The 71,511-nt window shown below is 38.3% G+C and overlaps 3 protein-coding genes across 5 annotated transcripts; 1 reads left to right on the top strand and 2 right to left on the bottom strand.

Annotated features, from left to right (window-relative positions):
- Positions 1-17,823: 17,823 nt before the first annotated feature.
- Positions 17,824-55,155, top strand: B4GALT6 (beta-1,4-galactosyltransferase 6). Of its 3 annotated transcripts, none has more exons than XM_065753452.1 (9): positions 17,824-18,062; positions 29,808-29,924; positions 30,288-30,401; positions 32,326-32,450; positions 32,870-32,986; positions 33,398-33,585; positions 34,516-34,638; positions 35,406-35,507; positions 37,155-38,996. In XM_065753452.1, the coding sequence occupies exons 2-9, from the start codon at positions 29,825-29,827 to the stop codon at positions 37,300-37,302; spliced, it is 1,017 nt and encodes a 338-aa protein (XP_065609524.1). In that variant the 5' UTR covers positions 17,824-18,062; positions 29,808-29,824; the 3' UTR covers positions 37,303-38,996. The 3 variants fall into 3 exon arrangements, with proteins under 3 accessions (XP_065609524.1, XP_065609523.1, XP_065609522.1); XM_065753451.1 differs by lacking the exon at positions 37,155-38,996 and adding an exon at positions 54,850-55,155 and having other exon boundaries at positions 18,004-18,159; XM_065753450.1 differs by having other exon boundaries at positions 18,004-18,159.
- On the bottom strand, positions 41,304-47,509 carry TTR (transthyretin). Its single transcript, XM_065753457.1, has 4 exons — positions 47,392-47,509; positions 45,773-45,903; positions 43,513-43,648; positions 41,304-41,816 (listed from the first exon to the last, which is right to left on the bottom strand). Exons 1-4 carry the CDS (start codon positions 47,458-47,460, stop codon positions 41,709-41,711), a joined length of 444 nt encoding a protein of 147 aa, XP_065609529.1. The 5' UTR covers positions 47,461-47,509; the 3' UTR covers positions 41,304-41,708.
- On the bottom strand, positions 49,250-56,178 carry LOC136059331 (transthyretin). The gene is made up of 4 exons (XM_065753456.1): positions 56,066-56,178; positions 55,156-55,295; positions 51,251-51,386; positions 49,250-49,532 (listed from the first exon to the last, which is right to left on the bottom strand). Exons 1-4 carry the CDS (start codon positions 56,132-56,134, stop codon positions 49,425-49,427), a joined length of 453 nt encoding a protein of 150 aa, XP_065609528.1. The 5' UTR covers positions 56,135-56,178; the 3' UTR covers positions 49,250-49,424.
- Between the last annotated feature and the right edge of the window lie 15,333 nt (positions 56,179-71,511).

Consider the following 71,511-nt stretch of genomic DNA (forward strand, 5'->3'; position numbering starts at 1 on the left):
TTCTAAATAGGCTGAATAATTTTTGCTCTGCATTATTTTACAGAAAGGGTAACAATGTTGAATTCATACAGTTAAGAAATGGTCTTAAAGTTTTCCTGGGTGGTAAGAGAAAATTTAACTGATCCTCTCGTGAAATGCTGCTGTTACCTTTTCATTACAGAATTAATATAGATAACAGCTTTAACTGAGTGAGAAACAATATTATTGACCTCAGAAAAATTCTGAAATATTCACATATTTATCAAGACTATTGTTAGGGGCAATTCTGTGGAGCTTAAACATGAAGGAGGTTACTGGTTTGTTGACTCTGGACATATACTTCACTGTTAGGATAAGCAACACTCAAAACTATAGTCCTTGGGAGTCAGAAGTTTTTCAGTGCACAGTAAGAAGTTGTGGACAACACATAAGCAATGAGAAGAAACAAGATTAATTTTCAGGACAAAATCATAATAGTGCAATTGGCACTATACCTTAAGATCACAGAAGGATTTCCTGAATTGCTGGAACAGTTCTGTGCTATTGGAACATTAATTGCATCTTCCACTTTTATATAATAACCATTGTTTGTTCTGTTCATTAACTTGTGCATCAAAGTTTATGTGCCAGTTTGCAGTCTCCTCTGTAATTACCATTTGGTTATACTTCCCAAAACTGCTGGGGCTTAGGTTATACCCTGCTCCCTCACTACCTTTCATAAACTTCATCTAACAGCAAAAGTCTACTAAGACGTACTAGCTGCCTGGATCATTGGTTTACTCTGTCTCTAGTTTCAAGATACCACTACGTTTTTCCCCATAATTAGCCTTCTGATAAACATGTCCATAGGATCCCAGAATTCTTTCCACATGTGGCTACACTGTTTATTTAGTTTTAAATGAACAGATGACCTGTGTCTTCTTTGCAACTGAAGCAAACTCATCTTTGTCAAACCCAGATTCATGGCAACTTTTTCCAGAGAAAAGATAGTTCTGTCTTTCAAAGAATATAACAAATATAGAAAAGGAAGGCAAGACCAAGAAGAAAATGCACATGCAATGGAGACAGGGACAGGTACCATGGGAAGAGTATAAGGAAGCTGCTGGCCTGTGTAGGTGTGGGGTCAGGAAAGCCAAGGCCCAGTTTGAACTGAACTTGGTAAGTGATGCCATGATCAACAAAAGCTTCTACAGGTTACTCAGCCAGGAAAGGAAAGTCCAAGAGGATGTACCCCTCCTAGACACAGGCAAGCTGGTAATAACAGACAAGGAAAAGGCTGGGGTACTTCACAACTTTTTTGCCTTGGTCATCTCTGGTAACTGTGATGAGGCATGGAAACAGGTTGCCCAGATTTGTGGTAGATGGCCTTTCCCTGGAGACATTCATGATGAGGCTGGACCAGGCCCTGAGAAACCTGATGTAGCTGTACATGTCTCTGTTCATTGCAGGGGAGCTTAAAGGTTCCCTCCAGTCTGAGGATTCTACGATTCTAAGTAACTCAAACACAATGAAGAATAATGAAATTCAGAAACAGATAATAGATAATCAAGTGATCTATATTTAGAGAATTTACTCCAATTAATTTAGGTAAACAAACCAACAAAACCCTATAACCTTTTTTTTTTTTTTTAATTTATTTTTAAGCTGTTTGTACATAAGCATTGAGAGCAACCTACTTCATCAACAGAATATGCTTCTTTAAAACTTCCCAGAAAAGAGGAAGGAACTAACTAGTGATTGTTCCATTTTTTTTTTTAATATTTACTATTCTTTTAACTCTCTTCTGATTTTTCTTTTAATAAAATAGTGATAAAACACACTTGCCTTGTTCTCAGCTGTTTTCAATTGTATTTTCTTTATGATATGATTTTGCTGGGAAAAGCACAAACAAACAAAAGATAGAAGATCTTTCTCCCTCAAAATGATGCAGAAAGAAGTTTAAAAAAATCAAAAGGTAGACATGAGAAAACACAGTACTATTTAATTTGTTTTTAAAAGGGTAAAAGGGAGATCTAGAATATTAGGCACTTGAGTAATTTTCTTTTTACATTTGAAGATATCAGTAAGGGTCTTCCTAGCAAATAAAAAAAAAAGCCAAATTCTCTACTTTTTGTTGTTGATGAAAATGACTATAGCAAAGAGATTTTAATTTCTGATTGGTAATAATGCAATAAAGATAAGCCTGCAAAATCTGTCTTTTACCTTCTTAACATTAGGCAGCAGAAGAAAAGCACCCTTGTAGATTTAAGGCTAGTTTATTTACTAGTGAATATTTTTTCTTCCTTCTCAAAATACAGCATTTCCCTAGATACTTGTTTTCTACTAAAAGTATATATACATGCAGATGTTTGAAAAAATCTATTTTAGCATAATATCTAAATGAGAAGTACTTGAACTGTAAGTGTCATAAAGTGTTATAAAGATCTGTGGAGTTAAGATTAGCAACATGATTCTAAGAAAAGTTGATATGAGCTAATTTCTTGGTCAGTTTATGAGAAAATCTGCATCATTCCTTTGTAATTCAGTTTAGTTGGCCTCCTTTACTACTGCCTTATTTTATTATAGTACTTCAAATACCTCTAATACTCTAAATCGTATACCTGAAATTTTTTAAAGGCATAATGATGTATCTATTATCTTCTGATATTCTCATTTGGAGAATTTTGTTTTCATGGAAAAAAGAATGGTATAATTAAGAAAGATAATAGGACAATACTTTATAGATTGTATGCTTCAGATTTTCATTCAGTTTTCTATTGTTAAAGTTTATAGTTAATTTAGGGTAATTTATTACTAAGAATAATGTCTTACAGTTCATTTTAAAAAGATGACTTTTCAGTTCTTGAAGATGTAATTAAAATGAGTTACTTAGGTTACAGGATCATTAATATCTGGAATTTAATGACATTTTGTGTTGGATCATTAACAATTGGCACTTGCTGCAAATAACTCCCATAATGTGCTTTAAGGACATCTTTTATGCTTTAGTCACCTTATATTCTGTGAGAGTGTCTTGATGTTATGAAGTGTGATCTGTGACCATGAATTCCTTTGCAAGAACAGTGAAATATGGAAATGAAATGCAACAAAATACATGTAGAAACGAAATTACACTTACAGAAATTGAACCGCATTGTCCTAACGTAGGTGAGAAAGGCCAACCTAAGCAATTGACAGATATGATGGGATCAGATAAAGATGCTGTGATCACATGTCCTCATTCAGTCGATAAAACTGGCCCTAGAATATACAACACATAGCCACTCTCAAATTAGATGTAGATATTATTTTGGCTTGCTTTCATTTTCTTCCATCCTTGCCCTGATCTTTTTAAAGAGTATGATGTTCCCGTGTCATGTATTAGAAAATCCTAAAAATCACATGTACATAACCTTAACTAGAAGGGAAAAAGAGAGGGAGCAGGAGGAGTAGGAGATGGTGGGGGTAGGAGGGAAGAGGTGGAAGAGGAGGGAAGGAGGAGGAGGGAGGGAAGGGCAGAGAGAGGGAGACGTGTAGTCTGAAAGCTAGTTATCTTGTTCTAAGTTAAATATTTAAGTATTTCAACACATTCCAGAAATGTGAAACTTTATTATCTTGCTCCTAGAAGAGGCAAGTGACATAGGCATGATAAAGCTGAATAAAAATAATCATTAAATTAAATGTTTGTTTCTGTCTCTCCTGTTGACATAGATGGCATAAAATAATGAAGTGAAAATGTTGTTTTCACATTGATTCAACGATGATGAACCTATACTAGCTTATAACATTCTGGAGGAAAAGGGTGATTTTCATCTTTTTTTCAGCTCTCTAGTTTTTCTACATTTCTTTATTTTTTAATGGTTATCTACTATTCAGGCAATATGTTAATTCAAGTGCTCAGTCTATTTCTGTAGATTGAATGACAGATATCTTCTTTATTCTGATGCTTTGCAGAAAAATGTTATATTTATCTCTGCAGCAGTGTATGTTATTTTGGAGTCCATTCTCCTTCTGTCTTACTTTATTTATATTCTTCCTACATTTGTGTAGTATCTCCATCACAGATGTTTTCTTTCCTGTTGGGAAGCATTTTGTAACAAAGATGATCAAATTTATTCCCTCTCTTTCTATCCCTAAAGGCTATTTCCTTCTATTCAGACAATAACATTTTGTTATTTTAAAAACTGAAGAAACAGCAGACATTGACTATTGCTAAAGAAACAGATTTCTGCTGTTTCTTCAGGTCCTGTCACTGTCACCTGACAGCAGAGCTCAGTGCTGAGCAGAGCCCCTCCGCTCTCTGTGAGGAGCTGTATGCTGCCATGATGCCACACTTCGACTCCTCTGCTCTGGGATGAACAAACCAAGAGACCTCAGCCACTCCTCATATATGTTGTTCTCCAGACCCTTCCCCATCTTCATAGCCCTCCTTTGAATGCTCACATATGTCTTTATATTGTGGTACCCAAATCTACTCAAGCTGAGGCCACACCAACATAGTAGGCTAGCAATATTCTCTTAGGGCACAATCCCCTGCGTAAGCAATTGGAGCTGGAGAAGTGTACTTTGGTCCAGTGCTATATCCTAAGGCAGTGCATGAAATCTAGGTTATATTCCCTAAAGGAAGCTGCACAAAGGCACTTCACTTAACAAAACAAAAAACAAAAACAACAAAACAAACAGCAACAGAACAACAACAACAAAAACAAAGAATAATCTGTAGGGTATGTTTTTCAGTGAATTGTAAAATGAAATTGTGAGGTGAGAGCAGCAAATGTTTTATGGTATGTAATTTCATTCTTGGAATAAACAAGTTGATTAGGTAGGATATAAAAAGGAAGATTTTATCTGGATATGATAACTTAAAATCTGAAACTAATGTGGTTCTCTGGTTGGTTGGTTTGCTTTTTTGCTTTTCTCATGTGTTCCTTTTGTATGACTGGAATAATATAATCTTATCAGAGAGCAAAACAAAAAAATGAGTCTGAGAGACTGAGATTGTTACAGAGCTTTCAGTCATTATCTGAGACCTAAATTCTGTCCATTATAAAGGCAAGGGACTAAAAGAGCACTTGCTGTCGCTTAACTGGGCTTGCAGCAACAAAGATCAATTCTAGGGAAAAAACAACACCAAACGAATGAACCAAACAAAGGAAACAAACAAGAACAATAACAATCAGAAAATCACATACAAGAGAAAATCTGTTTCCCTCTTAGTTTCTACCATCAAACTATCAGATGCTATTTGTCCTTCCCTTGCTGGACAGGCCATCTGGAACAGAGGAAATGAGACTTGAATCACCAGCAATTCTGACGTACTCAGTATGCATCTTGATAAGAAGATTTGAATACATTACAAGTGGAACTTGAGAGCTGACAGTTCCAAAATGATAAAAAAGTTTTTATTGACAATGACAAACACTTGCATTTTTCATTTGCCCATTAGTGTAGAACAAAATTGGTTTAATAGTTATGCATGGCTATATATAACAGTTTGGTTTTTATATAGCACCCAGTTTTTTTTTATAACAGTAGATACCTTAATAAAGATTTAAAGCACATTTATGACTAATGAATGAGCAAAAAGGGAGGAGAAGAGGAAAGGAGGAAGAAAGTGCTTGTGTGCCAATGGTCCTTTTGTGTCTATAGTGAGAGATGATCAGCTTGCTTTCAATGCTGGTCCAGCCTATCATCTTAAAGCACATTATTCTTATCATAGATACTAAGAACAAAACAAAACAAACAAACAAACAAACAAAAACATATTCTCAGATCCCTCTGTAATAAAAAGTGGACAATTAAAAGCTGTTTTCTGTATTGTGCAGCCAGCACTTCAGTGTTCATGTATGGGAAACTCTTATTTCATGAAGTTTTGGAAAAAAAACAACTACAATAGCATCTGAAAAGTGTAATTCCAAATATTTCATTTTCTCAGCCTAAGCCAAAAGATGTCTGTAACCTTGGCAGCCTAGATAAGAAAAGAGTGTAATAACAGACTGGATGCAATGGGTACTTGCATGCTATTTCCACATGTGGTCTTCAGCAGACTTCCAAGCTTAGACAGAAGACAAATAAGAGTATGGACAGCTACCTTAAGTGAATGAATGAGGTGAGTCCAAACATCTTGTTCCACAGGAGACAAAAAGTGAGGATTGTGAGTAACTTAGTAGTAACTGTTATGTTACAGAAGCTTGAAGGGCATACTCCTTCTAATCCCCTTTCTTTAGTAAACAGTGATAGGACTAGAAAGAATGGTTTCAAGTCACACCAGAGGAAATTCAGGCTGGACATTAGGAAATAGTACTTTTCTGAAGGAGTGGTCAGGCACTGGAATGGGCTGCCCAGGGAGGTGGTGGACTCACTGACACTGCAGGTGTTTAAGGAACATTTAGACACTGGGTTGAGGGATATGGTTTATAGGTGATAGGTGGACAGTTGGACTGGATCATCTTGTAGGTCTTTTCCAACCTTGGTGATTCTATGATTCTGTGATCTGCCACCCTTCTTGGCTGTACGTTTGGTTGTACATACTCATGCATATCAATGGATTTCTGGATAGATCTGACTCTAGACACAAAGATCACTCAGAAGTAGGAGGGAGATTGGGAATCTGAGTTTTGGCACCTTAAAAGATTTCTGAATAATGAAGTGGCACTGACATTGCTGCTTCTAATTAACTGCACAGAATATAGAACAGGAACAAGAAACAGCAGGTTAGTGTGCCTTGTCTCAACCTTTCCTTTCAGTCCTCCTTATCATTTTGCTTTCACTCAAGACAAGAGTGCATATATATTCAGCTATTGTAAGCCCCCCTATTGTCCAGACAGTTACAAATTCAGTAATGCAGATTATAAAGTGAAGCCTTAGACCTACCTCCTCTTTTTAAGTTTTGTTTTGTTTTGAAGAGTGATTTTCTCATTCAAAAAGATTTCTTTTTTTTTTCATGTGTGTGCTGAACATAATGGTTGGATATTAATTGCAATCTTTAGTTGCTATTATATTAAGTAAAGCTATAGTAATAACAGGTTTTGTTTTCCAGATTTCTGTGGCTTAGCAACATTTTCATGTGCCTCCCTTTATGTTTGAAAGAACTCTTCTATTATGCGAGAAGTGGTAAGTAGTTCACTATTTTATGTTCAGAGTTAAAATGATATTTTACAGTGATCTATTAATGGAATGTTTATTTGCATTATTAACTGCAGTGATTATTTGTAGTGCCGGTTTTTGAATGCCCATGGTGGCCAGGATTCATTTAGCTCACAATGCTGTCCCAGACTAAAGGACTATTTCAAGACAGAGCCTGGCTACATTTGCTTCTTCATGACATGGAAACTCCTCAGCTTCTGGGATCAGTAGACTGGGGATTATTGTAATCAGAAATTCAGGCAGAACCATTGAGTCCATCAGTAATTATTAGACATCTCTCCTAGAGTGTTACTCATTTTTACATTAACACTTTGCTCCTATGAACCCCTGTGGCAGAGGACTCTGAAATTTAATTTTGCACTGTAAGAAAATGATTACTTAGTTGGAGCATTCCAAGCTTCTGTAGTCAGACAGAAACAAATAATAATAATTATTATAATTAAATGATAATATGTTATTATTGATAATTATTAATAATTACCTTGCTCTGCCTAAGATTCCAGACTCACGAGTTGCAACACACTCAGTTTCCCCCATGCAGAAGCCATCCACAGCTGCACTTTTTTTTCCCTCATACTTTACATTATTTTTTTAAGAGCAATGATCAGAACTGCAACCAGGCATGCATCCATTGAAAATGGGATTCTTTTCTTTATGAAAGACTGAAAAATATGTATTTGCTATTTAGTTCCTAATCTGTCAGTGAAAATTCCACGAACACAAACACAATAAAGTTCGCTCTATGATGGCAAGAGTGTATTTTCATCTCTACCTTTCTGCAAATCCCCTGTGAATTTAGGATAATGAGAACAGCCTTGGAAATGTGATAAGTTAGCATCCCTTCTTAGAGCATTTGGGTCATCTGAACTCTTTCTAAACTTAGCAGAACATAAGGAGCTCTAAAATCATCAGCTAAGGATTTTGAACTATGCCACTCTGAATATAGAAGTAACTACAATGAAAGAATGATTTTCAGGAAAAGAAAGCTAGAAACCATTTTCTGCCGAACCACAAGTATTTTAAATTATAAATAATTAATTTTCTTTGTGTTACAAAATTATTTGTTTTCAGATGCTTCTTTTGTATCCATAAATACAGGTGTTTACTTGCTAACTTTTGTATGTATGGAAGATGATACAGGAAAAAGAAACTGAAACTGAAGAAAGTAGGCAGAAAGAAGTAAGGCAGAAAAAAAGACAGTCTGTGAAAGTATGAATATTATATCAAGTTTACTGAAAAACACCTAAACAACAAGAGGAAAGATAAATAACTAGAAATTTTAATTAATAGACCACATAGATATTGGTCAACCATTTCAGTATTGGCTTGATTGCCCGTGTATATGGAAACTATGGGGTGTGCTGAATAATTAAAATATAGATAATTTGAAATCCTCATGCAAACAGGTAAGAGTGCTGAGTTCAATGTAAATCCAAGTCTAGTAACAGGAGGAGGAGGGGAGAAGGAAAGGTAACAAAGACAGAAAGATGCTTATCTCCCAGATGATACTCAGTAACTTGAATGTCTGGAGCATTCACTCGAATTTGTAGCCAGAGGACTGGGAGTTTCTTGTATCAGCTATTACATATTAAGTATCATTTCCCCCAGAATGTATCAATTCCCCAAGCAGAAATTGTAATACTGTTAGAATCTTCGATACTTCTGCCAGAAATACTTTATCATTGGTTCTTGAAACTCGGAGAGGTCGGAGCATAGGGGAACAGCTAAAGATCTTTCTAACTTCTTTTCTTCTAAGAAATCAGCTGCACCTTTTTCAGATGTTCACTACTATGCAAACAGGTGATATAAAATGCTACTCTTTCTTTTTCAGACTATCTAAATTCTGTCCAAATGGTTTTGCAGTTTTTGTCTTGGGAAGCAAGACAGGTGAAAAGATGGGGAGAGTTCTGTTTTCTAGTTTTTGTTTTTTGTTTTACATACTGAACTTTTTACTTACATCTGGGAGAAGTTCAGCCCTGGAAAGTCACTTTACACTGACTTTTATTAATATTATTATAACAAATTATTGTTTACTTAAGTTATAAGGAAACAAATGGAGATTTTGTAATTAAAACAATAAGCAATAACAGTAATGGTCAGCATCACCATCTCTGCACAACTGCTGGTAAGTGCCTTTGTATGTAAATGAGATTGTATTTGTGAGAATGTATTTATTCATTTTTAGCACTGCCTTTGTGTATAGTATCACAAGGAAACTAGCAAAACAATATTTTAGGAAAAATATTATTTAGATTTACAGAACATCAATACATTTTTAGTTGGCAATAGCCTTTATTTCAGCTCTTAAGAGGGTTCAAACTATCTAAATACTGTCTCAAAAAACTAGACCAAGCTTGTATTGAGAGCTGAATAAAGCAATGAAATCACAGCTGTAAACTTTGCTAAACTTATCTTTGACTTGTGCCACTGCTAAATGAGATTTCAGTAGAAACATCTGTCTTCAAGGATGTAAGACTGCTGTCTCTAGAGTCTGCTTAACAAATTCTGATTGCTTTTTTTTTTTTTTTCCTAATTGCACTTGAAAGAGTGCAACCAGATTGCTTCTATTTATGTATACAAAGGAATTGCATCTCTGAGGATAACATTTTAGTCAGGAACACAAAGCAAAGTCCTCAAGCCTTCCAGAAAATCAGCACTGCAGTGATTAACAGCCAAACCACAAGATGCAGTTTTGTATTCTGACTTCTAAGACCTGAATTACATCTTAAAAGTGAGGTTAGGAGAGCAGTCCAAGAACGTAACTTTACCTTCAGTCTGCTCTTAGGATGCCTTAGTCACTCCTTTTTCAGATGATATAATGCATAACACTCCATTTGCTGCACAAACAGTTTGAAATTTTTTTTAATTGTTTAATCTTTTGATCATAATCCTTATATCAAGTATTACATTCACTTTTTAGTATACAATGACAACACTAGCTAGGACAAGTTCTACCAAAGCAATGACTGATTATGTGATTCTGGGTATTTCATATTCCTATAGTGACAAAGCCTAGGTAACTGAGACTCCTTAAAACATCAGTAGAGTCTGTAGCATCAAGATTATGTACTTGTTACTCTCTTCTAATTATGTGAGAAGGTCTAAATGATGGAATTTCCCTGCCTGTATAAATATGCAGAGGTCTCTGACTAGTATCAATAAAGGACTGCACAGGAACGTGTTCTGTGGCTTGAATCTGTGCTATGGGTACAAGTGCTAGGCGTGTACAGTTGCAGATCTGACTGCTGTGTAAAAGTACAGTAATTACTTGTTTGGTCATATGATACCTCGAGAAATGTATCTTCTGTTCTGATATTGTTAAAAGACTCATCTATATAACCAGAGATTACAATTAATTCTTTTGTTTAGTTTGTCTTCCTTTATTTGCCCTTCCAATACTACAGAAGTTTCATTAAAAAAAGAAAAAGAAAAAAAAACAATAAACAAATGCTCAAACATGACCTGGAGAAATTGAATGAACACATCCTCATTGTCATTGAAAAGATAAGACAGGAAAGACTTCCTTATCATTATAGAAGTCATCTAAGTATAAAATTTACAGTTACAGGACAAACTTCAGTTCTGCAGAAATGAGTCTACAAACCATTCTGTAGTGGAATGGACACACATCAGCGCAAACTGAATCAGACCTGTTCCCAAAACTCCATCTTTGCAAAATCTTTTTGCCAAATATCTACTGTTAGACACTTCACTGTGAAATTGGGGAAATGAAAACTGAAATCCTCTGAGACGACATTCTCAGTATGAGAAACATTTTCCAATAAAAGTTTCACCAAAGTTGCTATGTTCCAATGTTTTTGCTTTGATGAACTGGTCTTCTTTTCTGTCTTTGACAGAAAATTCTTCACGGATTCTTAAAGAGGAGTATTTTAACTTCATTTGTAGAGTTTAAAACTGTAAAGCCCCTAACTACACACTGTTTTCTTTCAAAAAGTATTACTACAGCAACTAATGGTCTATTATGTATTTGACTCTCGACTTTATAAAACTGGAGGTTTCTAATTGGCAGAAGAATTTGACAACTTTCTATTTACTAATGCAAGGATATATATAAATGAGTATATTGTTTGTCATGGATTTATGATTGTTATTGGAATTCCACATAATTGCATCATGTAGTGCACTGGGAGTTGAAGAGTTAATGTTCCAGTTCCATGACTGTACGTATTTCCAGAAGACTTTCTCTGTTCTATACATATGTTTATATAATCAATTACAGTCACTGATGGAGACACCCACCTGATACCTGTATGCAATGCTGTATGATTTGAGTATTGACAACTACATCCCAGAGGGAGTTGCCAGTTTTACAGATAACATGATGTTTAAACAAGTTTCCAGGTTCTCCTCTCAGTTCCTTACACTTTTCTTTTTGAATGCCAAATCAATGATCATGTTATCAACCTCCCTGAATGTATTCTTCTTCATTTACTTTATCCAGAGGAAGACTTTTAAAACCAGAGAATGCCGAGTGGCAGGAAATATGGGGGGTTTAGGAAAAATCTTAGAAGGATGGGGAACTTCAGTCATCTAGGAATCTTAGAGAAGATCATGGACTGACCTGAAGGTAAAAAGCTTGAAACATCACCAGAAGAGGTATTGCATGCTAAAGAGGTCCTACTATACAATGAATTACCAGAAAATGAAAAGAAAAATGTTCTGCTCTGTCATGGTTTTATGATTTCTGTTATCAGTATTCCACATCATAACATCATGTGAGGCACTGGGAGTTAAAGAGTTAATGCTCTAAGTCTGTGGACTGTTGCATTTCGGGGTACCTGGTTCTCAAAAGAGAAGAAGAACTACATACTCCAGAGGACTTCGTGTTCCTGTTTTCCACCCAGAGGGAAAGATAAAACTGCACGCAAGTCTCAGAGACTTCCTCTTTTGCTGTTCATCTCAGCAGTGGAGGTTCCCTAGCCATCTTGCCTTCAGCTTTAGTGTAAGGCCTTCAGTTTTGGACACTCTTTCTCTCATTTTATTTATTAGCTTCAATTCCAATTATATTTTGTTATTTTGCACTCTGATATCTTATTTAGAAATCAGTTTTCTTCAGATCGTTGCTGCTGTTTTGTTGTTAGGTCCATCTCCCTACCCTCTCCCATTTTCCCCTTTCTCAGGGCATGGCTCTGTGAGTCCCTGACCTATTAGTCACAGAACTGGGCCAAACCAGCCTGTAAACCATTGACATGTTCACAGATGGATCATGTCATACTGCGGGAAAGCTTTGCAGATGGAAAGCTGCTGTGTGGAATGCTACAGTACAAGTTTCAGAGGCCAACAAAGGAAAAGGAGAATCAAATCGATTTGCAGAGATAAAGGCTGTCCAACTGGCCCTAGATATTGCTGAACAGGAGAGGTGGCCAGTGCTTTATCTTTACACTGACTCATAGATGGTGGCAAATGCCTTATGGGGGTGGTTACAGCAGTGGGAATAAAACAACAGGCAATGAAGGAGTAAACCTATTTGGGCTGCTGAACTGTGGAAAGACATTGCTACCTGAATAAAGAAAATGGTTGTAAAGGTGCGCCGCACGGATGTTCATGTGCCCGAGAGTTGGGCTACTGAAGAACAACAAAATAACCAACAGGTAGATAGTGCCAACAAAATTGAGGTGGCTCAAATAGACTTGAACTGACAAAACAAGGGTGAATTATTTCTAGCTTGGTGGGGCCATGATACTTCAGGCCATCAGGGAAGAGATGCAACATATAAGTGGGCTAGAGACCAAGGGATGGACTTAACTATGGATGCTATTGCACAGGTTATTCATGACTGTGAAATCTGTGCCACAATTAAACAAGCCAAGAAGATAAAACCTCTCTGGGAGGAAAGGCGATGGCAAAAGTAGAAATATGGGAAGGTGAGGCAGGTTGATTATATCACCTTGTCATGAACCCATAATGGTTAAATATTATGTGCTTACCATGGTGGAAGCAAACACTGGGTGGCTGGAAGCATACACAGTACCCAATGCTACCACTCGAAACATCATCTTAGGTCTTGAGAAACAAGTCCTGTGGCGACATGGCACTCCTGAAAGAGCTGAGTCAGATAATGGGACTCATTTCAAAAATTCTCTTGTAAATACTTAGGCCAAAGATTATGGTATTGAATGGATTCGTCATATTCCCTATCGTGCACCAGCCTCTGGTAAAACTGAACAATATAGTGGACTGTGAAAAACAATGTTGAAAGCAATGGGTGGAGGAACATCTAAGCACTGGGAGAAGCATTTGGCAGAAGCCACCTGGTTGGTCAATACTCAGGGATCTATCAATCACGATGGTCCTGCCCAATCCAGCTCCCTACCTACTGTAGTGGGAGATAAGGTCCCTGTAGTTCATGTAAAGAGCTTGTTGGGAAAAGTGGTTTAGTCTTTCCAGTTTCTGGAAAAGGCAAACATCTATATGGAACTGTTTTTGCACAGGGACATGTGTCCACTCGGTGATGCAGAAAAATGGGAATGTTCAATGTGCACCACAAGGGAATTTGATATTGGGGGACTGAAATCAGAAATTCCATATATATATATATATATATATATATATATATATGTGTGTGTGTGTGTGTGTGTGTGTGTGTGTGTGTATATATATATATATTTCAATGTATTTCAATGCACATGTTTAATGCATGTTAATTATTGTTTGTAAATATATTAAGCATGATGTAGTGATGTGGAATAAGGGCTCGAATGTCACATTTTTATGATTTTTTGTTATCAGTATTCCACATCAGCTCATCATGTAGTGCACTGGGAGTTAAAGAGTTAATGCTCCAGTTCCATGGACTGTTCATATTTCCAGGTACCTGCTTCTCAGAAGAGAACTACATCTCCCAGAAGACTTTAACTGCTTCATTTACTTTTCTGTTTAGAGGAGAGGGTAAAACTGCTCAGAATTCATGAGACTGTCCCTTTCTTTCACTGCTCATTTCCTTGGTGTGTGCTCTCTAGCTGTCTCACCTTCAGCATTTTAGAGAAGATAATTAGTAAAAAAATAAGTTTCATAATGAAAGCTATATTACCAGAAAAATTTCAACACATCATCTTTACAAATGCAAATTGACAGTTGATTTAATAATGGGATTATAACTGATATAATGAGGTTTGGTCACATGAGCCCAATCTTTAGTACATTACTGTAGTTCTCAGTGTGTATTAGCATGAGCCTTATGTGTTTATGTGTCACAAGGAGAGAAACTAACTTTCCTTGTTAGGTCACCCTGAAACAATTTGAATTAACCTTCAAAAATCTTAATTACCCTAACCTCACACGGACTGTGAATTTTCTTGAATCTCTCAGACTGGTTCTCGTGATTCTTACTCTGAGATTTTTACCCAAGGCATTTTAGTTGTTTGTTGACTGAGCAATAGAGATTACATAGCAATTACTGAAGGAAATCTTGAAATGCTGCTGCCCTACACAACATTTAATTAAAAAGAAACATATCAAGCTGCTATGTCTAAATAACTAAAAAAGCAAACAAACAACAGAGGGACTGATAAGCTATACTAAGAAAGCAACTATTCTTCTGCTACATGTCATATTAATAATGAAACCACATTACATTCATTTATCAATTTTTATTGCTGCAATTCACAAATGCAGAAAAGGCAAGGAACAAAACCAGAGTTTGAGGAATACATGTTGAGTACCAGAGGGAACTTGCAAATGTGTGTGAAAGCACTGTTCATGTTGGTGGGCAATTAACTACAGCCCACATAAGTCGGTTGGACTGGCCTCACTGAAAATGAAGTGTCAGCCACTAGAAAGCAAATGTATATGACTATCAGATTTTAAAAGTTGTGCTTAAGGAAGGGACAAAGGTGTTGGTACAAACGACTAAACTTGCAGAAACAAGGTAGACAGAATACAAAAGCTGCAAGACTTATGTAGTATGCTACTTTATTGTTGATAAAAAAATGTTTTAAACAGATACATGAAAAGAAAAAATGTGACAGCCATGCAGTATTTCTGACTCAGTAATGATACAGGAGAAGGAAACAGGCAGCTGAAAGACAAATTAGGAATGTATATAGGAGTGGAGAGGCAAACTAAAGACAAATAATTACACTGAAAAGTAGAAATAGCTAGTTAATAGTTAATGATGTGAATCTGCCTGATTCCAAGAATGACAACAAGAAATAACACAAACATAGATCAGTAAATTACCAGGAGAAAAACAACAACAACAACAACAAAATCCAACAGATTTTAAATCAGTACTGCAGAATGTAGAACTGCATGTCATATCAGCAGCACATCTGTACATATATTGCTGTAACCCCTAACTCTAAATAACTATTTAAGGACAATACCACCATCTACCTCTTCAGATAGCAGAAATTCTGACACAGAGGAATAAGAAAGTTTTTTTAAATATCTCCTCCACAGTAATTTAAATTAAGGACTTTTCTGTGTAAATTCAATTGCAGCATGAAATATGGTAAAGAGCAACATACAATCAGTTGAATTTCCCCTTCTTAATATAAGCAAATATCAATAATGAGGCCTATTCAAAGTGGTCTATTTATTGTAGAGTAAGCTTTTTAATGAAGAAAGAAATGTTAAAAGAAGATGGAGGGTGTTTCAAGAATTCTTTTCAGAGCAGGTACTTGGACTTAATCATCTACCTCAACTATGTGTGAGTCATGCTGCTGTTCCTGCAGCACCCTGCTGCTGGAGATTCAATTTAACGTACATCTACCTCCCAAAATTCCTTTTTTATATTCTTCCACTTGTGTCTATAAGTTTAAGGCATTATTCCTCAGGTTTTCTTGTGCTTGTCACAGTAGCATTTAAAGTCATGCAAAAGTGCACTCAGCTGTCTATACAATTGAAACAAAATTAATACTACTGAGCTGAAGATTTGACACTTGCTTTTAGTTGCACATAGCCAGTGATCTGTATGGTGCCACTTAAAATAGTTCCTCCACAGGAAAGTTTGGGACTAATCTTAAGATGTCAAGTACTATGAATCTCACTCTGGTCTCTGACAAGATTCTGGATTCTTCAAGTTGCCATTGTATTGATATTCTAATGCTGTTCTGTACAGAAAAAAGTTCTAAACCAATACCAAAAACATTCATGAAAGTACAATATGAGAGAACCACAGATTCTACTTTAAAGTGAGATAGTAACAAGACATAAGGATACAGCATATTTGTACACTTTTGCTTTGTGAAACGAAGTTCATGTCCATATCGACCTGTATCTGCTTCACATTAAAACCATGTATGTATAAGATAGATCAGTGATATATTTTATACTCCGTTCAATAAAACAATAACATAAATCAAGTTGCCCAGCTGCTACAGGCATTTCAGACAATATGAATGACACAGTCTATCCATCTATCCGATATGCATTGCAATAACATTCATCAAAATATGACTTGTATCAGAACTAGTGTAGCCAGAGCTGATTGTCCCTCTATACTTAACAGTGGTGAGGCCACACCTTGAATAGTGTGTTCAGTTTTTGAGCCCCTCACAACATGAAATACACTGAGGCTCTGGATTGTGTCCAGAGAAGGGCAGCGAAGCTGTGAGGGGTCAGGAGCACAAGAGTGATGGGCAGCAGCTGAGGGGTCAGTCTGGAGGAGGCTCAGGGGAGATGTACTGCACTCTATAGCCCCCTGAAAGGAGGTTGTGGTAAGGTTGGGGTGTCGGCCTCTTCTCCCAGGTGAAAGATGAGAGAATGGCCTCAAGTTGCACCAGGGGACAAGCTGTGTGAGATTGGACATCAGAAAAAGCTTGTTTGCAGAAGGAGTGTTGAGGCAGTGGCACAGGCTGCCCAGGGAGGAGGTGCAGTCACCACCCGTGGAGGCGTTATGGAATTGTGGATATGGAAGTGAAGGCCGTGGTTAGTGGCACGGTGGGGATGGGTTGATGGTTGGACTAGGGCATCTTAGTGGTCTTTTCCAACCTTCCTGATTCTGTGATTGCACTCTTAGTCACAAACCTGTTCCAGAACTGGCAGAGCAGAATTCTCGCTCATGGAAACACTCGTTAGCAAATTCCTGCATTTCTGCTGCTCACCAAAGTGACAATCAGGAAACTCCTTAGCGGCTACAGACTGTTATGGCGCGTCCAGTTTCAACATCTAGCAACACTGGGCAGCAATTCCGTGTTCCCATTCTCCTCGCACTACGCCTGATGGAGCCGAGCACCTTCCAGCAGCAGACCTGGATGCTTATGCAACTCGCAGTTCCGGCTGCCCGCCACACCACTTGGCACTCGCCTCCGTCAGAGGCAGCGCTGTGGGGAAGAATGGCACTGCCCCATGTCACGTAGCAACCCGGCACGAAGAAGAGCAGCTCTGTGACGCGGGGCCCACCAGGACCCACACACAGACGCGCAACCGCCCACTCCCCCCGCCCCAACAGCTCTTCCCGCCCCGCCGTCACGTGACGCGCACGGGGACCCTCGCGGCCCCCGCCCGCGCGTCAGCCAATCGGGAGGGCGGGTTCGCTTCTCCCTCCCCTCCCATTGGCCCGCGGCAGCAGCAGCAGCAATAACGCGGCGCCGGCCCCCTCCGCTGGGCGCGCGCCTGCCGCCGCAGTTCTGCAGTCCGCCGCCGCCGCGGCTCGCGCACGCTCCAACCACCGCAGTAGCCGGGGCTCGGCGGGGCGGGGCCGGGCGCGGAGGTGCCTGTCCGCCGGCGGCAGGGATGCTGCCGCCGCCTGCGACGAGGGAGCGGGCGCCCGGCGGCGGGAGCGGCCCCCGAGCCGTGGGGCAGCGCTAGGGGATCGGTGGGGCCGCCACGTGCCCTGCTTCGCGGGCCCTCCTCCGGGCTCTGGGAGCCGCAGGAGAGGAGCGCAGCGCAGCCGTCGCCGCTCCATGGGAGGAGCCCGCCGCCGCCCTGCGGGAAGCGCGGATTGAGGGAGCGGGCGGCTCTGAGACGGCGGGAGGATGCCACAGTTCCGGAAGGTGCTGCGCGTCTCCAACCGCTCCATGCTCGCCTTCATCTTTTTCTTCTCCTTCTCCTCCTCCTGCCTCTACTTCATCTACGTGGCCCCCGGCATAGGTGAGCCGGGCGCCGGCCCGCGTGGGGGTTGGGGTGGGGCCCTACATCTTTGTTCTGCTGCCTTCCGACGCTCTAGAAGGTTCATCTGGCGTCGCGGCGTGGGTAGTGCCATTCCTGCTTCCCAAGCCGGAAAAGTGAGGTAAAAGCGCTGCTCGCCGTGACGCCGTGCTGTGAAATAATGGCAGGAGCCAGGAGCGGGCTGCATGAACGCATCTTTTTAAGGCGACGGCAACCGCGTTAATAACGAAGGGCGTGAATGGGAATCAATTGAAAGAAACATCTGTCGTGTTCTTCTGTCGGTGGCGCGCCTTCACAGGCTTTACGCTTGGTGAACTTCTACCTCTGAAATCGCTGCTGCAGTGGGGAGATGGGCTGTGTAAGAAGTGCTGCGTAACACAGCTGCACGTCTGGGTCTGGTAGGGAAACAAACCGCACCACTGGTCGGGTGCTGTGTTCTCCGCTCGCTTGCCCTGTCCCAGGGCTTCCTCAGGCTCTTACTCACTGGCCGAGTCCTTCAGAACTGGTTTGTGCTACCTGAGATAAGAAGTATTGCGTGTGGTGTGTCTATTGGCTAGGCTATGCTTCCTCTTTTTTCCAGGGGATGTTGGTGCTTTCTCCTGTGCCTCTCTTGTCAGGGCCTTCCTAAGTGTGAAGATGTCTTTCTGTCTTTTCAGTACCTAAAACTCCTCTCTGCAGTCATTGCTGCAGAATGTACCTGCTGATTAGGTGGCTGGATCTTTGCAGTAATTGCATCCTATTAACTGCTTTCTTCTGGCTGTTCAGCTTAACTTTTGTTTATGGCCTAATAGTGATAGGACCACGGGGAATGGCTGTAAACTAAGAAGAGATCTAGGTTAGATGTTAGGAAGTTTTTTTTTACTTAGAAGGTGTTGAGGCAGTGGCACAGCTGCCCAGAGAAGCTGTGGTGCTCCATCCCTGAAGGTGCTTAAGGCCAGGTTAGATGAGGCCTTGGACAGCTGAGCTGCTGGGTGGCAGCCCAGCCCATGGCAGGAGGTTGGAACTATGTGGGCTTTAAGGTCCCTTTCAACTTAAAACATTCTGTAATTAATTTAGTCCAGTTTGTGGTTTTGTACTAAACAAAAGCATTAACATACATAACATGTGCAGCTGGATTTTTTCTTCAGCATCACTGAAATCTTTGTTCTTAGCTGGATGTCTTAGAAGTACATCTGCTTCTTAATAAAGTATTTGTATAGGACCATATTCAGGTTCACAATCTCTAGTGATTTCTTTCTTGACTTCTTGCTGCCCATATATTGGGTTAGATGCTTGTTCAGTTTTTCTTGCACCAGGAATGAAGTGAAATCAACAGTATATACCAGAAGAATTCTTGGGGTAGGTTCTTTTGTTCTAATCAACACTAAAAAAATAAAAACTGCAATCTCAGATGTGTGTTACAGACATCTGTATCAAGTCTCATTTTGCAATTAAAAACAATCTTCAGTAGTTAAATGAGTTTGAGATTGCAGCTCTTTCCAGCTACTGTTCAATTGTGTTACTGTTCTGTATGTGTGGTTGTAGTAAACACTTGTCCAACATAAGCATATGCAAACCCCGCAACTTAGAGTTGTTCTTTGTCTCTGATACTTTAAAGAGGATACTTTAAAGAGAGTTCAAAATGCTGCCATCCTATGCTAGTCTTCCTGGGGAAGTGAATACACAAAATATTGAAGGAAAGGGTAGTAGGAAAACTTTACTCTGGTAATCCAAATCTGCCATGTTGTGGATGTGATGATGATTTCCCAAGAATTTGCTTCCAGAAATGTTACTGTGTACAGTGAAGAGAAAGAAGGTAAAATGTGGTCTTAGAATAAAGCCAGTGCCTATCCTGGCAGTATTGGATGAAAATATAAATAGTAACAGAGGAAGATCTGAAGGAAAGAAGGAGTTTATACAGGTGATTCATGTAATTAATTGCATGTGGTATGCACATGCTATTTTCAAATTGCAGTATGTGCTTTTTCCCTTCAATTGTGTGTAGTGGAATAGGTGTATCTAAATCAGAGTTGATTGTGAATGAGGAGATGAAGAATGCTGAAGACTGTTTACTGAAGTTGAGCCAGCTTACCTGTTAGCAGCATTTTATGAATACATAACTTCAAATGAAAAATGCTAAAATAAATTTTGTAAGACTGAAAACAAAAATGAGATCTGTGGAACTTTATTCTGCAGTTATAAATATTTATGATCTGTCATAATTTCTGTGTGCAGATGTGTTGTAGTGAAAATATCCTTGGTTCATCAGAATACTTTCTTCCTCAAGATCCAAGATATGGCAGAAGGGAAGACAGCTGTAAAGTGCTGTAGGGACTTGGTGCTGCTCCCTTAGTGTTTTCTCTTCCTGGTGGAGGTGGAAATTGGAAAAAAGGACAAGTTGATCTCCCAGTTGTGTGGGGCAGCAGCGTACTGGAAAGTGCGAGGGGGAAAAAAACACGTGCATTATGTTCATAGTAGCTTTCTGAGACAAAAACTAAATGAAAACTTAATTCTTACTGGTCTAATGGAATGGAATTCCTCCTTTCACACAATTTGTGGCTTATCAAAAGGAGATGATGTCCACACTAGTAACTCCTTAGCACTGGGATACTTTTCAAAGAGGTTATTGTCACATTCCCTCTGTTAGAAGATAGCATTGATGCTTTTATTAGTGAAACTGAAGATTTTTGTGAATTTGGAATGCAGACAATTTGTCTGGGGGAAAAATACCAGTCACTTATTTTGATGTTTTTCTATATTTCTGAAGTTTAAATACTTGTGCAGTAATTGTATGTGTATCACTGATTTTTTTCTTTGTTTTTTTTTTTGTGAGCCCTCGCAGAATATTTGTTCTTGGGGAAACAGAAGCTTTTATTTTCCTGTGTATTTCATAAAATAAGGAATAGAAAAGCTATCAGATTAGATGTCAGCTTTTCAGACACTACTGTGTGTTTTGAGACTAAGATGTGTAGTAATCCACGCAACGTGAAAATATAGGGCTTGAGAGGAATTCATACACTGTTTTCCACACACCTCTTCTTCCTTCTTTTGTAAAAACAGAAGATGGGGTGGAGATGGCTGCAACCTTACCTCAGCATTCCTTGTCTGCTTCTGATAGAAGGACTGAAACTGGAACAGTTTAGTCTTCTGAATGCTAATGAGAGAAGGAAAGTTTTTTCTCATTTTTATTTCCCTTTTAAATTGGGTGGATGTTTTGAAACAAAAGCTAAAGGGATAGGTGAGTAAGGTAAAATAAATGGTAATAAACAAGAAAACACCTTTTCAAACATTTTAAATAATTAAATGTTGAAATAATGTCTGTGTACTGTTCTCTTGTATTTGATGGAAGTAACAGGCACCATTCCTTCATGAAGACCACTTCATCTGCTGCTCCTTCTTGGGTTCTTGAAATGGAAGTTGCTTATTTTGAGTTAACAAATGAAGATGGTACATGATTCTGAAACTTCATTGGAAGTTCCAAATACATAAATATTTACTGCAAATATATCCTGCACATAGAGACTGAGGAAGCTAGGAGAGCAGGAGTCTTTGGCAGGAATCTCATTTGCTGTTGCTGATAACAGTACTGATGACAGCAACATGAATAGTTGATGTCTGGTGCTGACAGCTATTCAAAACACATTTAGTTTTGAGTCTACATCATGGAATGTCTCCAAAGAGGAGGAAAATCAGACAAAGATGAAGGGTTGTGGTGACCAAGAAAGAATATTTGCTGGTTTTATTTCGTTGCCAAGCCAGTCTGAGAATTGCCAGAGAGATTTTTTTCTTACTTTGCTTTTCAACTTTTCTATCAGCATCATATCTGAAGTCTTATACATTGTAACTGGTTTTACACAGCAGTTTTTGTTATTGTTTTTTTCCTTTTCTGACTCCAGCAGAATACTTTTACTAGCATCTTATACCTCACAGTAGTCAACTGCAGTCTTGCTTGGACATAATGACATTGTGGGAACTGGATATGAAGCAGTGCAGGGATTGTGGAAGATACTGTTTGTTTTTGACCTCAGTAACCAGAAATCCTGAACAGTGGAAAAGACTGTTGAGGAGAACACAGCTACTGTTAACCTCCTCTGTCAGTCCTAACTAAGGAGCAACTTGCTAGCTAGGCAGAGCTTTGAAACATCTCCATTGGTTTCATCTTACAAGTTGATATATTTAATGTCTTTTATTTCTGCCCCTGTTGAGTATTAGGAAATAATTTTTTACTAGTAAAAGACTATACCAATCCTTTTCACTTGTGCAGAAATGGAGGAAAGAACTGAAAATGTGATCAGCAAGATAAATGGTTGCCAGTGAGTAGTTCCAGGTGCTGAGCCCATAGATATGGGCACAGCATCTGTGTTCCTGGCATCTGTGTTATTTGTAATGTTTCCAAAGATTTGCTGTTTGGTCACAGAATAATTTAGGTTGGCAGGGACCTGTGGAAGTTACCTGATCCAACCTCCTGCTGCAAGCAGATCATACTAGATCAGATTGCTCATGGCCATGTCTGGCTGAGTTTCGAGTATCTCTGGAAATGGAGATTCAGTGCTTCCTTTGGACAACCTGTTCCAGTGTTTCACAACTCTTAAGAAAATTGTAATGTTATTGGAATTTCCTATCTTTTTATCTTGTGTTCATTGGCTTGTGTATTTTTTCTGTCTAGATCTAAGAAGCGTTTAATTTCATCTTTTCTCTCTGTTTCTACTATGTGACTGAAGACACAAAATTTTCCTTAACCATAGCCATTTCTATGCAAGACTTGAAAAACTCATTTCTTTCAGTTTCTCTTTCTATGTTATCTGCTCCAATATGGAGATTTACCTCTGGGCTTGCTCTCATATGTTAAAATCTTTTACTGGAGTTCCTATACTAGCTGCAGTACCCTAATATGGTCTCACAAGTGGCTGTACAGAGGAGATTTGGTACTACTGACCTGCAGGCTATGCTGTGGCTAATGCAATGGCAGTGTGCTGTTGGTTGTGCCACAATGATTTTAGGTTCAGTTGTTATCATAAGGCTTTAGTTGGAGGAATTTGTTTCAGAATTAGCTACTAAATTACTTAACTTGCTATAGCATCAACTAATTGTCTGATTATGGAGGTCAGAGCTGAGCATCCTGAGGTGGAAGGGACCTACATTGAATCCAGCTCTGTATAAAGTATGTTAGAAGCTGTATTGAAGGTTGTTTTGGGTATCACACCTAAAATATTTGATTATTTTTGTTCTTCACGCCTGAGTGAAGACTTGATCAGTGTGATTTTCATTTTTACAGGCACTGCTAAGCAGATAAATGACATTTATTTGGTCCCTCAGACTTGGAGACAGAGGACTCATCCATTAGGCATATTCTCTGTGACAGCAAATAGACAGATGTTGTCTGGAGTATTGAAAAAACACAATTCTGTAGCCTTTCAGTGGTAGCTGGTAAAGATTTGTCCATCTGCATCATATGAATGACCTCCAGAAACATCTGTTGTTGGTATTTCTTACAGCTTGAGATGATCTATGCCTTTCTAATATGTTTTACTTGCATGCAATATGCATGCAAACTTGAAAACAATCTCACCATACCCATGAAATAAGTGTCCATTTATTATTAAATTACAAACAATGAAAATTCATTTTAAATGTTCCAACAGTAAATCAGGCTAAAAATAGGTTTCAGGACCTACGTTTTTTTTTTGATTGTTGCATATGTTCTGAAAACTTCTGATTAACAAGTGCAACAATAAAATCCTGTAGATTTTGAACACTGCTATTGGTTTTATCTGTGTTCTTGGTAGATTGGAATTTGTGAACAGAAACTAATTTCCAGCAGTCTTAGCTTAGTTTGGTTGTCTTTACTGCAAAATGGTTTATTACATCTGTTTTAAAGTCCCTGTGCTGTAGTGTGTAAAATATGTCTCACACCTAAGTTCTTGCCTTTCAAAGCCATCTCAAGATGAGTTATGCTTGCTATACATTTAGCTTAGTCTTTAGAATTTAATATGAACACTTTTGTGTTTAACACTCGATTAATTTGCCATTCATAAAGTCTGCCAGTAGTGTATTTATATCTCTCATATTGCTTAGAATAATACGATATAACCTTGAGATGAGAAGAGGTCCATATGGGACTTGTTCTAGAAATGTCCTTGTGAGATTATTTCCCATTTACAGTTACTAGCTGAGATCTCTGTTAAAAATTGACATGGATTCAAACTACTTATGCAGTGGGTTGAATGTGCTTTTCAGAAGTCATATGAAAATGGCTGTTGAATATCAGATATATAACTTCAGGGGAAATGGTCATTGGCAAGACCTACTTTCCATAGAAGCAGCATTTGTTGCATTTTAATTTTGCAGTGCACTGACATAACCTAATTTTTGAGTCAAAGAATGGTTTGGGCTGGCAGGGACCTTTAAGATCACCTAGTTCCAACCTTCTGCTGTAGGCAGGGACACCTCCCTCAAGGCCTGGCTGCACAAAGCCCCATCCAGCCTGGCCTTGAGTGCTTCTGGGGCAGAGGTAGCCACAATCTTGCTGGGCAACCTGTTCCAGTGTTTCATCACCCTCACACAAATATTTGGCTCTTTTACTGCTGATTGTTGTGGAAGTGTATGTGATGTAAGGCTTCCTTTTTTTTTTTTTAATAAATTATTTTAATGATAAAAGTTAATTACTTTTATAATCTCCATGGTATTCTTTTCTTCTTTAGCATCTTAAAAATCATAGTTTGTAATCTCATTAGTGGCTTTGTGACTGTTTTGCTAAAATAATCAGTTCTATCTTCCACCTGCTCTTCAGAATATTAATTATTGGTTAAAAATTTAAGTAGTCTTCAAGTGGATATTTAAATAACAGGAAGCTGCCTGGTGTAAAAGACTTGAGGCTTTTTTTTTCCTCATACTTTTACATTTTAAGAAAGTGTAAAACTTATTCCATCTTATTGGTCTGACACAAAGTTATTAATAACCAGTGATCTTTTAAAACTGAAGAAAAAAAGATCTAACTGAATTAGATATGAGCTTGTGCTCACACTGCAGTTGGATTAGGTAGAATGTTTAGTACAGTACTTATTCCCAACTGTCCTGTATGGGCCTGTTCTTTGATATCTGAACTGTGCTTCTTCATGACTGTGTACGTTGTGTGACAGTCTGCTTTCTTAACACTGAGTTTGGAGTGCTGTATTTCTGACTAGTTGAGGACCGTGTATATAAAATAAAGAGAATGTGAAGAAAATTGGTTGTGAGTGGTTCCTTGGAAACTTCTGGTTTGTTCATTGCCTTGCAGTGTGACAGGCATGGCGATTGGTGCAAATGCAGAAAAATAATAGTGGAACGAGATGTTCATGACGGCGAAGGCAGTGTTTCTTGAAGTGTGTGCCAAGCTCAGGGAGATGGCCCATGTTGAAATACCACTGACAATTGAAAAGAGGGTTGCCATGAAAAGTTCTCAAACTGTAACGGAGTGTTCTGCTCTCAGTCTTAACACATTAGGAGGATGGATGTGTTTTTCTGTTACACTTCAGTCTGTTCAGGATTATCTTGAATGCTTTTGCTGCTGTCACTGCTGAGGTGTAACCTATGCTCTTTTTTTCACAGGTTTTTGTTGAAAAACCTGTGATAGTAGACCAGGTAGGTTTTTAGGAGTAAGATTTCACATGATGCTTTTAGTTTTTGAAGTAATTGGCAACTCATGCATCTGCTCTTGCTTGAGAGGCTGTTTAATGACAATAGAATATAGACTCGATCAGGCGATGGCAAGATGCAGTGTTCTGTCAGGTTGGGGGCTGGCTGCTGCTTTTTTTTTCCTACTCTGTCCTCCAGTGCATTTTTAAAGTAATGAACATAAGAAAGAAGACAGCTGGGATATTATGCTAAAATAAGGTTCTATTGCAGACCATCTGTGCCATTCAGGAGGACTAAACTATGAAAGGTATATCCACACAGGTTTTTATTTTTCAACAGAAAAGCATCCTGTTGTAGGAGAGTGATAGGGAGAGGTTACATTTAAGTGTGGTTGTGGATTCTGTAGTAAAAACTAATCCCTGCCTACTTTTTTTGCAGGGAGTTCTCTGGTATAAGTCACAACTGCTAGATTGTCTGTAATGAGATAGTGTCTATCTAATTTTTGTGCTCGAGTCCCAGGTAGCTGCCACAAAGAGAATAAAAAGTGAAAAGAAGGGCAGTTGATGCATTGTGTATGTGTATTTGTGTAGAAGTGAATGGTGGCTTGTCAAGCAGGTGAACCAGGAATATGAGGTATTGGAGTGGGCTTCACCAATATATTGATTTAGACATGACAAGGGTAGATCTTCCTCTTGTCAAGAGCTGACAGCAGACTTTGACTGATTGTTTTTGTGATTCTGGCTGTATTTTCACAGAGAAATGTCTTTTATATGTTTGTCATAAAGGTCTAGTGGGTTTATTTTCATTTTTCTTCCTTTTTTCAGTAGAAGCAAATTTTCCTTAAAAAAATAAATAAATAAAAATTGAGCTTCTAGATGCTTTTGCAGAAAATCAGTTTAATCAGGTTTATGTTTGCATTCTTACCTGGATTAGAATAAAGTTTCCCATAGGAATTGAAGGTAGTTTCTAAGACACACTTGTCTTTCCTGTGGACTTGTTTCAAGGTCTTTGTCTTAGTGCTATACTTAATACCAACAGGTTTCTAAAACTATAATGGTAACATGTTGGAGCAGATTGATTTAATATTCTTTCTTGTGACTTATGGAATAAATCTTTCCTTTCAGCCATAGCAGAAACAATTCTGGAGAATACATTTGCTGCCTATATAGTGTCCAAAGTTTCTGTTGCTGTTTGTGTAGTATTTATTTGTGTAACAGCAGAAGTGTTTTCAGTCTGTGTGGTTTGGTAGCAGTGAGGAAAAAAAATATCCCCGAGGCTGGTAAACATGTAAGTAGAAAAAAATTAAGCTTTCTTATTAAGAGAGTTGAGTTCATTAATAGGAGGTTTCAAGAGAGACTTGCAGTGTTTCTAGTGAAAAAGGAGCACAAAGCTAGTGGAATGATTTATGGCCCCTCTGAAAGAGGTCTAGGCATGGAACCCAGGAGACACACAATATTGAGTATAACATATCTCTAAAAAAAAACTACTTGTGACTGTGACACAGCTTACTAAACTAGTGTCGGTGTTGCATTGCAATGTCATTTATGTGCAGACTGTGATCTTTTGTAAAATCATAATCTGCCTTTCATCGCTTAGAGGTGTAAAAGCATCAACACAGTAATGACTGTGGAGAAAAAAGTACTTCGGAAGAAATTTTCTTGAAGGTTTTTTGTGGAGGTAATTATTTATAACTTCATGAGTATTATAGATTACTCAATGCTTAATATAAACACCCTAAAAACATAAATTGAATGGGAGTGTTCCAATGTAAGAAAATAATTAGAACTTAAAAGTGCTACTGTAGTGAATGGAGTAAATTTTTGAGGAGCTTTCATCCAAGTTTTCTGTGAGGAACACTGAATGGTATCTGTTGCTTTGGGCCTGGTTGTCTTGAATCCCAGTAAAAATCATTCTTGCTGGATCTCCTATCCTACCTTCGGAGTACCAGGCCAAGCTCGTTTCTTATTGGTGTTTTGTTTTAGTGGCTGTAGGATTTTAACACAAGTTAACTATGCCAATAGTTGAATAATGTTTACACATGTGGATTCTCAAGAGTCAAAGCAGCTAGTCATCTTGATCAGGAGTTTGAGAATTCAGATCCATGCACAGTGCCTGAAATGTTCTGAGCTTGACTGACAAGTAATAGTTTCCCTTGTTGTTATTAATGAGTTTTCTGAATGCCAATAAAACTCCCCATAAATTCTTTTAAAATGAAAACAAAAACATTATGGCAGGATTTATGAATATTATTTCTTGAAAGATAGTGTAGGTATTTAGGTCTCTGTGGATGTCAGTATTGTTCGCTAGTGTGGTGGTATTGTTCATCATATTTTCCTTTGGAGGTGTTCTGCCCTTTATAACAAATTCTCTTGTATTGTACTGTGAGAAGTCTTCAACTGATTCAGTTAGGTTGATCACTTCAAAAGCAGTGCCTCCTATTTATTTCCATGGAAACGTAACAAATACTAAGCACACAATTGCACTGTTTGGTAGAGCAAATTCTCTACTACAAAACAGTATTTTTTTCAACATAATCACCACCATTATCCAGTTCACATGGATGAACTCTTCATTTCATGGTGTAAGAGCTTAGCATGACTATCTGGAACATGGCTTGTCCTTGATACTGCTGTTGGTGCTGCTGAAACTCACCACCTCCCTGTGCTCACATGCACTATTTCATCTCCATTAAAGTCGAGCAAGTGACCGTGAACATCAGTAGGTGCCATTTTTTCTATATGGAAGAATTCAGTTCCCCACCTTTGCTTCATAAACACTTTGGTGTCAGACAGCATTCTGTAGACACCATTCAGAGACCATCTCTGTCACACAGCGATGGAATATTACTGAATATTATTAGTGGGAAGGTTCAGCCTCTGCCATACCACCAACATCCGCTTTTGGCATTGTGAGCTGTTGTGTTTGTGTCATGCCATGGGTGCTGGGTCATCTGATGAAGGTGGTTGAAGTGGATTTCCTGAGATAATTTTCTAATTTCTGCTAATCTATTTAGGCATGATTAAGGTTAAACATTTTTTTTTCTGGTATGTTATTTCCTCCAGAATCTCAGAGCACTTTTTGGTTATGGTGGATCACTAGTTTCCAGCAAGCCAAATATCTACTGAACAAATGGATGCTTAAAATAGTTGAAATGACTGAAATTCAAGTAGTTAAATAGATGATCGTTTGATCCCTGTTGCTCCAAAGATTAAAAATCATTCTGCAAAGTGATTTTTGTCATTTCTTTTACATTATTTTTTTTTTAGTCCTGTGTCCTGGATACACATTAACTTATTCAGTTACAAATGCAGCCTCTTTTCCAACTTAACTTGTTCTCTGTTTAGTACTGAGAATTATATTGAAGTCTAATGTGGGACTTTGAAAGCAAAGCTGAAGTAAACTAATATTTCTTACTGTTGCTACGTGTGTCACAGTTACTTTGAATGTTGATTCACTCATGCCTAATGCCTAAAATGAATACTTTCGATCTAATTATCGAGCATAAATCACTGCCAATCTTAAAATATTAATAACAATTGTATAATGAAACAGCAGATAGGAGTGAATTAATAACAGTATGTTTTGGTTGAAATCTGTTATTAATGATTTAAAAAGGGGAATAGCTCTCTAGGTCTAAAGAATTTATAGACTTCTTTCCTATGATGTGTGTATTAATGCTTATCCTATTTTTTTTTTTGAGGTGGATGGATGTGTCTGCACTTGAAAACTTTTTTCAGTAAATTCAATTGATTCACTGATGTGTTGCTTTCTGTGAGCTAAAGTGAAAAGAAAATGTCATGTGAAACACATAATGACTTTTTGTAATTTTATTAAATAGGCCTGTCACTGAATTTTTGTTCTTGTTTTACTGCTGTTACACTTCACTCTTTCTGGATCTTGATTTTTGGATGATTAATAGTCACTGGCTATGAATTTAGACCTAGTAGCGAGTACTGTGCACATTATAAATGAATGTTAAAATAATTTTGAAATAACCTTATTTTAATTGAAATCAAAATTGCTTTTTGTTTTATCAGCAAATACATATCTCTTCATGGTGCAAGCTCGTGGTATTATGTTGAGAGAAAATGTAAAAACAATAGGACACATGATCAGATTGTATACTAACAAAAACACAACACTGAATGGAACAGGTAAAGATATTTCTTATTTAGTTTCATTTTTAAAAGGGCTTTTTGGGGTGGGAGGTGGGGACCTACAGAAACAAACCTTGATGATGTAGCTTGATGATGAAAACCTAGAACCACATCCTACTTTTCAGTGACTTTAGAGAAGGCCAAAGAGTTAACGTTTATGAGTTCATTTTAACAGGGAAAATGTCATAGTTGTAACACAGGTATTTTAATTGAATTAACGTTGTGGGGGTAAAATGTTTTTTTAATCATGCTGCAAGCAGTTTTGTGTTAACAAAGTCAGTGTTGTCAACTGCATGATGGTATGATACAAAAATCACTGCATAATGTATGTTTTTACAAAAATCTTTTCTTCTTTTTAAGATTATCCTGAAGGAAACAATTCTAGTGACTGTGTTGCTCAAACAACAATGTATCTTCCAGAAAACTTCACTTATTCTCCTTATCAAGCTTGTCCAGAGAAACTGCCTTACATGAGTAAGTTTAAAATAAAAATTAAAAAAAATCTTATATGATCAATTAGATTGTACTTAAAATACAACATAATAATTTTAATACAGAAGAAAGAAGAATTTCATACTAAATATTGCAGTTATCCTATTTTGGGAAAGTAATAAAAAGTTCCAACAGCATGAAATATAAATAATTGCAAAACAAAATGATGATTATATTACACAAATATATACATATAAGCTAGCATTCTTAAGGAAACTTTTAAGGAATATGATAGTCAAATTCTGCCTATTTCATTAATTCAAAACTTTGACTTCTGCTAAACTGTTGCCCTTGTGGGTTAATTTACTGCCCAGGAATGTAGAGATTAAGATGCTGATGTTTCAGCCTAATTCTGCCATGTAATCTTGATCTCTAATGTGAGTTTGTTTGCACTGATTTGTATTTACAATTGCCAGAACAGGGACTTGCATTCTATTTTGCCATTCTTCCTTTCAACCTTATTGTCTATATGTAATTCTACAAGAATTTGTCTATAGATCTTCTTGTGGCTTTTCTCTTGTCTTTTTTTTTACTAACGTTCTCTTTATTTGTACTTACTCTGTCCTGCTGAATTTAATAAAAGCATATTTTTGATAGGAAGTAATTCAGTGGATGTGTGTGATTCATCATTTGGTTTTCATACCTCCTTTTTCAATATCTATGTGTGCTTAATTATAATCTAAATGAAACTTCAAGATTATTATAGAAATCAACTACATTTTCTCACGTGACTGAAATCCATTTTCAAAATTTTAATCCTGGAATGAGTGTGGTAAAATCCCATTTGTCCTAAGTACGTATGCTCTTGAAATATGAGGAATGAGTGTTTTCTGCATGACTCAGTCTTTTAGGTTCCAACACAGTGATTGAGCACTGCTGTGCTAGTTCATAACTGGAGTAATATATCTCTGCTTCAAGATACTGATGATCACACTGCTTGTATAATTTCAGTACTGACTTAAAAACAACTGATCTGCTTTTCATTTACCCCTCAGTTTTATTTTATATTAAGGTTATCTCAACTTGTAGTTTGCAAAATCACTGCAAGTCTAAGAACAGTCTTAGTGAGCTGTTAAGGCATATCTGGATATTTAGTTTGATCACCTCAGCATGCTGGGGTGAAATATACCTTAACCATTTTAGTAGATAGCAGAAAAATCTATTTGTATTTAAAAAATAATCCTCAGAGGAGAAATTCTCCAGAACTTGTATGTTCTAATGTTCCATCAAGTGAATGGTTGAGCTTTTCCTAGCATTTGTCATGTGTTTACTCTCATCATGGTGTAACTAGTAGTTGGATTTTTCCTTGCCATTCTTCTTGTTGCCTGGAAGAGTATAACATCTGTATAACAAATTATTAGGTTTTGGAGAAGAATTACGGTTTTTGTCTCTTCTCCTCTGTAGATAAAGCAATTCTTTCAGCTTTTCTAGATTATATAGTTTTGAACTCTTGTTATTTTTTTTTTTAGTGTAGATTCTCTTATTTGATTTCCTTTTGAAAGTCACACCCAGCTAAAGCCCTGATAGGACTAGAGAACAAAACTAGACTAGTAATAACTTCGTCTTTAATACAGCATCTGTGCCAGCATTAAGTTTGCCTCTTTTGTACAGTTACATTACAGTTTCTTCTATTAACATAGAATCCATTATAGATGGTTAAAGTCTCTTCATACATACTGTATCATGGCCAAGTATTTCCCATTTTGTGTATGTTGTTAACAGCAGATGCTCTATCCCTGAAGTTGTTCAACGTCAAGTTGCATGGGATTCTGGGCAATGTGATCTGGTTTTAGGAGGGTTGGAACTACATAATCCTTAAGGTCCCAATGCTTGTTGCCTGTAATATACTTTGTAGAGTTAGATCTGTTGTCTTAATTGAAATTATATTAATTTTTCTTCTATATAGGAGGCCTTATTGATGTAAATATGAGTGAAATTAGTTTTGATGAAATTCAGGAACTATTTTCAAAAGACTTAGACATTAAACCAGGAGGACACTGGAAACCCAAAGACTGTAAGCCACGATGGAAGGTGAGATGTTTCTTTTTTTGTTTGCATTCAGTTGCAGTTACTCGCTCTTTTACTGTGACTTTTGAATTGCATGTGGTCTATTAGAGAGACCACATGTGCTCAAAGAGACTAAAGCTTGTTGAAAAACATGAAATGGATTGTTATGAGCTGTCATTAAACACTGTTATGTAGACATAAACTTGTCCAGTGTGTATGTTGCTTAAAGATTAACTAGAAGTAAATTATTATAAAATGAAAATTATATTCAACTTAAACACTTCCTTCTCTTTTTAGTTGCTTGAGCAAAATTCCAACTTGCTTTCTTAATGAAAATGACATGTTGTAGAGCATTGAGCTAATTTAAAATAGTTTATCTGTATTAAGTAAAGCATAATGAAAAAATATTAACATAATAATTTCATATAAATCATTTTTTGAAGGTGGCAATCATCATTCCTTTTCGGAATCGTCACGAGCATCTTCCAATTTTCTTCCGGCATCTGATACCTATGTTGCAGAAGCAGCGTCTGGAATTTGCCTTCTATGTTGTTGAACAGGTAACAACATTTACTTGAAAAAATGAGTCTTCAGGATTCCTTACTAAAGGAGATCTGACACTTTTACCAAGATCTGGGTGAATCCAGAATTAAACTGTTACACTTGATGTTATACTTGCCTGTTATGCATGCAATAGTTATAAAAGCTTTAGATACTATTAAAATACTTCAGCTAACTGGTAACAGCATACTGCATTGATCAAATGCTGTAAGCTGCTTGTGTTGTTAAGTTTTGTGCCAGGTGGAAAGCCATCTTAGACTGCTAAATAAGAGTACAGTTGATGTTAACCAAAACCATTCCTCAGTTTAACTAAAGGAATAAGAAGCATCTTTGTGAATACTTTTTTCTTTTTGTGTGAAATGTGTTTTTCTGGTCTTGGAAGTACATCTTTCTTTGTTTTCTGTTTGAAGACAGGTACTCAACCTTTTAATCGTGCAATGCTCTTTAATGTTGGCTTCAAGGAGGCTATGAAGGATGTTGTCTGGGACTGCATAATATTTCATGATGTTGATCACTTACCAGAAAATGACCGAAATTATTATGGATGTGGAGAAATGCCACGTCATTTTGCAGCAAAGTTGGACAAATATATGTACATGTAAGTAACTAGCTTTATCCACATGCTTGCTAGGTCTTAAACATTCTTCAAGTGTATATAATTTTTCATAGTAAATCCTGTAGATGAAACATTATTTGTTAAAACACTCTTCACTGTAGCAGCTGCTGAGTAAAGAATGTACGTAAAAAATCTTGGAAGTTAATACTGAGACTTGAGTATCTTTTTATACTGAGGAAATATTTTGAGGACTGGAAATCTCTTGCATAGGTCTCCTGGTGTGTATATATTGCCTATATATAGGGAAAGTGACTGTTTTTTTGGTCAACTGCATATTAATAATTATGCACTAGTACTTAGTGTATACTCACTGGAAAAGAAACAGCCTATACATACTCTTGATTTAAAAACTTATTTTCTAAACCTGGAAGTCAAAATTTTCTTTTATTAAATAGATATTCAACTACAGTAAAATATTTACTATTAAACTGTTACTTTAACTTTTAACTGTTCCTTGGAATACAGATGTGAATTAAAATAACTGAACTGATGCTTTACTGATTATTTATTATTATTCCATTGTGATTTTATATGAAGAGGTTTTTCTTTTTGGTTAAGTAGTTCAAAAGACAGTTCAAAAGACAATAGTTGGAAGGCTTAATTTCATACTTCCCTCGGCTTTGGATCAAAATCAGCATCTAAAATATGTGGTAGACTTATGTTTCATGTGGTGATATAAATTTGAGCTACAGTCTTGAGTTCCTTTCATGCAAATCTGATGCTGCTGTAAACATCTTATGCTACTTCAATGTCTATTAGTTAATGCCAGTGATCTGTGAAGCAGTTTTTCTTAGTGGACACATTCCACTTCTGTACACGTCCTCAGTTATGGATTCTTCGTGTTTCACTGAAAGGCATTTCTCAATAAGAGGGCGTCTTATCGAAGTCCAGCTAAGAATTTTTCCTTTTCAGTCTTCCGTACAATGAGTTCTTTGGTGGTGTAAGTGGTCTGACAGTGGAACAATTCAAGAAGATAAATGGATTTCCAAATGCCTTTTGGGGATGGGGTGGAGAAGATGATGATCTTTGGAACAGGTGAATGTTTAGTACTTAATATATTGTTTTGATTGCTCTGTAGTATCCAACACTTGAGAACGGTGAAATATTTTGTTTTAAATGGGCACACTGTGTTTTCTAAAGAGTAAAAATGAGTATGACATTCATTTTTTTTTCTTGGCCTTTTTGCTTTGGAGATATGTAACAGACTTGAGAGAGTGCTTTTAACACATAATGGGTATAACAACAGATAATACTATTAAGTATATTGGCCTCATTCCTCCTATTCCTTTGTATGTAGCTTTTTGCTTGTAGTATGTCTCTGCTGCTAGCACTGTGGAGTAACATTTTAAAGGCTGTAGAATAAGCATGAATTTCAAGTTTTTTTAACATCTTATGAGCTGTGTCTGAGTGGTAACCTAATTTGTGACTGCTGATAGTCACAAATTGGGTAACGGATGGCAGCCTTTGCTGTGTTACTAACTGCTCACAGTAAGCAACTGTAAATTTCAGTGGAGTTCTTAAAACATGAGTTCATATATATATTTTTTAAAGTAAAAATTTGTTTTTTTCTTTCCTTGCTGTTCTCATTTTTCATCCCATTGTGCCTTAAACATATAATTGATGTTTCCCAGTTAATTGATTTTTTTTTTACAGTATTATTTGTTGAGACAGAAGGGATTTTTTTTTTAAGGGAGAGGATGTCGGTGTATGCAAAGACTGAGCTTCAAAACAGTTAATGCAGTTTCCACTTCTGTAACTTAAACAAAATATCCAAAATACGTTTGTTTTTTATTGCACTGCAGGGTTCACTATGCTGGGTACAATGTAACGAGACCAGAGGGAGATTTAGGGAAATACAAATCCATTCCTCATCATCACAGAGGTGAAGTCCAGTTTTTAGGAAGGTAAGAAAAACATATCAAACTTGGTAGCTAAAGATGTAAAGATTTCTTATTTATATGTGCAGAAAATATATGTATATAAGCAGTCAGAGCTTGGAAGTGTTGCTCATTCTTCAGTGCTAAACCCTATGTCTTTTAAACATACTATGTTTTGCGTTCAAGCTTCTCTTGTTTAACCATGAGAGAGACTGAGTTTGTGTGTCAGTGATATCATTCTCTTTGATGCAGAAAGTTCCTTTGTAGTTTGCTCGCTAGTGCTGGAAGACCTTTACTAGTTTGGTGATCTAGATATTCTGCAGAAGGAAGCAGTGCAGCTAGGGATAATAACTTGTGTGAAAACAGGCTTTAGGACTCCTCAAGGGTTATTTTTTTTCCATCATATATCATTGTATTTTGAAATGAAGGTCTTGTTTCCTGATCACGTGGACATTTTGTTTAGTGGTTCCTTTCTTATGCAAAACGCTTCTGTCTGTGCTAGTGTAGAGTAGCAACCAAGAAAGAGTGTAGCAGATGAGCTACATCTACAAGGTGTAATATGAAGCCCAAAATAAAGGGTTTTTGGTATATGTTTACAAGTAACTAGAAATCCTGCTCACTTTTGCTATCAGTGGGTGTCTTCTATTTTTCTGGGAGCATCAGTATTTAAAAACAATGAATAAAGCTGAAAATGGGCAGATACCGTAGATATGAGTAAATATGTGATGTTAAAAAAATATGTATCAATAACATAGAAGGAAAAACTACTTTTCAATAACCTACAGTTTAGATGTGTGCAAATGCATGAAGCATGAAATGTAAAGAAATTCAGGCATCTTACATATATGCTGTTGCACAGTGAAAGCATCTAGATCTTACCTGTCTAGTGAGTTTTATCACAAAAAAGTAGTGAAGAAACCAAATGTTCTTTGAAAAGGAGTTTAATTTTTAATCACAAAAAGTATGTGGACTGCTGCAGAAGTAAAGCCATCGAAACAACAGCAGATACAAAGAGTGCAATAGCACTATTTGATAGAACAGATTCTCAACTACCAGCTGTTATTTTTAACGTAGTCGCCTCCATTAGCTATGCATTTTTGTCAGCAATGAACAAGAGCCCACCTGCCACACTCAAAAATCTACATGGCCATCTGGAACATGACTCGTCTTTGAGGTCACTGTTGGCAGTGCTGAAATGCACCACCTAACTGTGCTCACATTCTCTGTGATCTCCACAAATGTTCAGCAAGCATGAAGGAGTGTCAAGGGGTGCAAAGTTTTCTGCATGGAAGAATTCAATTACGTACACTCCGTATGCATTTCCATGTCAGACTTTGTCAGACTGCCCTTCTACTATGTGCTGCATGGCAATAAAGCGTATTGGCATGGAAGATTCAACCTCTGCTGCCATACCACCAGCATTCTCCTCTGATCTTTTTACGTGGTCTTAAGATTAGCTTGTATACATAAAGTCCAAGTGTTTTTTAAATGAAAAGCCAGTGACAGGCTTTACAGTTGAGATAAATAGTTTAGTGCTTTCAAAAAACTGATAGTTTCAGGGTTTAAAGGTTGTAGTCTTTCAAACTGATGTGACTGTTACTGTATCATGCCTAATGTAACTTGAATGGTTTCTTGTAAATCTTTCTTGTTTTCTTCTTCCAACTCTCTCTACAGATATAAACTTCTGAGGTATTCCAGAGAGCGTCAATATATTGATGGGTTGAACAATTTAGTATATACTCCTAAAATACTTGTCAGTAGATTGTATAAAAATGTAACTGTTAATCTTATACCAGAACTTGCTCCTATTAGAGACTACTGATGGAAATGGTGTCACAAGCTGTCCTACTGGAGTGAACTTTCAATGCACTGGAAGGTATTAATAGACACTGAAGACGCTGTAAAACAAAACAAAAAAAAAGCCACAACAATCAATGTCTTAGAATTAGGGATTTTTGTCCATTTGATGATGCGTATTTGGGATGAGAAGTAAAATGATTGTATGCACCATGCATTCTGTTCTGAAAGAAAAGCCAGCAGCTGCCACTCAGATGTTTACAGCATGAGACTACTGTTCAAGCCTTCATTCTCCATATTCTCTATCTTAACCACTCAGCTAAATAACTGCAGAAAACAGACTTGCTAGCTTCACTGGAAGTAGAGACATTCTTCTTCCAGGACTTTTTTTATACTGAATTGCTCCCACTCTACCCTCCTGTATTTAAATGAATGCTTTTTCGTCCTTTTTAAAATGTGTTTTGTAAATATGTGATGTAAATTAATGTGTGTACATTGCTTTTAAATTGCTCAATATTTTATGCTTCAGTATGTATTTTTGGGTGTGTTCTTGTTTGAATTCTATAGGAATGTTTCTATTAGCATGAAAGAACAAGTGTAAAATGTAAGTATCCTTAAAAAAGGTTATACCTTGTGTGAAATGAAGGTAATACTAACTGTTGGCCAGCTATGACTGTAAACTGTTATACTAGTTTTGAGCTCTAGGCCTTCTGCATATCTATATAGAAGAATCAATTGCATATATGAACTTTCTCAAAAGAAAGCTTCTAATTTTATTTATTGCCAGCAAAATTATACAGTACCCTGCCTGCCATCTAAATCATATTTATATCCCTATTGCATGTGTATTATGGAAAATCTTGAGGTTGTTGCATACTATTATCTACAGGAACTCTTAAATGTTTCCATGTGTGCCACTAGTGTCAATGTCAGGGATTTTAATGCTAAAACAATGTGTCTGGGTGCATACAGTATTTTGGTATTGTCTTTTTTCTTTTTTTTAATGCTATTTAAAAGCACTTTTATTCCTCCAAAATCAGAAGAGCCAAAAATGTGTCTTCATTGGAAGAATATTTAAAGTTAGATTTCTAAGAAAATAATAAAGTAGTTTTAATGCTTGCAGTGTGGGATTTTCAGAAACATGATGTAGGTCAAACTGTTCCACTTATGATTGCATAAGAGAAACTGAAATTAAGCTGAGTGCTTTTTAAAATTCCACCTATAATATATTAATCAATATAGCTATTTAAGGGCCTATTCTAGTACAGTGCTGAATGCTTTTATGATGCACTAAGTATCCTCAAGTCTATGACTTCGAATGAGATTGAGGTTGCACAGTTCCACTGAGAATTGGTCCTGTCTGTTTCTCTATTTTTGTGGTGTAAAATGTACCAATAACTAGCCTGAAAAACATATCTTCTTATTTTCCTGTTTCCCGTTTGTTTGTAATGTTAAGCTACCTATAAGTAATTCAATGCTAAGTATTATTTTTTCCTATTTTTATTTTTACATCCTTTGTTTAACAATAAGGAAAAGGACTGAATCATTTATTTTCTATGTTAATGCAAATATATTGACTAAGCTCTCCTGAACTGTTTTTTGTTGCAGTTATTTCACTCTTTAGAACCAAAGACTGACTTTGCTCCTGTAAAGAATGGAAGGCAGTATAGGATTGTTTATCTGTAGAGTGTTCTGTAAGAGTGTAGAGAAAAAATACTAACTCATGTTGGTTTCCTGAATTGCCACAAATAGTGTGGTGCTATGTTTATTTTTGGTTGCCATCAACACTTCTTACTTCTTCGACATCCCAGCAGCAGATTTTGCTCTTGGTCATTCTTAAGTAAAGTTAGGATTTTACTTGTAGACATCCCAAATAATATTTTGTAGGTATGTAGTAATTTAATTGAGTACTTGAGAACAATTGTAAGGGATAAACTTTTGGGGAATTACCCTGAAATCTAGTAGTTTATCTGATATGCATTAGCAATGTTATAATGCAATGAAAATAACAAAGTATAAAGTGAACAGAACAACTTTTCAAAACTTCATAGATCACTTCCTGATATATTTTTATAACTGAGTGTATAGGATATTCTGAAGCATATGGAAAAAGGGAGATAATGTATTTATGATCAACTACATCTTCAAAATAAAATTGATCTCATTTCATAACAGACTAATACACTTCAAGAACTGTTGAATAAATTTTAAATTGTTATAATTTTGAAGTGATTTCTGGTTTCCAGTACAAAGTTCACCTACAATTCCACACCTGTGATTACCAAACATCCTTTGGTACTGTAGGTCTGTACTGTTTTCTGAAGCATGCTCTTGTGCCCATTCAGTAGGCATTCTGTGAAACGTGCAATTTTTAGAAACTCAAATGCATATCTATATGCATAGATACATATATCCATAATGTATTACACATTTGACGTGGCAGAACTAATATAATTTTACAGCTGTAAGTGATTAGTCATGTCTGGTCTTAGGAAAAATACGATTTTAAACCAGGATGTGATCAGATTATGACATGTAGCTGAGTCCTGGAAGAGTTTACGTTTTGGTGCCCCAAAGTGATGGATGTTACCTTATGAATCATTAACCAACACTCCTCTCTAAATAACTTTGATCACTTTGTTGAGATGTTTTCAAAGGTGCCATCTTAAATTACATCAGAATAACGTTTGTATGCTCTCTGCTTGAGCTCAGTACTAGTCTGTACTGAATTTTAAACTGGACAGTGCCTTCAAACAATATAATTGTGATGCAGAACTAAGAGTTCTGTACATTCCTTTTGATATTTTTCATAATTCTTGTTAAATGTAGGGAGAAGCCAAGCACACTGCTGTTAGAATTGCTGATGAGGTGAATACAGAGAGCCTTCTCTTCAAGGAGCTAACATGGAGGGAGAAGAGGAATTATTTTTACAAGATTCTGACAGTCTTGCAAATGAGAGTAAGAAATTTTACAGAAATATTAACAGCGGAATCTGGCTCATATACTGAGATACTCTTAAACCCATTTTCTTTAACATAAATTTAAGTAGGAGAATATAAAATCCATATCAGAATGGAGAATATATTGAGAAGCGTCTGATAGATCTTGCCAGTCTATTTTTCTATTATGTTTACTAATAACTGTGTTGAGGTGGATTACTAATTGAGCAAGTTACTTAAAAATATTAAAAACACCCGCTGCTTATCAGCAAGAGGAAGTGTACTTAAGATTTTATTTCTAGATGTATGTAAGATAGTCTTAGTGAAAAATGCACTGAAACATATGCTGGGAATTTCCTGTGTACGATCATAATTTTGGTTGGGTTTTTTTGGTTGTTGTTCATGAGAATGTTTGTACTTTTTTATCATTGTCTTTTATGAAATATAATGTTCTAAAGATTGTGTTGGTTTGTTTATTCTGAGGCTTTCTGGAGAGGTATCTCTTGTTTAGATTACAAAATGCTGATTTTTGTAATGCATGATTTCTCAAAAAAAAAAAAACAGGAAGAGGAAGGGGAAATTGGGCAGCAATGTGGGCTAGGCTGTGGTGGGATTACTTTTGTTAACTCTCCTAATAGATCTCCTCTGTTCTTGTTTTAAGAGTAATTTTCCTTGAACTTGAATTACAGTGATGTGAAAAACATGAATGAATCCTATCTCTTGGTGTTAAATAGGAAGCTGATTTTCTCAGGAACCAGCAGTTGTCCTTCGTACCTTTTCCTTTTGTCTTAAAGTTATTATTAGAGAAGTGTCTGAATGCTAAAGGTATGCAAGTAATTTTTTGGAGTACTTAAATTGAAGGCAGAGGTATTTGCAGAACTCCATGAACCTTTTGAGAATGCACAAATAACTTCAAGTGTGTTTGATAGTTTTAATTTTCTGCAGCAGTAGATACAGATTCTCCTTGAAAGTGCTTCTAGTTATATTTTGGAGTAGGAAAGTAGGCTTTTTGAGTTGGTGTAGAATCCTTGTGTGCTATTATTTACTCGTCACTCAAAAGATACTTTTGCTACAGTGTGGCCTCATGTGATTTCATCCACTGCAGGCTTTAATAATAAGGCATAGGTGATGGCAAGTGGTGGTTTACATTTCCCATGTGCTCGCTTACCGTGAGATGCCTTTCAGGTATACTTTGTTCACTTCCTTTCCAAGGAATGTAGCTTATTAACTTCATGGAAGACTTTGGTCAGTATATTCTTTGTGAACTTGATGTGTTTCTCTGAATACTTTTATTCAGGAGAGTAATTGAAAACAAAGTCAGTACATCTTCCTAAAGTTAACAGAGGGAATAAACAGCTTGACAGTTACTGTTAGCAATTTACTCTGGGTAACGCTATGGACATTCTCAACTGTTATCACAGTCAGAAACTATTCTTAGAGTTTATGGAAATTTTAATTTATGTTCTGAATCTCTATGCTTCATGTCACACCTCTATTCCACTGGCTCACTGACTGTTGCTGTAGTTGAGTAAGAAAAGGGACTGAGGACCGTAGCGATGGAGTAATGTCGATAACCAACATCGTTAGCTGCGAATACCACCTAGTGAAAGAAACAATACATACAGGATAAATGAGAAGTGATCTCCAGATACAAGCCTACACGTCGATGAAACCATTGTGGTTGCCTGTCTAATCTGACCCCCCACAGAACTTTGGAAATATCTTCTCTTGTTGCAATGTGGTTAGTGATCTTCAAGCTCTCATTGCACATTTCCGTTGGTTCAGAAACTGGTTAAAAGCATACATGTAACTTGAAGAGTATTATAATTATCAAACTTTTATTATCCTGAGTTTTCTTTGTTGATACTGATAAATGACTTTTCCTTTTAAGAGCTACACTGAACACTTCACGTTTTTTCTAGTTGTTTTTTTTAGCATACATTCTAGTATCTGAACAGTATTGTTGCTCCTACAAAGTCTTAAATATTGAGAAATAGAATTAATCAGTGTTATAGCAAATATCTTTGCACTGTTTCATATTTTAGATTATTTCTTTAATCCTACTTGAGTTTCTAATATATGCAGGACTGCATAGGTCCTTTGGCCACGACTAATGACCAGTGACCTCATGACCTCATTTAGGAAAGTTGTTTACAACATCCCTTTTAACATCTCCTCCAACACTTCATCTTCTGTTCCTTGATTCCTCCCTCTATATTAGTGGATTATTTTGTGCTGAGAGAAGATGGCTGTTAGAGAATGCAATTGTTTAAAATAGTTCATTAACACTGTGATTCTGGTGCTCCTTTCAACATTAAATTGAGAAAAATGCATATGGAAATGGAAACAGCTGAGAACAAAAATTCATACCTGTTATTTGAAAGTGAACTGAAGAAAATGTGATCCCTACAAAGATTTATTCTTAATAAAGGAAGTTCTTTTACGCTCTATTAAATGTATGTCTATATTCTAGACTGGAAATTAAAATTAATGCATAATCTTGCATCTTCTCATTTTTATCACAGAAAGCAGGATTGTCCAGCATTAGAATTTGTTGTCATCTAGAATCAGAATGTTATCTCTTACCCTTTTCAGGGAGTCAAAATGTGCTTGTTACCTTTTCTCCAAAGTAGCTGATTGAGCAGTAATTGCAAGCTGTACAGCTATTGGTACTTACTGATCTGTCACAGTCCAGCAAACAACTAATACAGATCTGCTGATGTTACTGCAGTGTAGCAACACATGAAGGAGCTGATAATGTGAAGGGAAAAGTGTGGAAGGAGTTCCAAACACTGGAGCTGGTTGATACCTTGTTTGTGCCACTCTTACCTAACCTGTTTATCTTTCCCATGCAGCATTTGGTTGTAAATTGAGGATCCAAGCATCCAGAAAACAGTTCACGCTGATTTATTTAGAAATGTAAACTTTACATGCACCTGTACAAATACTGGATCCAAAAGGCAGAAAAATCATTTTCCCAGCAGATTTAGTCTGCCTGTTCTCTCTCAGGTGTCTAATCCCAGAAAGAATCAAAGGCTTCAGCTCAAGGTGAAGAATGGCAAACCTCTTTGCAAGTAACATGACAAAGAAAGAGCTCACTGAGAGTTCTGGGAGTGCTGGTAACTATGTTTTGTCATGAGCACGTTGTCAGAATGTTTTGAGACTGCAGATTTTAAGTGTTAATGTAAAATATCTTAAAGTGGAAAGTTCAATGGGTGTGATTATTAATTGAATCCTAAACGCAAAATGTATCTTTATTCCTTGCAACTGACAGACGTAATAAAATAAATACTTACATCAGCATGTTGATGGAAAGGATTCAAGCCCAGTTTCTTCCAGTAAGAGGCTGTATCGAGCTCAATCTTGTATATCCCTGTTACAAACTGTTCTTTAGTTGTAAGCTCTTGAAGCTCTCCGTTTTCGTTGGTTTGTCTGTGTGATGGCAGAAGAATGCACTTTTATATTCTGATTGAAAGCTCAATAAAAATTCAGCTTTTAGCAATTGAACTTGAGATGCTGTGTAGCTTAAGTAATGTCATGAATACCTCCTTTTGATCTGGAACAACTTTTGTCCATCTGTATTATGGATATTTTACAGATCTTATCTTGGCATTTGCTGCTTCCTCAATCAAAACAGTGGGTGGCTGCCTGCCATGTCACTGCTCTGCATGGTTTAGGGATGAGCCAAATGTTGGCATAGTTGTTCATAAGCTCTTGGCAGTGTGCTGGAATTAATAAATGAACTCACTTCAAAACTTCAGTGCTGTAAGCAGTGTAAAAGCTCTGTGATGCACTTGGCTGTGTACACAAGTAGGGTCAACTCTTGATTTTTCCATATCCGTTTGTCTAATTTAAATACGTTGAGTTGTTTTATCAATATAAATATTTCTTGTAGTCAGCAGTTTTGTACTTGAAGTCTGCTATTGGAAGTAATTGCAGGTCAGCTAACAGTGTAGTCTTACAGAATTCTTTGTTGACTGATTAGTTGTTTTTCTATCCTCAAACAACAGATATTGAGTTAAAGGTGCTATCGGTGCTATCCAAGGGCATAGAAATGGCTTGAAACTTTAGGCCTTGGAACACAAAACACTGTTGAGTGCTGTCTGTCAAACACGTGTCTTGGTTGAAATCTATGTCTGTGAAATAAGTTGTATGGAACTAGGTTTTTCATTCAGTAGGTTGTCCACAAATAAGTTCTGTTAGTGCCTGCTTTGAGTGGTCACAAAGCACTGTATAGTGCTCCAGCTGCCAAATCTTTCATTCAGCTGATGTGCAGAGAAAAGTCCAGGTTGGAATGTTATCTGTGCCATTGTCTACTATCACTTAGATTTGTACTTTGGTGTAACTCGTAACTATGAAGCCTTGCATCTTGCAAGATGCTCTTTAGTCAGTTGATGGATTTTTGTTTTTTGTCCTTTCAAATGTATTTGTCCTTTTAAATAGCTTGGTTATTTTTTAGATAAGTGTTTAATAAGCTTTCCCAATTAAAACCAAACATGTATTTAATTGTGAGCAGTTATTCTTGAATCCCTTCCTAGCGTTGCATTATTTATAAACTAACAGGACTGGAGAAGTTGACTTAATGTTATCACTGCTTTCCATACACCTTTGCTTCAACATGAAGCATGTTTTAAAGCTCTGATTATCATCCAGCTCTTCAGCTCTGTGTCTTTAATTAAGCCTCTGAACTCAGACTTGAAAGAATCTAAGCTGAACATCTTCTTAACGGAAAATTACATTTCCAGCAAGAGAATATGTTTGAACCTATCTTATTTGTTAAGTGGAAGGCAAGTTATTTAACAAGGACGACATGAATAAATAGGGTGATTTTTTTTCCCCCTACATGTGCAAATATGTGCGACCTTCACTGTAGCTATGTTTTCTAAGGGCAAATAGGAGAGCCCTGTTGCTTCTGCCAGCCCACTGCTCTATTACACTGAAGAGCCACTTATGTACAATTTCTTGGGATCTCTCTACAAACCCATCTGTGTCTGGTAAAATTCCTGCACTATGCCAGCTTTTGCACGTGTGAGCCCTGTGTCACCTTTTTAAGGTAGAATATACCATTAGCAGAGTCCTGGGAAGAAGGTCCCAGGTGGGACTCGGCACATATCTTGGGTTTCCCATGAAATAAAGGAGGCTATCAATTATGTAGTATGCATTTAAAACAATTGCATGTTTTGTCTTTAAAGCTGTACAGTAGTAGCAAATGAAAACTCATTTGAAAAGAAGCAGAATAACCAATAAAGGCAGAGTTTCCACTCAGAGTCTCAGTTCCAAACTAAACGAGTCTGCTTGACTCCTCTGGTAATAGTGCAGCACTTCATTGGTGGGCATTAAAAAGAAATACAACCCTTTGTAATAAAGTTGCATTGTAAAACTATTTTGGTAGTTGAAACTGCAGTACTATTAAAAGACAACCTGCAGCAAATAATTTGTGTCAGTTGTTCAGTAGTGTCTTCTCTCTGATTAAGAACAGAACTTGTTGTTTGTTAGAAACTCTTGGCTTTCCCATTGTCTTTCCTTTCTCTCACTTCATACTTTGGCAGGACTTACTTTGAATTTAACAGTTCCCAAGATCCATCTGCAGCTGCTTTATACAATTTAACTGGAACGTTTGGAGCTGGGCTTCCTCGGACTGAATCCAGAATTTTTACAACAAGAGGATGCTTGGAACCAGAAGAGTCCTTCAGGTAGGGAGAGAGAATTGTTTGTGTTGTAAGAAAGGTAAGTGGCGGAGCATAATAAAGCAGTAAGGAGACTTATTTAGCTTTACTGAATGTACCACATTCTCAACAGGATTACTGTGTGCTCAGAAATACAGCCTGAAGGCCTCTCAAGGCTGGAGGCAGTGGAGCAGGGCGAGGGATATCAGCAGCTGGAGGAAGTCAAGTAGTCACGGGCAATATAGAGACACTGCGGCTGTGTGTGAAAATGGCTTTTTGTTTTCCCTTGGGGATGCATCATGTTCGCATCATTTCCAGCATAACTTTTAACCAAATTGTAGCTGGAACGCGAAAGAATGAAATTATCAAAGGTAGCAGAAGTGCTTAAAAATTGGGTAATTTTTCCTCTGTTTCGGAGTGGTGATCTGAGCAAAACTTTCTGATTTTGATGGCTCCTGATGTAGTCGTCTTACTGAAGAATTATCTTAATCAGCTGTGAACTTGATAACTACCACATACAGAGTCTTTCCTTTTTGGATCAGATTTTTCAACCCAGGCAGTTATGCATGGGTAGAAGAGATTATTTTTCAACCATGGGATGGTGATAGTTTCCCTCCCATCACATTCACCACAATGCATGGTGTTTATGCCCTGACGATTTACCTTCTCAAAAGGAAAGTTGAATCAAGGCTTTAACTTTCTATTACCTAAGCCTTTAAGTGAATAGCGAGCTATGTAGAAGGTGCTAATCAGAGATCAACTCAGAATTCACTCATCTCCATGTAATCGTTGGAAAATGAATCGTGATGTAGATGGTAAAAATTGAGCCCTCTCATACGTCCTCTTTCATTCTGTGACGTGCTGAATACCCCATGGGTCAGGAACCCCACTCTGTGTCAGACAAGTGTATCAGCATGTTTCTACACCACCGCCCATATGAGAGAGAGAGACTTTGCAGTACTGAGTGTGGAGATCCCTTCTTGCCTCATGGGAGCAGTAAGGAAAAGAACTAGAAAATACATTACTCCAGCATGGATCCTCCTCAGCCAATGAAGATAAAACTAACGAGGGAGGAAGTGCTGGGTACCACAGGAAATGCTAGAACTGCAAGAACTTTCCAGAACTGCTTTGAAATCCCTCATGACCTTGTTCATTGTGTTGTAAGGGCTATAGTTCCTTTTTGAGAAGCTCAAGACTTCTGTGTAGTGACTATGGTATTTTTTCCCTTTCTTTTCTAACGTGTTTTTTCCTGTAGTTGCCGAGTCTGATAGCAAGTGCTACTTCTCTAATCAGAAAGCTCTTCCTCTGTTGACGAGGAAGAAGGAGCAGAAAGAGTGCAGTAAGAGATAACTTACTGTCAGTAATACCACAAAATCAAAATAATTGCAATAAAATGGAACATTCTATTTTTCACTTACAGTAATTGTAGTATTTAAGAGGGGAAAAAAAAAAAAAAGGCTGAGATTACATCAGTCTGAAGGACTTCAGCTTCAATCCTATGACACTTACCTGTGGTGCAGCTTCAGAGAGCAATGCCAGGCCAGCTAAGAAAACAAGAAATACAGAGTGAAAAGCCATTGTGGCTATCACTAGGAAGTCTCAGAGGCAGCAAGTAGAAACTGATGAGATCTGTGATTTTTATATCAAGGCCTGTAAACTAAGGCTGCTTATCAATTAAAAAAATGCATCTGACTTTGAACATGCTGATTCTTACTGTTTACTTAGTAAATAATGAGAAAATAAGTAACCCATACAAACATGAACCTTGTCTGAGAAAATACATCTATTCAGTTAATGCCTGTGGGAACAGTGAATGTTGCCTAGCTTAACTGCAGCAATGTTTTCTTGCAACCAGTGTCTACTGTTCTTGTTGAACAGTACTGACAATAGCGCTGTTGAAAGCTCATCAAGTTAAGAAAAATAGGATTTTCTTGTTAACTCAATTTCCGTTTCATAGAGAATATCTCTGTGGTTATAGTGTGGCATAATCAACTTATCCATGCTTATCTATTAAGCAATTTCTGTGTGGTAATTATATAATATGTGACAGCATTTTAGGTTCTGTTACTTTCATTTTTCTTTACATTCTGTACCGCTTAAGAACTTTGCACAACTGCAAGTCAGCCCTCGCCAGAAGTCTCTTATTCACTTTAGGTAAATATTATTTCCAGGAACTAGATTTTTACACCTGTGGATGCCTACATGTACAGTGAGGACATTAACTTATTTTTTTAATGACTACAATAGGAATATATTTACATTTTGTTCAGAAGACTGCTCACAGTCCACTGCAAATCAAACCTACTGGTTTTCAAGCTTCGGGAATCGCACAGTTCCATGAAATGGCATTCATGCTTTAAGACAGGCACTGTTTTGAAACTGTTTGCACTGTCTGCTGGAATTGTGTAACCGTGGTAGAGTCCAGAAATCAGGGAGAAAAGTAATCAAATAGCAGAATGTTAAAGGCTTTTGTAACCTTGTGAATTCTCTTGGTGTAGAGTCATCCCAGCAGGCTCTTATGTGGAGATTAGCTCCAAGGTCAGTAGCAGATTAGTACTGATAGTTTCTGAATGGCTGAGTTCAGTCATGTTCTACGTTATTTCTGTAATCCTATTAAACAGTTCTCTGCTTCTGGATATTGTAAATACAATCAGCTGTCATTCTATAGAAATTACTGCCAAAGCCTTCAAAAGGTTTGGGTCCATTTATCAACAACATTATTTGAATCACAGTCACTACACAATCTACCCTGTCCTTCTAAACATTTGAAATGAGTATTAAGGTAATTCTGCCATTTTAGGAATCCTTTTTTTTTTTTTTATGGACACAAATTTGACTTACTAGGGGTAGCCAACTCTATTCAAGAGCAGTTTACAATAATGGTAACTGAAATGACTTCAGAACTTCCTAGATTCAGTGAACAGCAATCCTTCCTCATCAAATCAACAAAGTTTGCTTTGAAATTTTAAAGCTACATAGATTTTAGCTCAGCTCTCTACATTTGTATATCATAAGAGACTTTCTATATTGTTTGTGTTGCTGCTTGGTATTCAGTATTTCTCCTATTTACCCTGTGACCTAGTCAGTAATGGGAACATATCTTCTGTGTGTAAACAGAATAACATGAATGAGTTTCATGTTTTGAGTACACTTACCTGACTTTTTTTGAAGATTGCAGAACTCTAACCTTATTTAGAGCCAATGCGTCTGCTGAGATTTTTTTTAAGACAATGGGGGAAGTTAAGAGAACCAAATCAAGTGTTGATTTACTTCTCTGTGCCACATACTGTTTTCATCTGTCCTTTGTACTTGAAAACAAATCGTAATGCTTTAGAACATAATAAAACTTCACCGATAGAATCAAAACTGTTTTAAAGAAGTTACATTTTATTGACTTGTCTGAATTTTTGCCGGGCTACAAAATGAAAAAAAAAAAACTAATGTAGCATAAGGATATGCATTAGCAATAGGAAAAGACCTTCCTCCTAAAAACGTATAATAGTCCTAGCAGAGGAGGGTATTTGTCTACTGACAGTATGCCTTTATTCCTGGGGATCACTGACAACAGCAGTTGTAGAGTAAGAGAAAGGACTGAGGAGAGCAGCGATGGTATAATGGCGGTGGCCAGAATCATTAGCAGTGAACACCACCTGGAAAAGAGAAAACTTGTAATCATGAGGAACATGGATTCAAATCCACTTCAACATTTATAATTAGGAAGTATACTTGAGTTGCTGTGAACTGCTTTGCAAGTTCTGTTCAGGGGTTTCACCCTTGCAAAGCGTTATGCTCACTGCTGCTTTGTAACCCTGAAGATTGAGAAATTAGTGGGACTTGGACTTATGTCTGTGAAGGGCTTCACCTGCAGTGGAGCTCAGTAGAGACACCTAGCACCTGAATCATGAACATTCTTGTTTGTGATGTGGAGTAGGAGGGTGAGTGGGTGGTAACTCAAACAACCAATAAGAAAAACAGGTGAAATGCTCTAACCTAAATACAACAGCTGTATCCAAACAAGGCAGGAGGTGGTGATGGGCCATATTCATTAAACTCCGTCCACTTCCCAGGACAGCAGAGTGACTTACAGTATCAGAATCACCAACGTTGGAAAAGATCTCGTCCAGTTCAACCATCCACCTACTACTAATATTTCCCCACTAAACCATGTTCCTTAGTACATCTAAATGTTTCTTGAACACCTCTGGGGGCAGCGACTTAACCATCTCTCTTGTGCCGTCCATTCTAGCACTTGATCACTCTTTAATTTCCTAATATCCAACCTGAGCCTTCCCTGGCATGACTTGAAGCCATCCCCTCTAGTCCTGTAGTTAGTTACATGGGTCAAGAGGCAAACTCCCACCTTGTCATAACCGCCTTTCAGCTATACTACTGCATCTAAGGACAGCATCCTCAACAATCTATCTGGAACAATCGCAACCGTGTGCCTTTGAGCACCTTTTGAGGTGAAGATCTCTTAGGTCCCTTCTGTATTGTCAGGATTGTCTGTTTGACCTAAATTGCTCATCTTGCTTCTGAGGTTTCTATAGATCTGGGTCTCAGTCATTTGTTTCAGCTTTCCACAGATCTTCAAGAAATTGCAATTTACTGTTTTACAAAGTAATTCTGTAGCTGTTCCAGAACGCTGAATAGAATGTTCAGAGAAATTTAAATTAAATGGCAGAGTAAACCTCTAGAACGTAAACACTTTTTTTTTAAATATAAAGTATGGTCTAAATGTCACAGAGGAGAGCATACTAAGAAAATGTTGGGCTGAATGCAAAGGAAGGCATATTTATACCACTTGGCTGATAATGGAGTTTGGATATCAGTGAAACTTTTCCTGTCCCATTATGGGTTTTTTGTTTATCTTTCAACATCTCTTTTTTCTTCTTTAGGACTGAGCACTATTTAAGCACATACCAAAAAGAACAGTCTTTTCCTGTGATTACCAATCCAACTAGAATTCGGGGGAGTGGTATGATGGAAATCCTCTTGATTAAAAAAGCTCATTTTCTAAAAAATGAGTCCTTCCAAGTCCCTGTATTCCTTCAGCAATTATAAGAACAGGCAACATCCTTTGTTCCTTTTTTTCTTATTAATTTTTTTCTTCTTTTTTTTTCCTTTCTAAAAAATATATGTGTTTATTTATTTATTTTAATGGGAATAGCTCTACTTTGGAAGAGCTGTGTGTGTTCATACTTCAAGGGGAATTTGGATACTTCCTCTAGCTAAGCTGGCTGTATACTGCCATATTTACTCAATCTAATGTGACAGCGATCTGTTTTACTGCTCTTTCAGTGCATTTGTCGTGTCCAGCTGATACCACTACATGGTGTATAGGATATTAGGTGTGTTCTCAAATACTTACATCAGCATATTCATGGAATGGGGAAAGGCCGAGTCCCTTCCAGTAAGAACTGGTGTCAAACTCAACCCTGTATACTCCTTCTACAAACTGTTCTTCTGTTGTGAGTTCATGGATCTCACCATACTCTGTGGTTTTCCTGCAATGATAAAATATCTACATAAATATTTTATGTTTTCATTTAAATGCTAGACAGAAACAGGCAGTGTTGAGTGTTAAATAGCACAGATGCTACACAGCTAACTTTGACACTTTGAGTGATTTCTAATCGGGTGAAATAATTCCCTCCTGTGTAGCATATATTCCCATATTGCAGAACCTGTCTCTGCTATCAACTGATTCATGTACATCACAAATTAAAGTTGCATGGCTTTTTTTTTTTCTTTTTGGTCATTTTTATTGCTATGGCAGGATTATACTTGAAGTCCCGTTTTAATATCATGTTTAAATTGTACCAAGTGCTCTCTAGAACCACATGTCAGTGGCTTAAGAAAAGGATTGTCATGATGAAAGACAAGATGCCAAATCTCAAATTATAATTAGAGAAAAGAGATTTTAGTGGAAAATGATTTCATTTATTAGATATTAACACTGAGACTATAGATTTTACATCAAAATACTGACAGGTTTCTATGTGACCCTGAATGGTAATGTCTTGGAACGGCAGTTTAGTATCACAGGATTTTGGTAATTTGAATTACAGTGCAGTGGTCAAAGAGCAGAGACCACTTCTACTGGAAGCCGTATAAATGAGAAATAGAAATTCCTTGCTCAGAGTCAATTTATTCAGTTTGTAACTAAATACCGGGTGAATGAAATCCAGAAACAAAAAGAAATATAGCTGCTTTTGCACAGTACAGTCTGAAAAAGACCAAGCTTTGTATGACAGCTGTTTAAATACTTAGGTACTGAGCTACCAAACCCCTTTTATGCCTCTCCTTTCATACTTTTTACCCAGTCTTTATATCTTCTTTTACTTTTTCTACTAAAAATATTTATACAATATCACATTTCGTGATCATTTGATGTATTTGAAGGAAAAGTTAAAACCATGACGTGAAGAATTATTTACCAAACCTATGAAAAGGAGTAACTTTCTGTGAAGAGGATGGAAGAGCATTAAGAGGGAGAGAGAGGAGAGCACAGTGACCTACAGCTCCTTAACAGAGAAAGAAGCCATTATGCTATCACTGCTTTTCTTTCCCTGCCTCCTCCATCTCAGTTGTCTTCTTCAGTTAGTGATAGTGAATAACAAAGAGATGTGATCTTCTTAAATTAAGAATTTAGAAAATACTGTGGTAATTTTCAGATTATCTTAACATTCCAACTCTAGCACTTTGAAGACTGGACAAAGCATCACAGTACAAGTGTAGCACAGGTGAAATCAGCTGCATTCAGGGGAGACCAAACCTGTGAAGAAGCCAAGCCCTGACTGAAATACGGCTCCAAACAGTTTGTGAGGAAATTTTCTTTTAGTTTAATTAGTACTTCCAGCCTTAGTCTATCTTGCCTTAAGAAAAGGCTGTAGGCAAAATGCTGAAGAATTCATTGGTGAGTGTTCATGTGTCCTTGAACTTCTGAAACAGAACTGCTGAAATTCTGCAGAAATGTTTACAGAGCAAGTCAGCAACTAAGGTATATCTGCTTAGAAGTTAGATAGTTAAGACACAAACCAATTAAAAATGGTATCTGACTGAAAAATCTTTATTTGGGTGACAGATTTTAGACACTGAATTTTAAAAGTGAAAATGAGACTGTCCTTCACTGCCAAGAGTTCACGGCACTGTTTTTTATTTTAGCTTATGTGGGGTAGGCATTCAGTGCCAGTGATCTCACAAACAAAACATTTAGGGCATCACATACAACAGGACAGTATGTGATTCAGGTCCTGGATGGGATTGGCACATTGGCACAAGGCAGAGGAATCGCTGCCTTTGGCCCTGCTAGCAAAATGGTTCAGGCCATTCCATCTAAGGAGAAGCATCTTGTATTTCTGTCTGAGCATTTCTATTTATGCCAAATAAGCTGTGACTTTTTTTTTTTTTACTTCAGTGATTCACAACCTGGGTCACATGAGAAATGTCTGATGAATGGAACTCTTCAACTCCGCTGTAAGGCCTAGATTTCCTAAAACACGTGAGGAGTAAGAAGGTCAAAGCTAGTCATGGGAGCAGTTCATATAGAACACAGATCACATGCCTTCCACATCTCTGTGCCCTCTGGCCTTCTTCAGAGGGTGTCTCCACTGGACTTAAGCTGTTTGTGCATATTATGGTTGGACTAATTTTAAAATAGCGCTCAATAAATATTATCAGCTGTTGTTATGGTAACTTTCTCCTTGCTTTTTAAATACTAATATCCACATTCATCAGTTGCAAGGTATGTTCGATTAATTTCCTAAAACTTGTTAGAAAAACTGAGCAACAACAAAAAACAACCAAACCCAACCAAAAGGGGACTTTTACTACCTAGCACATGCATGTGGAACTTCAGAATATTAACCTGACAGCTTTACTTACAGATTCTGTTCCTTGATTTTCAGCATATTTATTACAGGGAAATGCTGCTTTTCCAGAATAAGAACATTGCAAATAAGTGTCAAAAACTATTTCAAACAGGTGCTTGCAGCTAAAGTCAGTGGTGTCACTGAAAGCAGCCTTGGTTAAGATGCTATCAAGGGAGAGGTCACAATGTTTACCAGCAATAAAAATGGTGGTTTAATGTTCCTTTATTGCTTCCCCTGGCAAAAACAAAAACAAAAAACAAAAAACCACCTTTTTTTTGCCTATGGTTAATCTCCTCATTTATTTATTTAAATATTTTGAATACATAATTTGATTTTTGTCAGACTTTCTCTGTGACCTAAAGTGTCGAAAGAACTTGGCTAAGAACCACCACACGGTTTGTCTCCTTGAGCTTCTTAAGAGCAGCCTAGCAAACTGAACAGTACTATTACATTCAGAACGTGATGGTTGTTAACACTGATGTTGCATTTATCTTAATACGGTGTAAATTGTATTTCCTATTATATCTTCCAGACCAATTGATGAAACACACAAAATAATCTGGATTTCCTAACAATAGCACAAATACTCATTCAGAACAAAACAATAGTGTTGTCTCCACTTCCCCTGAAAACAACCTGTCTTTAAGGTTTGTCTGTTTTTTTCCTTGATGTATGTAAGTCTTTCTTTTCCAAGGGTAATTTGTTCCTACATTACCATTCAGCACTTGGGAATGAAGGTGTTTGTTTCTCCTCTACTTTCCTGTTCCTTTTCAAAGGGGAAAGTTTTCTTGTTTTGTTTTGAGTTTTATAAAATAAACCCTTCAAATGGAGAAAGGTACATCCCTCCTTGCAGACTTTTCCATTTCCTTCTGCAGCTTTTATGTAAATCATGCTATAAAGTCCTACTGAAGGAGCTGGATTCTCTTCTGGCTGCTGACATGCTTGTCATTCTGTACTTGAACGTCCTGTTGCTGCTAGAAACTTCTCAATTAAAAACCGACTTTAGTGAATTGTTACACTGAAACTCAAATTGATGAGTTATTCAGGCATTTGAATTCTACAGAACTGTATCCGTCTGATTGTTCTCTTTTTATAGAAAGGAAAGATGGCATTGGAGCAATGAGTAAAGTATGTGTTTATTAAACCTACTCTGCTATAAAGGTACAACAAGAATCTTAAATATTTTTGTTTGCAATTTGTTTGTAAATCAGTGATAGGTACGTTCCACTTGAATCTGATGGGTTTTAGACCAGAATTCATGTGCTGTTAATGATGGTGTGATGTGATAGAAAACTGACACAAACAAAAAACATTAGCAGAGCTCCATTCCCTTTATTTCTCTTTCTCTGTTTACTCAAGGCACTTTGAAAAATGTCTCAGTAGGATGACATAAATAACTCACCCAGTAGCAAAGTCCTGCCAGCTTCCATCTGCAGCCTTTTTAAAAACTTTAACAGCCACGTTAGCTGCAGGACTTCCTCTGACTGCATCCAGCACTTTCACCATGAGAGGGCATTTGGAATCAACAGAGCCATGGGAGACCTGGGGGAAAGCAGGAGAGGTTGTAAAGGAGCTGTTCACTTGCCCTGCAAAAACCGTCTTTCAAAGAGTAGATGGATTTGTATTGCAGTATTAATGCAGACTTGAAGTTCTTTGCCAAATGGTGTCCAAGACCAGTTCCCAAGCTTTTGTTTTGTACCCCATACCTTCTTGCAGAATAGTATCTTTGATGTTTATACACTTTATTTTACACGCAAACATACACACACTATTTTATAACTATTCTGAGTTGCATATTGTCCTGGAAAAAATGTTATAGCAAAATATTTTTTTAATGAGATCACAAATAATAAAGTGGTAATTTATTATAAGTGCAGGCAGAGTATGTCAGCCTAGGCAACAACGAGAAATACCTACAGCATCAGTAAGGGTGAAAGGATGTTGTTTCCTTAACCTTTGCTGTGCTTTAATACATTCTTAGTCATGCTTTAAAAATATTTTAATGTCTTTAGAGAAGTACTTGTTTGGTGAAGAAGCTGTCTCTGTTCTGAAGATACAGGATGTGAGTCACAAGCTGACAGAAAAATGAAAGGTCGTATCTCCTATACCCCAGACCCTTTAGTAGTATCCTAAAAATAGATAGGTAAATGGTGAAAGAAAAGCTATGTGAAAAAAAAAAATGGTAGTAAAATAATTCTTCAGGACAGCCTGATGTTTGCAGAATTTCATGGTTGAAGATGCTAGTCATCTAGAAAGTACTGACCACACTTCTTGTAATGATTGATTTGAATAATAAAATAAAAAAGACTCACCAGTGGTGCAGCTTCAGAGAGAAATACCACTCCAGCTAAGAAAACAAGAAGAGTAGAGTGAAAAGCCATTCTGCTTGCTGTTAGTGAGTCGTGGTGCCAGCAGCTAGGAGCTGATGGAATTTGGGATTTTATACCCAACCCTACAAGAAAACAGGCTGCTTATTGGGTGCCCTTATGACTACAAATCTGCTGATTCTGATTATTTGCTTAGTAAACAGTCCAATCCTAGAGACAGTCCATGAATAACGCTGCCATTGCAGTCAATGGAAGAACTGCAGGATCACTAGAGTAAAGAGAATAAGTAACGGACACAAACATGACCCTTGCCTGGGGAGATTAAATTTGTAGAAAGCCCTCCACAAAGTAATGTAAGCAGCCTTTCTTTGCCTAGAAGTCCAACCAGTTCTAGGAGATCTTCCCTTGCCCTCAGGTGGTGCACGATTGTGTCCCAGTGTTTTCTCTCTATGTGCTTCATGTTTTTTCTCACTTTATTTAATATTCTCCAAAGACTAACTCCCGAATATCAATGTGGATTCAGTATGAGTGATGGAATTTGTTGTCTAGTGCAGGCAGCATTAATGGTTCATGCTTGGAGACAGATTCCCATGTCTGATTCTGTTTGTTTAAAAGGAGCAATGTTTCTTTTTGAAACCTAATGTAGAAGTTCCTATGGATTCATTATGCCTAACTTTCAGTCAGACACTGAAGCTTCCTCCTTAGTCACTGGAGAGAGACCTAGAATGATCTGTCCCCTTGGGAAGACAGAGGTCTAAGTAAAGTGAGAAGAGTCCTCTCTTTCCCCATGGCACACCAGAATAAGCCAAGCCAACTAGCAGATATAAGTAGTTTAAGATTTAATTGTCCTAGTCTTATCATCCTGGCAGATGTATTGTTATGCTCTGCAGTGTATATTTAGATAAGAGTAGTTTCAGGACTGAACTTGGCCCCAATGAAAATTGGAAAAGAGATGGCTGTTGGAGGAATATGCATGGGATAGCTGGGTTTCTTCAGCTGCATTACATAAAACTTGTCTGTATGGTCTGTGCTCGTTGAATGAGAAAGAAATTTTCCTTTGTCATTTCCTTCTTCCTATGTCCTAAAGAACTCTGACTTTATACTTCTGCTCTTTGGAGGTGATAAGCCTAGTTCTCATTTCACAATATTCTAACAAAAAACACTTTTACCTCCTAACTTCTGCAGGATTATGATCAAGAGAGACTTTACGGACAGTATTCTCCAGAGGCTTTCATGCTTTCAGACTGCTTTATGTAGTCTGTTCTCTCAGCAGAGTTGTTTGGTTTTTTGGGTTTTTTTTTTTTTTTTTGTTGTTGTTGTTTTTTGGAAAAAAAATCTATATTACAGTAATCTCCTGTACTGAGATCAAAGTGCCCTTCGGACTTACAGCAAAGCAAGCTAATACGTAGGTAGCATTCTATGTTCAATTTGCATGCAAAGAAGTTAGTGAAAGGTGACAAGCAATAACAAATCATGCTATATCCTGGTGCTTGTGAGCTCTCTTCAGGCACTGGAGAGGTAAATACTGCTCTTAGATCAGTGCTTTATTTGCCTACTTTGCTCTCTGTGGTTTGCAAGTACTTCTCTGAAGCAGTAAAACTTTGTACGACAAGAAGATAAATGATCTGTGCTTCATTTAAAGTTGACCGTCCTCTCTTTTTGCTATCTGCTTTTCTGCAAGGAAAAAGATGTGTAGGAGCTAATGAGTCTGCTTGCGCTTAGAATTGCCTTCTTATGGGAGAATGACTTCAAAAAAGTAATTATTTTATAGGAGTTTCTGAAAAATCAAGTCTAAAATGACAGAATATTTCATCTGTCTGTGGTATCTATGTCAGTTTCCCCTTTCAAAACATTGACCTTTTGGTAGCTGGTTTTCAAGGCAGAGGATAAGCATAAAAAACTCCACACATTATTTTTATTTGAATTTTTTCCTCGTCCTTCCCTTGCAGGTTTTTTGTTTGTTTGTTTTGTACTTGTTGGTTTGTTTTTTTGTGCCCTCCTCATAGCATCCATAATTTAAATAGGGATTCTTTGACTATTAGCAGGGCCACCATTCTGAAAGGAAAATAAATTCTTGTGATTTGTGATTCTCTGTGAAAAGGTAAATGTCTTTAATATTTCTCCAATCTGGAATGACAGCAGTCAGACCTTCCTCCTTTCATTGTCAGCCTCAACGTGTTAATACAAATACTGCAAGTGAAATAGTTTTGTTAAAATCATGGGAAGATCTGGGAATGTGGAATGGCCAGCTTATTGAAGTATTAGCTAAAAGAAAAAAGCCTTTGTTTGGAGTCAGAAGAAATGATGACACCATAAAAAGATAGAGATTTCTATTTGGCTGGATTTAAATGGAGAAGGGAGGGGTGTTCTTAAAAGACATGGCTGCAAAATTGCTATCATCCAGGTTGCATGTGTGTCTGTGCTATGTTTGACATTTGCATCCAGCTGAGCTCTAACATTGTATAGGATGTACCTACTCCAGTGAATGAAATCTTACTACTTTGAGAAGAATCAGAACACTTGATTATAGTGGGGAGAAGGAGAAAGGAGATGGGTAACTGCTGAGCATCTGCAAGTGATGACAGTTTGTTGTCTATTGTTTCTAAACCCTCTCTCTGCAATGGGAGTCTGAAATTTATAAGCTGAATATTTTCAGCATATAAGGGAAATGAAAAGAAGCTGAGCATTGAGGAGCTGGCAGGGCCAAAAGCAAACACAGCCTTCTGAAGCAGTAGGGAAAAACACAAAACTGGTCAACTCCCAGAGCTTCTGCCAGCAGAGTACATGCCACAAGAAAAGGAGTACAAGACAGAGCACGGGGCAGTAGCATAAAAGTCCTATTGTAGGGAAGAGTAAATTAAATCACTGAAAACACCTCAAAAAGATGTTTAGGAAACTTGGTGTTGAAGAAAAAGAAAGATTATATAGCTAACATGGAGACAGAAAGAGGCTATTTGGGGCTGAGGGGCACCCAAAGCCCAGAAGGGAGTAGCATGCAGAGTGATTAGAAAGCTGAAGGAGAGGAAGGCAGAGTCCCTTGTGTACATAGTAACCATGGTCTTATGGAAGCCAAGAGGTATGAGACCCCCCAGCTGTGGAAAAAAATAGATAATCCCCAAGTATGTAAATACTTTAAAGCTTATCTGAATTCCAAATCAATTGAAGCTCATCTCTGCAGAATTAGAACAAATGCCTATTTTTACAGAAAGCGTGTTCCCTGCCTGGAAGCTTTACAGCGTTCGGTTCAAGAACAAACATGTCCCACTAATACTTTTGTTTACATCAAGGCTTTTTCCAGCTGCTTTACAGTATACCTTTCTCTCACTTCTGCATAGTCTCATGCAGTTAAGTTTATTTTACTTAGATAATCTGTTTACTCTCTGCTCCGCTCTCTTCTATTTCATTTTATTTAGAAAGCCGACTGTTTCTACACAGCAAAGTACTCTAAGTTACTCCTCTGATATTGAGAGGAAAGGGGCTGATAGATGGTAATCTGGATAAATGTCCCTAGCATTTTTTTCTATAGAAGTAATGATTTTCTGAGCTCCAAAAATCCGTTCCACAGTACACAGAGATTTCACTGTGGTACTTCTCCCCCCCTCACACACACACTCTTCTGGAGTTACCCTCCATTAGTACTTAGAGGGAAAGACCTAAGATTTACCTCTTGACTAAGTTTGCCTGAGCATTCTGAACTAGAGTCGAGAACTATTAACAAGGCAACCATTCTGAAAGGCAAATAGACTCTGTGTGCTTCTGATTCTCTGTGAAAAGGTTTTACTCCAGGCATCTGCTGCTGAATTGCTCTGGCACATTAGGGTGCTGCTGAGGTCAGTGAGAGATTTTCCGTTGATTTTGCTATTTGCTAATGATGCACCATTTTTCCACTCTACAGAGCCAGGAACAGTACTTTTCTGATTAAAAACTGTGCTCAGAGAGATTCGTGCATGAGCCTGACTTTCAGCTTGCAAAGAATTGATTTAAAAATAGAGTGAGTACAGAGGTGTTCGGTGAGTTCATGTTTGCCAGTCTGCTGTATGTTTGGATTTTGTAAAGGGAATGTGTCTGTGTTTAGAGTTTTAATGATTGTTCTCAAATTGACTTATTCATAATGCTGGCTCTTAAAATGGGAAGTACGAGAATACTACTGCTCTGAAATAGAAAAATAAGAAAATCATCCTTACCTTGTACAGTGTATGAAACACTGTTAGTCTGTTAGCAAATGACTTAGATGACAGATGGGTTGGTTTGAGTTTCAGGTAACAAATCTCAGTTTTTGATTGCTTCAAGGTTACATCCCAAGATGCTCCTTGGACATAGCCCAACATCTAAAGATCTGGAACATCTAAATAGATGATGGTTGCTTTGGGGCATTTGTGAGTTCTGAATTCACCTGACACCTCATCTGAGCAGGCTTTCACTCTGAAGTGTTTCAGCTTCAAGGTGGCTGGGCATTGATCACTGTTGCTGTGTTAGTAACCCCGCAGTCCCCATGTTTCCTCCAAAATAAGCTTCCAATCCATCACTCTACACAAGTGATTGCAAAAATAAACCCCATATCAATTTATGCACAAAACTAAATAATTCTTCTGCCAACCCTGGTGCCTTAACCTTCTGTATTGCTGAAAAATGCTTTGAACTTGCCATGATATCAGTGCTTTTTTAAAGGTCAATTTCTTGGTTAGCAAAATGGTGAGAGTAGTTCATTTGTTTTTGTCTCCTTACAGTAAGAGGTATACAGTAAATCCACAACATGAAGCAAGTGTTTTTAATAGCATAAAGGAAATAATGGAGAACATGAGTTTCACAGGACCTTTGCTAGGCTAAGTTTTTAAGGGATTCTCCACAAATTATTATGTATTCCCAGTGGACTGCAGATGTAAAATGAATACTTAGACCACACACTGTTGACAATGAAAATCTTCCCCATGCGTATTCTGACTTAAAAAGATTTTGTAGGGTTAAATTATAATCTTTTCTGAGGTTACCTATATATTTACTGAAGGTCCTGTGTCAGCTGTTACAGCTGTGTACTTTGCTCTGCATCTTGCTGTTTAAGATTGTAAAATGCTGAGTCCAAGGCTTTATTCCCAGACACTTCATTCTGGTACTTGAATACAAATAAGTGTGTGGAAATGGCTGTTTTTCCAGCATACAGGTCCACCTAGGTAGGCTCTTCAAAAGCTTCTTCAAATTTGCACAGAGCCAAACTAGCCATTGGTCAATGCCTAATCATCCAGTAATGATACTTCATAGAGTCATGGAATCACAGAATGGCCTGGGTTGAGAAGGACCTCAAAGTTCATTGCGTTTCAACCCCCCTGCCATGGGCAGGGCTGCCAACCACTAGAGCAGGCTGCCCAGAGCCACATCCAGCCTTGCCTTGAATGCCTTCAGGGATGGGGCATCCTCAACTTCTCTGGGCAGCCTGTTCCAGCGCATCACCACTCTCTTGAGTGAAGAACTTCCTCCTGATTTATAACCTAAATCTCCCCTGCCTTAGTTTAAAACCATTCCCTCTTGTCCTGTCATTATCAGTCCATGTAAACTGTCCCCCTCCTGTTTATATGTTCCCTGTAAGTACTGCAAAGCCACAATGAAGTCTTCTCGGAGCCTCCTTTTCTCCAATCTAAACAAGCCCAGTACCTCCAACCTTTCCTCACAGGAGAGGTGCTCCAGCACTCTGATCATTTTAGTGGCCCTCCTCTGGATCCTTTCCAAGAGCTCTGCATCTTTCTTGTGCTGGGGGACACAGGCCTGAATGCATTTCTCCAGATGGGGCTTCATAAGAACTGAGTAGAGGGATACAATCTCCTCCTTCTCCCTGCTGCCTGATCCTGTTTGCATGCAGACCAGGATATAGTTGGCCCTCTGGGCTGCAAGCATGCACTGCTGGCTGATGTCCAGCTTCTTGTCCATCAGGATCCCCAACTCTTTCACTGCAGCGCTGCTCAGTGAGTAATTTAAATTACTGTTGTTTTTTTTCTTTAGTGGAGATCAACATAGAGAGATCATCACAGGGACTCTTCTGGGTGGAGCTTTGAATTGAACTATAGCTAGAGTGCCTACCATGCTCTACCGTGTGTCCTGGGCTGCCCAGCCCCTTTTCTTCTCCTACAGACCTGCTTCATTTTGTCTCCTAACCTGTGTTATGAGACATAACATTTGCATCAGCTTCCAAATGCATTTACTGGATTTATTGTTCTGGCAAAAATAGATGTATACCATGTATGGAACTGTGAGGAAACAACCCTGTATCTCTTGGGGAAAAAAAAAAAGAGAGAGAGAGAGATAAAAAAAGGTTGCAAATGTGCAACAACAAGGCACATTAGAGACTTTATGTATGAAACAGGAATAACTCCTGGGTTTTCCCTTTTTCTTTTATTTTGCACTTCCTCTACAAGAACAAAGTGTACTGCACCATTTTAAGGAGAAAGACTCCTGAAGAAGGATGGAGAACTATTCCAGTGATGCAGAACCAGCAGCACCACGATGTGTAAGCAGAAGAAAAGTAAAGGAAAAGAGCTGATAGCTGTTGGAGATCAATCACTGCTCCTAGATAAGCTCACCTGAGCCAAAACTGTCCCTGGTTATATCTGCAGCAGATGTGAAAGCTAACTCTTTGAGTAATGTGGCAATTATGGAGTGAAGGAATACTGCAAAAATAATGAGTAGCTCTGGGATTCTTAGTGCTTCTTACCAAATTGCTGGTAAATTGTGATAATTTTATACTTTGCAGGACAAAAATCATTTGTACCTACTTTGAAACACTGTGGGTTATGTGAGTTAGAAGGAGGTTTAATGGCAAGCATGGCTTAATACACTGTAAGGGAAAATACAGCTTGTGTATGTCCTCATATAGAATCATAGAATGGCTTGGTTTGAAAGGGATCCCAAGGATCATCATGTTCCAACACCCTGCCACAGGCAGGGCCACCAACCTCCAGATCTGGTACTAGACCAGATTGATTAGGACCCCATCCCACCTGGTCTTGAACACTTTCAGGGATGAGGCATCTACAGCTTCTCTGGGCAGCCTGTTCCAGCACCTCACCACTCTACATTCTCTGTAAAGACCCTGACATCCAATCTAAACCTTCCCTCCTTGAGCTTAAAACCATTCACTCTTGTCTTATCACTGTCAACATATGTAAACACATTTTTTTTTTCCCTTGGGCATTCTGTAAGAAGTGCTGTATACCTTACGTCATTGCAAACACAGATTGCCACTTTTAATGGACCTACACGTCCATTTTCAGTCTGTGCTTATAACCCCTTTACGTACTGCCAGACAAGTTGGGAGACCGAATTCTAACCCAGTAGCACATGCATGCTCCTGTCTGTAGAGTGAAAGATTGTTGGTAGTTGTATGGGAACTGTTGAATCACGACCTGAACCTCTGATTGATCACCTGAGGTGAGCACTGAGTCAGCCACAGGAGCACAGATGAAGGCAATTCACCTGTGTGATTGGAAGGGGTGGAGTCTGGCTGCACCTCTCCCAGACCCCATTTAAGGGCTGACCACCACTGCTGAAGGATCTTGTGTTGGAGATTTCTCCCATGTGGAGTTCCAGATGAGCCTTGGCCATCAGTGTCAGGTGAGCCTTTCTTAATTTACCGGTTGTCTTTATACTCTCTGGATAAGCCAGACAAAAATATACTGTCCACATTCATTATTTTGTGTGGGTACTATTCTTTCAGGATTTTCATCCTATGGTAGTTCAGTGCAACTCTTGCTAAGGACTATCTATCTCTAAACTAAATTCAAAACAGCTCTTGTAGCACGTAAATCAAGTACACAGCTGCTGAGGCTTCAACTTATCTACAGGTACGGCTGTTACACCACTGGTCTAAGTTTGCAATCGCAGTGATTGCAAATCTGTGTTTTGTAGTTGTGTTATGCATTTTATCCCTGGTTTGTATCTGTTCTTCCTAGGGAGTGTATACTTTTTCTTTCTTGGTCAGTACAGTCACATACCACTGCTGAGAAACAGATCCATTTTATTCTACATCCAAGCATTCTGTATCAGGAAACAGTAATGAAGCGGAGGCATGCTCTATGTTCAGAACAAAAGTGAACAGAACTGAAGCCGTCTTTCACCTTTGACTCCCTGAGCATCGTGAAGCATGTATTGCACTGGGAGAGAAACAATGGCAGTCAGATTTCCACTAGTGATATGAAATGATGATCTGTGCCCAAGTCAGAGGGGCAGGCAATTTTAGTTCCAGGCTCCAACATCTTGCTTAAGAAACATGGAGTCCGTGCAGTGATTTTATATATTGTGTATAAAAACACAGTGCAAGTAGAGTGATCTGCAGTACTGGGTGAACATGGAGCTATCTCTTGGTGTTATTCCCAATGACCGCTCTCGTGAGGCACAGAGACCTCGAGTAATTTTCTGAGGCCTCCTTTTCCTTGCTTGCAGCATTTTGAGTTAGCAGCAGAGCTGTTCAAAGATTGCTTGATGTTAAATGTTGTCTGCTGATTTCTATATGTTAGTGACTTCAGTATAAGTCCACAAGTCTTTCATACTCAGACAATTAACTGAAACTCTTAGCTTGACTCTAAAATCTATTAAATCTCTAACGCAGATTTTACTATACAACCTACCAGTAAAGCATGCCAAGGTTTTGTTTTGCTTTTAGGGATGTTTTTTTCCTTCAGAAGTTGAGTTTGTTCCTTTAAAGTATCTGAAGAGCTCAGTGTCACTTGAGTAAAGTCATCCAAGAAGACTTAGAAGCCCTTCTTCTTTGGATGATGGTTGTTGTACTAGCCCTTCTAACACTGACAAGACCACAGGTCACAGACCACTCTTGCTCTGGACTCTGCAGGAATACTAAAGAAGTCCAAAGACAACTGGCAGGTGCTGATCAGCCTGTATGTCCCTTTGCTGATACACAACAAAGTGCACAGCACTCCATGCTTTCCTGAAACTCCATCACAAGCACATAACGTCAGAGCCACAGGAAACTAGCTTAGGGAACTACGTGCTGGTAAACTAAATTCATTTAATCCTCTTCATCTGTGATTTTCCCCCCCTGAATGTGTTTCAAAGGAATTTTAATCCTCTTTTGTGTTGACCAGAGAAAGCGCTGAGGCTGAAAGCTTGTCCACACCTTGCAGAGTAGTTATCGTGCCTTATGCTCCCTCACTGCCTTTAGGTAACTGTCAAGTGTAGCCAAAAGTCCTTGGATCCCAGAAACTGTTTTGAAGTGTCAGGTTAAAATCCTTATCCATCCTTGCCTGTTAGCATTCGTCATTGATAGAGGTCAAAAGGCTTAGTCTGGATGACGTCTGTATTCTGCTTTCCTCATACAATCTAAAACGTTTCCTCAGTCCTCTTTTAAGTCTTCTCTACACTACTGGTTACTGCTTTGTTCTGATGATTGAAGACTCTGGAGAGACCCAATAGCAGCCTTTCAGTATGTAAAGGGGAGCTATAAGAAAGAAGGGGGCAGACTCTTCAGCAGTGCCTGCTGTGATAGGAAAGGGGAAAATGGTTTCAAACTAAAACAGAAGAAATTTAGATTGGATATAAGGAAGAAGTTTCTCAGTAAGAGTAACTGAACAGGTTGCCCAGAGAGGTGATGGGTGCTCCGTCCCTGGAAACATCCAAGGTCAGGCTGGACAGGGCTCTGAGCAACCCGATCTAGCTGTAGGTGTCCCTGCTCATTGCAGGGGTGTTAGACTACATGACCCTTAAAGGTCCCTTCAAACTCAAACAATTCTACAATTTCCTTTGAGCTTGATGTTGTCAATTATTGGGTGCTGGGTGACAGGGTAGAAGCGAATTTGAGCCATTTCTTTAGGATGATACTCTGCAGGTAGGTGCTTTAGATCTTGAAATAATGATGAGAGAAGCACGGCCTAAGATGGGGGAAAAATAGCAAATAACACCAGCACATAACAGCCTATGACTGTTAGCTGGGGGAATATTTGACTACAGACGGAACTGCAGATCTTTTCTTTATTAGCATCAGCTTGATGGGTCTATTGAACTTCCTCCACAAATTATGGAGTCATATAAAAAGAGGAACATGAACTATTTTTTGCTCCTTTGTACCATTATATGAGGAAGGCTGTAAATAGCAGAAGAGTGTAATTGCTTGTCACACTCCTTTCTTTTGAGCAATTTCTTTTTTTGTTGTTATTGTTTTGAAAATGCAGGGTTGGCATGCAAAGTTGGGAAAAGATGCATGAAGGCACACGTATATATGGCTTATTAGAGGGTTTTTTTTCCCTCTTGCCTGAAGTGGCATGCATGTAGCAGGATTGTGGATGGCGTGCTTATGACTTGCAGATATCCCTATGTACTCCTGTAACATCTACAGGTACAATTGCTTTGTGAAACCATCCCCTGGGCTGTTTGAAAAGCCAGAATTCCTCCGGCTGTCCCTTTTGGCCAGCCACCTCAAAGAACAGAGGTGAAGGAGCAGAATGCCCAGTTCTGCCCTTTCCATTCACTCTTCCCTTAGCTCCTTACTGAGGGGAACCTGGGATGTTCTGTAATCCTGATGGCCAGACATTTGCTTCTGTGGTTAGTTTGGCTTGTGAAATCCCTGACGAGAGTCATGTTGTAGGTTAAACTGGGTGAATGTGTCTGGCATAAAGGTTTTGGCTGCTTAGTTTTGGAGCAGAACAGTACTGTAAAAATGAAAAAGAGAAGAAAAAAAAAGCAAACATGTCCTTGACAAAAGATAAACAAACCTGGTGAAAGTTAATCCCTTTAAAATGTAAATATTAAAGGAAACTTTCATTTTAACTGTTGATTCTGTTGACCCTTGGCTGGGATACCTCTCCACTCTCCTCTGCTGCTGGTCAGCACTGTGGGTACTGTAGTCTACCAACTGCTCAAAAATGACATGAGTCTGGCTGCCAGGCAGCTCCTAGCATGTCTTTTGCCTGCCTCTTTGTACTGGATTCATAGCAACATTGTAAAGGATGTCAGCTTGCGTGGCTGCAAAAAAAAAACACAGGAGGAGTAAAAAGGTAAGAGAAGAACAAATTAAGAGTTATGAAGGGGAACTGAAAAACAGGCTGAGATGTAAATAACTTTTTTTGTGCCATTCAAGAAAATAGCTGACTCCAGGAGAGGGCTGAGGTAGGCTGGTACTGCTGGGTGTGGGTGCCTCTCAAGGTAGGTTGATGAAGGCCAGTGGGCCTGGATAGAGTATGAAGCCAAAGGGTGATGCCCTCCTTCACCATTCCCCTACCATCCCTGTGGCACCCTGCATCCCACAGAAGGTTTGAGGGCTGTTGTCTGCCAATCAAGATAAATTTCTGGTACAAGCCCTTTCTGTGTTCCTCCTGCTTACAACATATGCCCATAATACTTGTCCATGTATATTATTTGTTTGAATTAATCCTGTTTCTCTGATTGAAGTTTCCTAATTGTTATAAACAACTCTATTTGCCCAGCAGGGCTGGACTATAGGCAAGTTAGAATTCAGGTTTCTGCGTAATAGTGATGAAAGGCATAATACAGCCTGCACTTGAAAATGCTGCTCTACCTACTGGGGGACCTTTTCTCCCCTCTTCCAAACAAAAAGAGGAATGTTAAGTCACCCTGGCTTTTTGTCCTCAATTTGCAATTCTGTTGCTAAGTGGCAGCAAAAGCAGATTAAGGGATCATAGATTAACAGAAATCTCTATTTGGTGCTCTTGTGTAATTATAAATTTCATTTACTTATTTGAGAACTGATATTTTTTTTTTTTAGTTGCCATGACCCTACCCTGCCCTCACCCCTCCATAGATCTTTTGTCCTTGGGATCTGTTGAGGTCCTGAGCAGCCTCAGTGTCCGAGGGTGGTTCACCCTTACAGATTGTGTGGATGGTCTCTGCTCTCAGGAGGTCTCAGATTAAGATCCTACCCTTCCAAATCAGTGGGTTCAGGAGAAAACAGGAAGGAGTGAGTAAAATGACTTAGAGAGCTCAGATCTTTCAAAGGTGTCCTACTTGCTTCCATCATTGAGAAATTCCCTGTTCCTATTTCTCTTTTCTCAGCCAACACAGTTCCACTCTCTCAAGCAGAAGCGCTCAAGAATCTTCAGAAAGTAGAGGAAGAAACAAACCCAAGTGGCCAAGAAATTACTAAATGCTAAGGGTGAACCTCTAGCAAGAATTTGCTGAGAGGGAACCAATGGAAATTGCATGGAAAAAATCAAGAAGCTGCGCAATGGGTTAGTGTTACTTTTGCAGATAGAAAGGGAGGCTGGAGAGGGGGTTTAATCATGAGATGGGTCCTTTATGCTCACACTTCCTAGGGAAGCAGGAACTCAAGGAAGAACAGCTGAAGTCTGTGTTTTAAGCTGACACATTCAACATGTGCCGTCCATATGCCTATTCAAGGCCTTATTCTTTATGGGTACCCTGCTGGAGAACCTTGCAAAGGTGACTTTGTGTGCATCTGTGTGAGAGATTTTAGAGTGAACCAAAATGCACCTTCTTATTTGGAATAGCTTGCATAGTTCTGCTGCCTGCCTCTGCCATAACTTTGGGTGCAGTTTCTCTTTGGAGGCAACTGTTCTGGCTTTGCTAATTTAAGTTTCAACTCAGCCGCCACCTACAAGGGTTGGTGGTGACCAGATGAATGAGACCAAAATTGGGTACTCCTCTTATTAAGATGTGCTAATGCAGCTGATCAAGTACAAGACAAACATTCACTTTGTATTTCCTACCCCAGAGCAAGTTTTTCCTATTATGTTACAGGTCTCTTTCAGATTTGAATTAGTTTCTATTTCTCCCCATTCTTAGCAGCCAGCTGTGGTCGCACAGTACCCTGGATGAGGACAGAAGGCATCTCCCTATCTTTCTTCCTGGTCAGAGTCTCTTCTGTTGCCCACTAGTGGAACACAGCTTATTGGGATTTCAGTCTGAATGAGTGTAACTGACTTTGTCCCAGCAGTGCTCAGGGACTGCTCCAGAGTTTGCAATGTGGACATGCTGGAAAGCACAGAAAGAGCAGGAAGAGAGACCGACGTGTATTTCTGAGTGATGTGCAGCCTCTGCTTTTGCCTGCTGCCCACATGAACAGTCTACTTTTGTTTGTTTTTTTTTAAAAAAAAAGCATTGGGTAGGATCCTTTGTCTGAATTTCTCCTGGAAGAAGGAAAAATAACCTTCAAAAATAGAGCATGTTCTCTTTTCACTCCTACAGTCATCCTACAGCCTTTGTGAGTCGTCATCAATGCAGTCTGAACTCCATCTTTGACCAGAGTAGTCAGTATCTACATTTTTGGGACACAAGAAATCTGAATCATAGAATGGTTTGGGTTGGAAGGGACCTTTTAAGATCACCTAGTTCCAGCCCCCTGCTATAGGCAGGGGCACTTCCCTCTAAACCAGGCTGCTCAAAGCCCCATCCAACCTGGCCTTAAGTGCTTCCAGAGAGAGGGGGCATCCACAGCCTCTTGGGCAACCTGTTCCAGTGTCTCACCACCCTCACAGTATAGAATTTCTTCCTAATATCTAGTCTAAGTCTACTTTCTTCCAGTTTAAAACCATTGCCCCTTGTTCTGTCTTTACCTGCCCTTATAAAAGTCCCTTCCTCCCAGCTTTCCTGTAGGCACCCTTCAAATACTGGAAGGCTTCTGGAAGGTTCCCTTGGAACCTTCTCTTCTCCAGGCTGGAGAGCCCCAGCTCTCTCACCCTGTCCTCAGTGGGGAAATGGCTTGGAATGCCGCAGCCCACTGTTTGTCAGAATACCCAGTTTTGACGGGATGGGTAATCAGGATCATGGACTTGTCTGAGTTGGAAGGGACCCATAAAGGTCATCTAGTTAAACTCTGCTGCAATGAACAGGGACATCTACATCTAGATCTGGTCACACAGAGCCAAATCCAGCGTGACCTTGAGTGCCTCCAGGACACCTCTCTGGGCAGCTAGTCTGTTCCAGTGCCTCATCACCATTATTGCAAAAACTTCTTCCTTGTATCCAGTTTAAATTGCCTCTCTTATAGTTTGAAACTATTTCCCCTTGTCCTATCACAACAGATCCTCCTAAAGGGTCTGTTCCTTCTTATATCCCCCTGTAGACACTGAAAGGCTGCTTCCAGTTCTTCCTGGAGCCTTCTCTTCTCCAGGCTGAACAGCCCAAGCTCTCAGTCTGTCCTCATACTGGAGATTTTTTTGTCTCTTGGATCACTTTTTCAGCACTCCTGTGGGCACACTCTGTCAGGTCTAGCTGGCATCCGGTCATGTGTAGTGTTCCCCAGGGGTTGGTATTGGAGTGCATCCTGTTTCATATCTTTATTGATGATTTGACTGAGGGGATTGAGTGCACCCCCTGTAAGTTTGCAGATGACACCAAGATGGGAGGAAATGGCAATCTGCTTCAGGGTAGAAAGGCCCTACTGGGGGTTCTGGACAGGCTGGATTGCTGGGTTGAGGCCAATGGGATGAAGTTCAGCAAGACCAAGTGCTGTGTAATGCACTTTAGCCACAAAAAAAAAAACCCACATGCAATGCTACAGGCTTGGGGCAGAGTGGCTAGAAGACTGTGCAGAGGAAAAGGATCTGGGGGTGCGGGTATATGCTTGACTGAACATGAGCCAGCAGTGTGCCTGGGTGGCCAAGAAGGCCAATGACATCCTGAGTTGTATCAGAATAGCCAGCAGGACTAGGGAGGCAATTTCCTCCTGTCCTCAGCATTGGTGAGTCTGCATCTTGAGTAATGTGTTTAGTTTTTGGTTCACTCACTGCAAGAGACTGAGGCCCTGGAGTGTGCCCAAGGAAGGGCAACAAAGCTGTGAGGGGTCTACAACACAAGTCTTAAGAGGAACAGTTGATAGAACTGAAATTCTTTAGTCTGGAAAAGAGGAGGCTCAGGGGAGACTTTATCACTCTCTTCTACTCTGTGAAAGGAGGCTGTAGCAAGGTGGGGGTTGGCCTCTTCTCCTGGGTGACTAGCAATAGGACGAGAGGGAATGGCCTCAAGTTGTGCTGGGGAGGTTCAGGTTGGATATTAGGAAAAACTTTTTCTCCAAAAGTGTGTTTGGCCACTGGAATGGAGGTGGCAAAATCAAAGCATGTGGAGGTATTCAAGAAAAATGCAGATGTGGTACTTAGGAATATGGTTTATTGGGCAACATTAGCAGTAGGTGGATGGTTGGACTGGATGATCTTAGAAAACTTTTCCAACCTTACTGATTCTATGATACTATAGGTCCATGTTGCTCCTGTATTGAGGACTCCATACCTGAACACAAGTACTCCAGGTGAGGTCTCAGCAGTGCATTGTAGAGGGGCAGGATCATCTCCCTCTCCCTGCTGGCCATGCTCCTTTTGATGTTGACCAGAAAATGGTTGGCTTCTGGGCTGTGAGGACACAGTGCTGACTCGTGTACTGCTTGCCATCCACCAGTGCTCACCAGTTACCATCCCTGACCTCATATACCCCTGAGCTCTATATGCCTGCAATGATTGAACGCA

The sequence above is a fragment of the Cyrtonyx montezumae genome, unplaced genomic scaffold (genome assembly GCF_038088225.1).
Source record: "Cyrtonyx montezumae isolate F1298 unplaced genomic scaffold, pur_monq_1.0 scaffold_8, whole genome shotgun sequence".
Lineage (NCBI taxonomy): Eukaryota > Metazoa > Chordata > Aves > Galliformes > Odontophoridae > Cyrtonyx > Cyrtonyx montezumae.

What these genes read in the sequence shown, in the direction of transcription:
- B4GALT6 (XM_065753450.1), top strand. Translation starts at nt 18,045, where the DNA reads ATGCCACAGTTCCGGAAGGTGCTGCGCGTCTCCAACCGCTCCATGCTC. An exon ending in CCTTCTATGTTGTTGAACAG is followed by an intron (nt 32,987 to 33,397) that starts GTAACAACATTT and finishes TTCTGTTTGAAG; the next exon opens with ACAGGTACTCAACCTTTTAA. An exon ending in TTGGACAAATATATGTACAT is followed by an intron (nt 33,586 to 34,515) that starts GTAAGTAACTAG and finishes TTTCCTTTTCAG; the next exon opens with TCTTCCGTACAATGAGTTCT.
- TTR (XM_065753457.1), bottom strand. Translation starts at nt 47,460, where the DNA reads ATGGCTTTTCACTCTGTATTTCTTGTTTTCTTAGCTGGCCTGGCATTG. An exon ending in TCTCTGAAGCTGCACCACAG is followed by an intron (nt 45,904 to 47,391) that starts GTAAGTGTCATA and finishes CCCTACCTGAAG; the next exon opens with GACTCTTCTGGTTCCAAGCA. An exon ending in CTTTCCATCAACATGCTGAT is followed by an intron (nt 41,817 to 43,512) that starts GTAAGTATTTAT and finishes TTCTTTCACTAG; the next exon opens with GTGGTATTCGCAGCTAACGA.
- LOC136059331 (XM_065753456.1), bottom strand. Translation starts at nt 56,134, where the DNA reads ATGGCTTTTCACTCTACTCTTCTTGTTTTCTTAGCTGGAGTGGTATTT. An exon ending in TGGCAGGACTTTGCTACTGG is followed by an intron (nt 51,387 to 55,155) that starts GTGAGTTATTTA and finishes TTATCATTGCAG; the next exon opens with GAAAACCACAGAGTATGGTG. An exon ending in CATTCCATGAATATGCTGAT is followed by an intron (nt 49,533 to 51,250) that starts GTAAGTATTTGA and finishes TCTCTTTTCCAG; the next exon opens with GTGGTGTTCACTGCTAATGA.